General features: G+C 39.8%; 1 protein-coding gene across 1 annotated transcript; it reads right to left on the bottom strand.

The window, feature by feature from the left end:
- Positions 1–1,072: 1,072 nt before the first annotated feature.
- Positions 1,073–30,795, bottom strand: LOC118801005 (NLR family CARD domain-containing protein 3-like). The gene is made up of 7 exons (XM_036561178.1): positions 29,336–30,795; positions 28,671–29,146; positions 25,908–26,081; positions 7,736–7,909; positions 2,218–2,639; positions 1,387–1,657; positions 1,073–1,298 (listed from the first exon to the last, which is right to left on the bottom strand). The coding sequence occupies exons 1-7, from the start codon at positions 30,704–30,706 to the stop codon at positions 1,073–1,075; spliced, it is 3,114 nt and encodes a 1,037-aa protein (XP_036417071.1). The 5' UTR covers positions 30,707–30,795.
- Positions 30,796–59,056: the final 28,261 nt, after the last annotated feature.

Consider the following 59,056-nt stretch of genomic DNA (forward strand, 5'->3'; position numbering starts at 1 on the left):
TTAGCTCAAACTCACAATGCTAGGTTAGTTAGCTATAAATCAAACTGCTGTGGTGATTAGCTTTAAATCACACTCTTAGGCTAATGAATTCTAAATCACATTCCTAGGCTAATTAGCTCTAAATAGTACTGATAGGCTTGTTAGCTCTAAATCAAGCTGTTAGATTGCTGGCCAAATTAGCTCTAAATTAACATGCTAGGCTACATGCCTCTAAATCACACTACTACACTAGTTAGCTTTAAATCATGCTGCTAGATTGCTAGGCACGTTGGCTCTAAATCAAGTCAAGTCAAGTCAGCTTTTAATGTCAGTACTACAATATGTACAGGACATACAGAGTATTGAAATTGTGTTACTCTCAAACTCCATGGTGTAGCGATCACATTAAATAGATGGTAAACAGTGTGAATTTAAACAGACACTAAGTAAACACTAAAACACTAATCGTAAAAATAAACACTAATTGTAGGAAAATAGAATAATTAAAAAAAAAAAAATTATATAAATATAAGAAGGTTTTGAAATTAACATTAAAGTGACATAGGCACATACAGATTGAGATCTGTGGGTATAATAGTGCAAACAGTAGTGCAATAGGATGAGCTTATGGAGCAGTTAAAGTGATGAGTGCGTAACATTCCCTGAGAATGTGTTCAGTATTGGGGAGTGGGGGTCAGGAACCTGTGCTTTGGTTCAAACTTTGTGTGTGTGGGGGGCAGAAGTGAGGGGAGGGGGGGCAAAGTAGGAAGAGAGTTGAGCATCCTGACAGCCTGGTGGATGAAGCTGTCCCCCAGTCTGCTGGTCCTGGCCCGGAGACTCCGCAGTCTCCTCCCTGATGGCAGCAGGCTGAAGAAGCTGTGCAGTGGGTGAGTGGGATGACCTGCCATGCAGAGGGCTTTTCGGGTTAGACGGGAGCTGTATATCTCTTGGAGGGAGGAGAGGGAGGTGCCAGTGATCTTCGCAGCTGCTCTCACGCAGGTGCCATACCACACAGTGATGCAGCTGGTCAGGATGCTCTCGATGGTACCTCTGTAGGAAGTGCACATGATGGGTGCTGGGGCTCTGGCTTTCCTCAGTTGCGAAGGAAGTAGAGGTGCTGGTGAGCCCTTCTGGCCAGTGATGCTGTGTTGTTGGTCCAGGAGAGGTCCTCTGTGACGTGCACGCCCAGGAACTTGATGCTGTTCACCCTCTCCACAGCAGCACCGTTGATGGTCAGAGAAGCATGCTGGGTACACATTCTCCAGAAGTCCACAACAATCTCCTTCGTCTTCTCAATGTTCAGATAGAGATTGTTGTGTCTACACCACAAGGCCAGGCTGTATTCCCCGCCACAGGCTCTGTGTATCTCTGCTGTCGCTGAAGCAATGGGCTATCCTCCTGGAGTACTGCCTCTTTGCCTTTCTGATGCCACGGAACAGGTTGTTCCTAGCTGCCTTCAGGCCCACCTTGTCTCCTGCTGAGAAGGCAGCATTTCTAGCCTTCAGTGGTCTGTATACCTCCCCTGTCAGCCATGGCTTCTGATTGGCCTGGACTGTGATGGGCTTGAGAACAGTCACATCCTCAATGCACTTGGAGATGTAGCCAGTGATTGAGTCGGCATACTCCTGGAGATATGTGGTGTTGTTGTAGGTCGCCACTTGTTTAAACACATTCCAGTCTGTGGTGTTAAAACAGTCTTGAAGTGTCTCTGAAGACCTTTCTGGCCACACGTGTACCTGCTTCCAAACTGGTTTGGTGACTTTAACCAGTGGTCTGTATGCTGGCATTAGCATAACAGTGGCGTGGTCAGAGGCACCAAGGTGGGGGAGGGGAATGGCCTTGTAAGCTTCTTTCTGGGTGGTGTAAACATGGTCCTGTGTGTTTTTTTCCCCATGTTGGAAAGTTTATGTGTTGATATATTTTTGGAAACACACTCTTTGGGTCTGCATGATTGAAATCTCCAGCCAAGATGAGAAAAGCATGAGGGTGGGCTGTCTGCTGCTCACTGATGTGTTGATACAGCTCATTCAGTGCCTCACTCATATTGTTGTTATTGGAGCTCGGAGGGATGTAAACAGCAACAATTATAACGGCCGTATATTCCCTCGGGATGTAGAATGGCCTGCACTTAATAGCCATAAGCTCCCCTAACGGTGAGCAGTGTTTGCAGACCACAGCAGCGTCTCGACACCAGGCGTCATTGATGTAAACACAAAGCCCACCTACCGCGGGTCTTACCTCCTTCAACGAGGGCTCTGTCCACTCGATAGCATGTTAGCCGCTCGAGCTGAATGGCGTGGTCCAGGATGTTGTTACTGAGCCATGTTTCCGTAAACACAAACACACAACAGTCTCTCACAGACTTCTGAGTTGTGCGTAGCAGGCGTATGTAGTCCAGTTTGTTGTCCAGTGAGCGTACGTTGGCCAGTACTATGGTGGGGATGGCCGGCTTGTGTGGGCTAGCCGCTAGCCTAGCTCGGATACCTCCACGCTTACCCCTCTTCTGCTTCCGTTCATACCGCTTGTGGCGCCTCCACTCTGGGCGAGATGCAGGAGTGGGGGGCGGTGTTGGTGCTGGACTCCTAAGCAAACTGCAGGCTCGTAGCTCTTCAAAATGAGGTTCTGCCAATGTCGAGCAGGAACTCACGGCTGTATGTGTGCTTCAGGACAGGTAAACGCGATGAAGACGTACAAAAACCCTACCACTCGCAGGACAAAAAACATGAAAACACCATTTCGTCTGGAGTGAGAGAAGCCGCAGCGTGTGCACACACTGCCATCTTGGATAAACATGCTAGTCACACCTAGGCTCTAACTCACACTGCTAGGATAATTAGCTCTAATTCACAGAGCTAGGCTCTGTGCTCTAAATCAAAGTGATAAACTAGTGAACTCTAACTCACACTGCTAGGACAGGTAGCTAATAATCAAACTCAATAGAGCAAAGCTAAAGGTGAAGTGTCTGTTTTATTCCTCTCTTTTATCACAAGATCGAGAGAGCAAAGGTTTAAAAGACCATTTTACAGCACTTTTGCATAGCATACAGGAACAACCAATAGCCAGAGCTGTAGTTTCTGGCCTTCTGCCAATGTATAGAAGATGAAAAGAGATTTTTAGCACACTCTACGTGCTAAACGAATGGTTGAAAAGGTGGACTGAGGACAATAACTTGGGTTTTACTGACAGTTGGAACACTTTTTGTGTCGGCCAAAAATTCTCCACCTAAGTCTCAACTGATCTACATTTTTATCTCCGCACTACGAGAAAGGAATCAGTAAAATGTGATGTAAAAATGGAGAAATAAATAAAACAAACAGCAGCTCATCTGGTACTAATGGTTACTTCTCTATTCAAACTGTAGTAAGCAGTCGAAATGCAGTACGAACTTCAGAAACTAAGGGAATAAATAATTAAAGTTAGTTGAAGTTTGTAAGTTTGTTGCACCGTAACAGAGTCAGATAGAGATTTTAGAACAGCACTGCTGAATGTAAGAGCTCTAACTAACAAAACCAGCACTGTCAATCATCTTATTTCTGAACACAAACTGGACTTTACGATACTGAAACCTGGCTTAGTTCAGACGGGGCAGTTTCCCTGATTGAAACTGCTGAACAGAATTATGATTTTATCTGTTCTGTATTGAAGGTAAGAAGGGAGGTGGTCTAGCTGTGTTTTCTCCAGTATTTTTAATTGTAAAAACATTTCATTTGGAACAGTTTCTTCTTTTGAATATCTTGTGGTTCTACTTAAAGGTCAGGAACCAGTGTTGCTGTTGGTTGTTTATCATCTATCCAAATACGCACCTCCTTCTTACCAGAACTGTCTGAACTACTGTCTGTGTAACTAATCATGATCGGATTCTTCTCACAGTGATTTTAATGTTCATGTTGATGAAGCTTCAGACAAAAAAGCTTCTGAATTTATTAAACACATTTGATTTTGAGCACAGAACTAGTCCAACACACACTCATGGCCACACTTTAGATTTAGTCAGTCTTGAGGTTTATTTATTAATATAAATTGATATTAATATAAACGAAATTGATATTAATATAAATGAAGTCCTTGATATCACAATTTCTGATCTCTACTGTGGGTTTTTAGTACGTCTGCTTCTGAAAAACAAAAATGAAGAAAAGCGGTATTTTAACATTAACAGCAGCTACTTTAAGTAACTCTCTACATAACAAACCTCCTCTACTTGTTAACTCAACAGGGCACGACATTGTCAAAAATTTTAACTGTAAACTAAGATTTGTTCTAGACTTGTAGTCTTTGACCACAAAAATGCCATAGAAAAATGAACAGATAAACCAATTTAAAAGGGATGCAGAGCACAATGGAAATGGAGGAAAAACTAAACAAAATATTCCTTATGAAATTCTTAAAAACTGTATTAATATTTATAACAATTAAGTATGAACAAAAAGACAGAAATATTACTCAAAACTTAGTCAACTGAAACAAATTTTATTTTTATTTTAATAATTTAGTTCTATTTTTAATAATTCATCACCTGTTAAATTCTAAATTAACCAATGATTATCTCACTGAGGCTTCAACATCAAAATGTAATGTTTTTTTTAATACAAAAATCACTAACATTTGGTCACATTTTATTACTCCAAACTACCATTTTATCACACCAAAACTACCAATTCAACAACAAAACACTATGAATAGTTTTAAAAAGATCACTGAGGCAGAACTTCAGAAAGTTGTCATGCAGTTAAATTCTTCTACCTGTATTTTAGATCCTGTTACAACAGCATTTTTAAAGAAGTATTTGACACCCTTTGTCCAGGTGTGCTGGATATAGTAAACTGTTGTTTGGAAACCAGCACTTTTCCAGACACATTCAAAGCAGCACTTGTAAGACGACTACTGAAGAAACAGAACCTTGATCCCTCAATTCCTGGCAAGTACAGACCAGTGTTCCAGTAAAATAATTGAAAAATAGTCTTTCACAGCTTAATGAATTTCTAAATTAATGTAATATTAATTAAAAATTCCAGTCTGGCTTCAGAGCAAATCACAGCACTGAAACTGCTTTAGTGAAGGTTGTGAATGATCTGACAATAAATGCTGATGCTAATGATGTTTCTGTACTTATGCTTCTGGATTTAACTGCTGCATTTGATACTATAGACCACAGAATACTTGTCCTGCAAGTACAACCAACAAAGTACAACTTTTGCAAAATGCAGTAGTGCGAATTTTAACACAGACTAGAAAACAGGATCATATTAGACCAGTTTTAGCATCACTGCACTGGCTGTCTGTTTCTTTTAGAATCCACTATAAAACTTTATTACAAGTTTTTAAATCTCTAATGGTTTAGCAGCTTCATACATCTCTGAGTACTGATAAATGATTTTCCTAATCCAGCTTTAAGATCCTCCAGTGCTGCTTCTCCATGTTCCACGTATGAAACTTAAACAGAGCGGAGAGGCAGTGTTTTATTTTTAATTCACCAAAGGTCTGAAACATGTTACCAATAAACATCCATCAGGCTCCTCCAGTGTCAGTGTTTTAAAAACAGATAAAAACATATTACTTTACTTTAGCGTTTAACTAGTTTCCTTTGTTTTTACTGGAATATTACTATTACTATATGCTCTTGTTCTGCTATTTATTATCTGTTTATTATATTTTGTTTTAATTTTTGATGTTTTTGTCTACTTCTTCTGTTTTTATTTTGTATTGTAAAACACTTTGAGCTGTATTTTAGATGTATGAAAGGTCCTATATAAATAAACATTCTTCTTCTTCTTATTATTATTATTTGTTCGGTTCTTTCTGTGTGTAAATAACGTTTAATCCACACTTTTCTTTTACAACAAACAGCACAACAGGATCTAAAGCCGAACACAGAGTCTGGCAGTGAGAGTTTAGTTTAATGTACCGAAGGTGCTGGTTGTTGGTGCCTCACTGTGAGATGAGTGATGAGTGTGTTGGTGAAGAAGACACAGGACAGGCTACAGAATAACACAAATAACACACACATACATTTTAGACTAACAGAACAACAACAACACTAACAACATTATACCACAACACAGTCCCTTTTTTTTATGGGGGCGGAGCCACAGCTCAGCTCTGCATACCGCGCCTCTGAAACTCTTCCCAAATCCGGAGCCCCCACAGTATCATATGAACAAAATGAACACAGGACAGCGGAGCTCAGAGCTTTAATTCTTAAGTCTGGAGCTGTAACACAGTCACTATAATGAAGTTTATGATTAGTTTGTGAAACTGGGAAACAAATCTATTTCCTGATTTTTCCACTGATAATAACAGAATAAAAAACCATAACTGACCCACTTTCCTGTTTCTCAGTACTGTTTTTGAAATGAAAATGGAACAACCCAAAGATACACGGATCTCTATAGCATTAAAAAGACTTCAGTCATATGTAGAACCGTATACAGCACATTGTCTATCAATCTGAAGAACCATTTCACCATGAAAAGAGCTCTTTAATCATGCAAATAGTTCTTTTTGTGTTTCCAGTTCTATATAGAACCACTGTCTTTACTAAAGGACACTTGAGGAAACATCTTTTTTTAAGAGTGGACTACCAAATGTGGGGGACAGGCGTATTTGACTATAAGCAAATCAGAAACTGATAATTTAAATGAGAACTCTCTGGACCAATCAGAAAATGTGAATCAAGTTCTCTCATACACTCTTTCAAGCTCTCCCTCACTCTCTGTCAAAGTCTCACATTCTCTATCAACAACGCCTTAGAGTTTGATACTGAGTGTGAGAGTTTGATAGTGAGTGTGAGAGAGTTTGATAGTGAGTGTGAGAGGTTTGCTAGTGAGTGTGAGAGGGTTTCATAGTGAGTGTGAGAGTTTGATAGTGAGTGTAAGAGGTTTGATAGTGTGAGAGAGTTTGATAGAGAGTGTAAGAAGTTTGATAGTGAGTGTGTGAGAGAGTTTGATAGTGTGTGTGAGAGAGTTTGATAGTGAGTGTGAGAGGGTTTCATAGTGAGTGTGAGAGTTTGATAGTGAGTGTAAGAGGTTTGATAGTGAGTGTGAGACAGTTTGATAGTGTGTGTGAGAGAGTTTGATAGTGAGTGTGAGAGAGTTTGATAGTGAGTGTGAGAGGGTTTCATAGTGAGTGTGAGAGTTTGATAGTGAGTGTAAGAGGTTTGATAGTGAGTGTGAGAGAGTTTGATAGTGTGTGTGAGAGAGTTTGATAGTGAGTGTGAGAGAGTTTGATAGTGTGTGTGAGAGAGTTTGATAGTGAGTGTGAGAGTTTGATAGTGAGTGTGAGAGTTTGATAGCAAGTGTGAGAGAGTTTGATAGTGAGCGTGAGAGGTTTGATAGTGAGTGTGAGAGAAGTTAGAATTATGGCCTAAATATGCTCTTCATAAATCTGTAAGAAGTTAAACTCAGTACATAAGATGTGTTCAGTCAGTAAAAAGTTAAACTCAATGTGTAAGATATGTTCAGTCAGTCTGTAAGATGTTAACCTCAGTGTGTAAGACGTGTTCAGTGTTTAAAAAATTAATCTCAGTGTGTAAAACATGTTCAGTGTGTAAGAAGTTAATCTCAGTGTGTAAGATGTGTTCAGTCTGTAAGAAGTTAAACTCAGTGTGTAAGATGTGTTCAGTCTGTAAGAAGTTAAACTCAGCGTGTAAAATGTGTTCAGTCGCAATTCAAAAACAAACACATATGCTGTAAAACATTACAGTCAGTAATGTGGATAATTACAGTCTGTGTACAGAGACAGTAAGTCAGTAACTCACTGTAGTTTCTCCAGTTTACATTGTGGATCCTCCAGTAGATCAGACAGCAGCTTCACTCCAGACTCCCCTGGGTGATTATAAGTCAGATCCAGTTCTCTCAGGTGTGAGGGGTTTGATTTCAGAGCTGAAGCCAGAGAAGAACAGCCTTCATCTGTAACCATACAGCCAGACAATCTGCAGAAAGGAAAGAAAAAGAGGGACAGATGGCATTTACATACAGTAAAACCCAGCTACAGTACAGAATTGGCCTCGAGCCAGTTCATAACAAATAATTAATAGAGACAATCAGTGAAAGTTGTAGCAAAACCTTATTTTCAGTTGTAAAAAGCGCTATACAAATAAATTTGATTTGATTTGATTTGTATTTTCCAATCTATTTAAAAATGGGTTGCAAAACACAAAGAAAGCCCTACTGAAGCCCACCTGCTGGATTGCTGACAGCATTAGCCCCAAGATGGCTAGAAAATAAACCTGCAGTAAAGAGAAACAGAGAAAACAGGCCCCAGCTCTCCACATTGTAAAGCCTTTAAAAGAAAAACACATGCTTGATGTTCGATCATCATTCGAAAATAACAAACTAAAACAAAAAAGGGCTAACATGACCAAATGTACGTACCTACCAAGGGAGACAGCTTCCAACACACAAAATATGAATCAAACTGGCACCAAAACAAAACCAAACTAATCATATGAGCCCAGTGCTAACAGGAAATATTTTTAATTCAACCATACCGCACCTGCCTCCCCCTCTTCAAAAAATGCCAACCCCAGCAAATATTCTAGCCATGAAAAAGCTCAGCCAAAAAAAAAAGTCCCCACATTGTTACAGACCAGACTCCAGCCAGTCCATAACAAACAGTTGAGGTAGATGATGAGGCTCCTGCTCTCCACATTGGAAAGCCTTTTAAACAGACTCAAACACCTGCACACCAGTGTGTCTCAGTAGCCAATTAGATCCAAGGTCCACCTCCCAATTTCACCTGCAACACATTCAGGGCAAAACAAACCAAACAGCCTGGAGGATGGTCACAATATACATCAACACACTGACACAGAACAGGATGGAACAAAAACACAAACTGACTTAACATCTTCACATCTTCACACACATGTTGACAATTACAACATGATAAAAATCTCATTATGATTCAGAGCTTCAGATTTGATTAGCAAAAGATTTTGTGAAGAACCCAGACTCCAAAGCAAAACTATTTTCCTCCTGGAAACATCACAGAGTTATTATATAGATGAACAGGCATCCAGGAAATTACATAATCACTATTAAAGTAAACCAAATTTTAATTGGAAGGAAACATGACCTGTGGCCTCATCACAAAAATCAATGTCTGAGACATTTAAAACAACATCTAGATGAACTAGAGACATTTTGCAAGAGCTGTTTGCTGATCAATGATGAAAAATGGAACTCTTTGGCCACCAATGTTGGGGTAGTAACTAAAAAAAAAAAGAATAAGTCCCTAATTACTCCTTAATTACTAAATGTGATTACGTTACTTATTACTGCCTGAAAAAGTGATCTCAATACACTTTGCTTGTATGCTACTCTGTAACCTATTTCTGCTCCTCCCTCTAGTTCACCCTGGTTGTGATAGCTTTCAAACCCATAGTTCCACAGGTCACATCCACCTCAGAGTGACTGAGTTTCTGTTTTTTGCAGAGTGTTTTAAGTTTATTCCTTTCACTGCTCTAATTTTCTCTGCTAGTTTGATCATTTTTTGAGTTCAGCTCTGCACTTGAGTTTGTGTTTGTCTACAGTAGGTGACATGCCTTGTTGTGCATTGGTCTCTAGTATCAGAGGCGTAAGTTTGATTCTTGCACAGGGCCGGTCAGCCCCACTACAGGAGCTCACTCTGCTGGCCTGAGACATTTAGCTTAAAAATAGTTCAAACACTGTTCAAATTCAAACACTGTATTTCGATTACTTTCTTTCATATGTTTCTCCTCCTTCTAATCTAATGTCCTGTAAATGTTCCATCTCTATCTTCAGCCCAGGTGACTGAGAGGAAAGAGGCCACTGTTGTTTTCTCCAATTTTGCATATTTGTCACACTACATGTGTCAGCAACTTACTGATTGGCCACCAGAGTACTCCAGAGTACTAGCCCTTATAGCAGTGACCGAGAAGCTCCAGTCAGCAAGATCAGCAAAACTGTCATCTGTCCTGATTCTTCTGACCTCTCAGCAGCTTTTGACATGGTCAAACCATACATTCCTTCTGGACATCCTCACCAACCTTGGAATCACTGGCTTTGCGTGGAAGTGGTTCAAGTCCTGTCTGGAGGATCGCTCTTATTAGGTAACATGGAGAGGGTCCACATCCTCTCCATGCAGGCTCTCCACTGGTGTCCCACAAGGCTCGGTGCTGGGTCTTCTTCTCTTTTCTCTTTACACTAGCTCTCTTGGTGATGTAATATCATCTCATGGCTTCTCTTATCATTGTTATGCTGATGACACTCAATTTATACTTTCTTTCTCACCCTCTGACACACAGGTTTCCAGTCGCATCTCGGCATGTCTGTCTGACATTTCTTCATGGATGGCAGCTCACCACCTGAAGCTCAATCCTAGCAAGACTGAGCTGCTATTCATCCCTGCAACTACAGGTCCTCATCATGATCTTGCCATCCCATTCAAGAACTCTCTGATTGTTCTGTCTGTAGAGGCAAGAAGTCTTGGCATGACATCGTGAACCTAACTCGGTCATGCAGATTTCTCCTGTACAACATCCAGAGGATCCGATCCTTTCTTACTTGAGAGGCCACCCATGTGCTAGTGCAGTCTCTTGTCATCTCAAGGCTTGACTACTGCCACTTGCTCTTGGCTGGTCTTCCAATGCAGGCCATCAAGCCTCTGCAACTCATCCAGAATGCAGCAGCACAGCTCGTCTTCAATCTCCCCAAGTTCAGCCACGTCACCCCACTGCTGCGCTCCCTTCGCTGGATGCCTGTAGCTGCATGCATCAGATTTAAAACCCTAATGCTTGCCTACAAAGCCAAAAATGGACCAGCCCCTACCTACTTGATGGCAATGGTGAAATCTCGAACTGTACCACGAGCCCTTCGGCCTTCGAGCACAGCTCGGCTTGACCCGCCATCCTTCAAGGCACGTGGAAGACAAGCATCAAGATTGTTCTCTGTACTGGCACCCAGGTGGTGGAACGAACTCCCACTGGCTGTCCGTACAGCAGAGTCTCTCGCTGTCTTCAAACACAGACTGAAGACACATCTTTTTATACAGCACTTAAATGAGCACTGAATTAAGTATTGACTGTAATGCATTGTACTGCACTTATGTAATGTATTGTATAGCACGGTTCTGTGTTTAACGCTGTTCCTTTTTCTCTGGGTATCAACCGTGACTTTTTGTTTCTAGCAGTTTCTGAGCTCAGGTCTCTCTCTAACCTATTGGTAACTAGCAAAGATACTTTCTCTAGATAGACAAAGCACTTCTTGTAAGTCTTTCTGGATAAGAGCATCTGCTTAATGCTCTAAATGTAAATGTAGCCCTGTTCCCAAATCAAACCACCTGTACCTCATCTGTTAATTAGTCACACCTTAAATACTCCTCCCATTCAGCCAGTCAGTGCCAAGTATTGCCAGTTCTCTTGTGTCTGACTACTGAGCGTTTGTTTTGTCTGTCTTGCTGGTATTTTGAACTTCTGCTTGATCTATTGGGTTCTGCTTTTGCCTTTTACCCCTTTTGCTCTGCCTGCCTGGCTTTTTGGACTGATTTCCCTGTTATGACCCTTTTTTCCTTAGCCTTTTGACATCGAGTTTTGGACTGCCCTTTTTGTCATTAAATGTGCATATTGATCCTTCTCAAGTTTCTGAGTCTGATTCGTCACAACATGGTTTGGGATACTCATATAAAATGTAATATAAGGCAAGGAGAACTTGAAGAAAAACAAAAAAGTAACTGCCCCTAAACTTAAATAACTGGTTGAGCCATCTTTTGCCTGAATAACTGTAACCAAACACTCAAAGTCATTTGGTCCACTCTTTTCTCGCTTTGATTCAGCCAAGGCCTTTGAGCATGAGGTGTCACAGCATCTCAATGGGTTTAAGTCAGGACTTTGACAAGGCCACTCAATAACCTTAATCTTGTTTGAGCCATCCAAAGGTGGATGTACTCTTATGCTTGGGATTGTTGTCTAGTTGTGGTATAACTCAATTATGCTTGAACTTTAGATCATCGTTGATGACTAAATATTCTCCTGTAGGAACCTGTTGTAAAGAGCAGAATTCATGGTTCCGTTAATTATGACAAGTCACTGAGGCCCTAAAGTAGCAAAGCACCCTCACACCATCACACTACCACCTCCATGTTTCACAATTGGTATGGTTTTCTTATTATGGAATGCTGACTTAGCTTTACACCAGATGTAATGGCACCCCTGTTTTCCAAAATATTTCACTTTTGACTCATTATTCCACAGAACACTATTTCAAAAAGCTTGGGGGTCATCAAGATGTTTTTTTGGAGAATGTGAGACAAGCCTGTATGTTCTTCTTGGTTAGCCATGGTTTTGCCTTGCAGCTCTCCCACTGATATCATTTTTCTCCAGTCTCTTTCTAAATGTGGAGTCATGTATGGGTGTGTCTATTTTACTTCATCCCAAATATCAAGTTAATATCATTAATTGATGAGTAACTCAGTGGGCAAGTACTTTTTCACATAGAGCCAGTTGGTGTTGGATAACTGTTTTCCCTCAGTAAATGAAATCACTTAAAATCAAAATACATATAATCATGTTCCGCTTGTTTTATGTTACTGTCCAGTATCAAACTGTAAAAATGGAATTTCCCATAATGTTGAAAAAAAAAGTAGCATTCCTGCCTTTTTGAGTGTGCTGAATCTCAAACTGTGAGTTATCAGATCAGTTCTTTATGTCTTAGATCCTGTTAGCTTTTTATAGAAATGTAACAAACCTGTTTTAGGGCAGCCACGTTAATGTAAGTTAAAACAAATCATTTTACAGTGAATTGGGGAGCGTATCACCCATGAGGTTTCTAATAATTTCCTTTTTTGAGTTTATTTTGCACAAATATGTTAAAGATTTACTACATAGCTTTATCAAAGAGTTTAATGGATTCTTTATTTGGTGGTCATTTGTAATTTGTAAATGATTGAGGATTATATTCAATTTCTGGTCTTATTAGGGGTCACACATCCATCTGGCTCTGAAACACTTGGACTCCATCTCACAGAATCCTCTGGGAGATCACCTGACTCCTGACCTTCTCTCATGCTCCAATCAGCGCTCTCAATCTCTGGAATACTGATTCTTTTCACCTGTTTTTGTGTCATATGATCCTTTTAGTTTAGTTTATAAGTTTGGGCTTTAGCAGAGACATTTTGCAAGGTATTGTATCACTTTTGATCTAATGAGTGTTCTATAGTTGTTTGACTCCTGTTTTTGATCATTGTTGCCTGTATTCTCGACTCTTCTAATTGTGCTCCTTTTACTCTTTGTGAAGCTGTGAGCATTTTAAATGTGAGCATAAAAATGAGTTCGGCCTTAAGAGGAGTCACAGAGTGAGAAATGGGAAAAGAAGTCGAAGCTTTCACAGGAGAAACTCTATCAGGGGAAAATGGCGACACTGGCGATGAAGGGAGCGTGGTGGTAACGCTAGACTCCATTCGCAAAGTTATATTTGAAGCTGTGTCTGACCTAAAATCAGACAAGAGAAAAGAGCTGTCTGAATTTTGAGTAAGTTTTAGACATGATATGAATGTGCAGCTGGACGAACTGTCTACCAAATTTAACCCGAAAATAACAGATGCTATGGGCCAGATTGGGGAGACTACACAGTGACTTGGAGAGAAGTATGGCGGGGGCAGAGAGGTGGGATATTAGAGTTAAAGAATCCTTAATCCAGCTCATCAAAAACATACGAACATTGCAGGCTAAACTGTTGGACCTGGACATTTGAATATACTGAGTACCAGAAAATGTCGAGGGCACCTCCATGCACCGTTTTGTGGATGATTTAATCAAAACAGAATTGGGTGACCTTTCAGACTTGGAGCTCAGCACTGAAAGAGCTCACCGCACACTGGCCCCTAAGCCTCCAGCTGGCATACCACCACGCTCGATTGTGGTTCGGTTCTTGCATTTCACTATCAAGGAAAAAGTCCTACAAGCTGCTTGGAAGAGGAAAACTTTTGTGCAAGACAAAAGTGTGTTCTTTGATTATGACTACGTGGAGGTGCAGCGGAGAAGAAAAGAAACTACTCAAGGAAAACAAAATCCACTACCAAACTCCAAAGACCAAGCTGCAGGTGCACCCCGACTCGGGCATGGTCACCTATAACAGTGCTTTGGAAGCGGCTGAGGATTTGGCGAGGAGAGGAGTTCCAGTGGGATCTATTCGGGTGAAAAAAGCAGATGACATCACAAAGGAGTCCCTGGCTAGGCTTCTCTCTTGGAGCACAGTAGGAGCGAGTCAAGTGGGGAACAAAGCCAAGTTCCAGGAAGGTACAAGGAAGAAACTTTGCAGTTTTGAAAGGATAAGTTCAGAGGAAGAGACCGAGTAGGACTAATCCCCCCCCGACAGCTGACAGGATCTAACTGTAAGTGACGCTAGGGAAAGGTTAGTGAAAAAGAAGGGGAAAAAAAGACCTCAGTAAGCAAGGAAAGAAAAATTGTCTTGTGCTTACTAATGACACATACCAATAATGTGACTTCCACCACAACACTATAGCAGGGTTGGTTAGCACCATTTCATTTTGGTTTGTTTGTTTGGTTTACTTTTTGAGTCTGCTAACGAGGGGCCCCATTATGTAGCTAATTCCCCTCAGATCTGGAGGACACAGTGAATCCTCCTGATTGGAAGCCCAGTTTACATTCTTTTTGGAATTGTATAATAGTTGTAGAGGCGCAATTGTTCTTGTCTGTCAGTGTTGTATGAGGTCTGTAGGTCGATTGAGGCAGGTACATGAAAGTTGTTTGGAGAAACAAAAATGTCTTTGAACGTGTCTTTGAACGTGAACGGGTTAAACAATCCCATTAAACGGAGCAAAATGATTACTAAGCTGAAAAGGGAGAAAATCAACATAGCCTTTTGGCAAGAAATGCATTTATCATCCATTGAACATGAGAAATAAAAAAATGGGCTTTTGCAATACTTTTTTCCCTCATTTAAATCAGAGAAAAAGAGGGGAGTTGCAATATTAATACCAAATTCAATTAGTTTTGAGTTCATTTCTGAAATAAAAGACAAAAAAGGTAGATATGTTTTAATCATGGGTAAACTTGAACATAAGTTACTTACACTTTTAAATATTTATGCCCCCTCAAGATGCAATAGAGCCTTCTTTAAGAAAATATTTGACTTACTAGCATCTAAAACTCAAGGTACCCTTATTTGTGGTGGAGACTGGAATATGTTATTGAATCCTAGTGTAGATACTACCAATAAAATGAGGAAGAAGAATTCTGTAGAAATCTCGATGAATATGCTCCAAGATCTGGGCCTAATGGACGTATGGTGAGATATGAATGGATAAACATTAGATTTTACTTTCTATTCTGCATGTAACAACATACACTGGAGAATCGATTATTTCTTAATGTTTTCAAAGGACCGTCTTAGAATTAATAGCTGCAGTATAGGTCCTAATAATCAATCAGATCAACCTAGTTCATATTTAAAATTACATCTTGATAGTACCCCTGAAAAAAAACCTATGGAGGTTAAACACAGGAATGTTAAATGATGCAACATTCAAGGCCACAACAGCAGATGAATTGAAGTCCTTTTTAATTCATAATAATAATGGAAAGGTCAGTCCAGCTATACTGTGGGATGCAGCTAAAGCCTTTCTCAGAGGGAAAATTATTGCTCAAACGGCTTTTATTAAAAAACTTAAGAACTCAAAAACTGCAGAATTTGGAAGATAAACTTAGAGACCTGGAATGGCTTCACAGTTTAACTCTAGACCCATCTGTCCTCCAACAAATGAGACCAATTAAACAAGAAATATCTAAAATCATAGCGAAGAGATTGAAAAGTAAATAAGATATATGAAACAAAGATTTTATGAGGCGGGCAGCAAAATTATTAGCTTGGAGGATTCGTAAGCAACAAGCAGGTAGCTTAAATTATAAAGTTAGAGACCCTGAACCAAATAAACGAACGAAATTAGAAGGTATCCAGAAATCTTTCGAGACATATTATAAATTATTGTATACTCAACCAGAGAAAGCCAGCAAACAGAATATAGAACATTTTTTAAAATCATTAGACCTCCCTTCTTTGGGTAAACAGCATAATGATGAATTAATCTCTGAAATTTCAAGAGAAGAAAGTGATGCAGCAATATCGGCCCTCAGTGTAGGAAAATCACCAGGCACGGATGAATATCCACCAAAGTTGATTACCTCCATAATACCAAAGGACGATAAGGACAGGATGGACTGTAGGTCTTATAGACCAATAAGTGTTCTCAATGTTGATTATAAACTGTACGCATCAATTCTGGCCAAAAGGATGGAGAAGTTGATGCCTTTTTTGATAGATGAGGTTCAAACCGTGTTTATAAAACACAGACAAACCCATGATAATACAAGGAGAGCCCTTCATGTTATTGATGTTATTAATAGGAGGGAGTATAATGCAATTATCCTTAGTTTGGATGCAGAAAAGGCCTTTGACTTGGGTGGCTGGGAATTCTTATACCAGGGGATGGATAGATATCATCACCGTCTGCTAGGATTTAAATTAATGGGTCTCTCTCTGACTCTATAGCTCTGCAGACAGGCTGCAGACAAGGATGTCCGATTAGCCCGACTCTCTTCAACTTGTACACTGAGCCCTTGGCCCAAATCATTAGGCAGCACAGAGGTTTAGAAGATATAAACATTGGGGGAGCAGAATATAAAATTGCTTTGTATGCTGACAATGTGCAGGTGACATTACTAAACCCAGGATCAGGTGTACTGTCATTGATGAATATTTTGAAAATATAGGGTAATTACTCTATATTCAAAAAAGCTTTTACATTTAATTTTGTCCTTCTAAAGAATTGGATAAATAGGTATAACTTTAATTAGCTTAATCAAGCTTTAACTTTATTTATAATTAACTTTAATTCAATATCTTGGGGTCGCTTATCAAAAGATGTGTCACTTTTAATGGAAATAAACTTTAATCAGCTTAATAAAAAAATATATAAGGGAATGGACAGATGGGCCTTGGTTCCCCTTGATACAGGCAGCAGAATAAGGTCTGTTAAGATGAATATCCTCCCCAAATTATTATATTTATTTATAGCTTTGCCTATAGCAATTCCTCCTCAACAGTTCAGAGAATGGGGCACACAAATTTCTAGGTTTATTTGGAATGAAAAGAGGCCTCGAGTAAATTATCCCACCGTGATGCTGCTGCGGGAGAAGGGAGGCATGGCGCTACCATGTTTAAAAGATTATTACGTTGCTGCTCAGCTAAGACCACTTGTACTTTGCTGCAATCCAACCTATAAAGCGAAATGGAAGGATATAGAATTTTCACTGATGAATATTCCATTACAGTCAGTTTTAGGTTGTCTTGACAGGACTAAAGAATTATTGCAAATACAGAATCAATGGAAATAAAGGGGTTATAACCCACATTTTATTCCAGCATTGCATGATTACAGATAGAGACAGTGGTCTATAGGTGGTATTAATGCCCTCTGTAAAATGGTGTCAAATAGGAAATTTGACAGTTTTCAGAAATTACACAACCCATTTGACCTTGGTAAGCAGGATTTTTTTTTTTAGATATTTACAGATTTGCCACTTCTATATGAAAGAGGTCAAAGGCCCATTCCTTTCTCAGGACTGACTCAGTTTTTATGGATGCATATGGGGGTGGAGGAAATACAGGGGTTATTGGCAAATTGTACCAAGCCATCTGTTTAATGAATAAAAATTCTACTAATTACCTGAGACTTCGCTGGGAACAAGATACACAGGAAAAGATCCCAGAGGAACTATGGTCACAAGTAGGATTTTTGCTGGAAGAGTCTGTTCAGATTTTTTATAATGCCCAAACTCAAATTAAGGTTAACTGGGGCCCACTTCCCCTGCCGGAGGAAGTGTGGGGTAATGGACGTAGACCATGTGCATGTAGTACGGTGTTGCCCAAAAATTCAATCCTTTTGGATTAGTATGGGGAAATTTATTTCTGAGATCTTGGGTTTTAATGTGGAGGTGTCATTTAATTCTATGTATTTTGGTGTAACCAAAATACATAGTTGAAATTGTTACTTATATTCGCTCGATGGAAATGTTGACTTACTTTGTACATCTTTAAAAGGAGAGAGGGGGAAAAATGGATGAAATGGGATTGCTATACCCGAGTAAGCGGGGTGAACTGAGAACTTCGATCATTCTGGCTTTGTATGTAAACAGAGATTGCTGTTGAAATGCTGAACCTGCAAACCGCTGATTTTAAATAAAAAGTCATGTACTTTTAATTTTTTTTAATTAATTAGTTATTTTTTATTTTTTTTTATTTATTTTATTGTATTGTTATTTTTTGTTGCCTCCTTTGTATTTTATTAATATGAACGTGAATCAATAGAAAATAAAATAAAAAATTAAGTTTAAAAAAAAAAAAGTGGGCCAATGACATGGAGAACACATCACTGAAACTCTAAGAGCAATTCAATTGATTCTCAACAGTATTAGGATTTGGGTGAGGATTAGTATCATGGTTAAGTTCATCACCAGGGTGAGAGTTAGTTTTACGCTTTGGAATGATATTAGGATTAGGGTTAGGGTCAGGGTCAGTTTTACGTAGTGTAACGCTCGGACAGAAAACCAGACGTGTGCGGATGGTGAGTGCAGATGGTTTAATAAAAACCAAGCGGCCGTAGTCAAAAGGGGAAAAACAGAGATCAAAGTCAAAAAACAGTCCGAAAGTCAGAACACAGATCATACACACAAGCGAAAGTACCAAAGGAATAGGCAATAGTCAAAAACGGAGTCAAACGAAGCAAAAAGGTCAAACACGGTAAACAATCAGAACAGGAAGAAAAAACGCTCAGTAGTCTCAGAGAAACAATACCTCGCAGTGATTCTATCTAAAGCCCGGGCTTATCTACTCTAAACTACCTGTCATATGATCATCAACACAGGTGCAAGCAGTCAAAACTCAGGGGATTGTGAGCGCTGATAGGAGCGCCTGTGAGAGTCTGAAGTCACATGAGACTCCATAGTATCCTGGGAAATGGAGTTCACATCCGAGTCGGATTCCGAGTGCGGCTTCTCAGTCACATGATCTCCCAGAGAATTCTGGGAGATGATGTCCGTTTCCTCCATAGAGGGAGCTGAATGCATGACAGTACCCCCCCCCAAAGAGTCCGGGTGGGCCACGGAATGAGGGTCACCAGGACGACCACTCCTCCCACCACCGGGTCGATGAACAGGGGCCGAAACTGAGCTGTTGAGACGCTGGACCGTATCCTCACGGTTGTTCCTCCGACGGGTGGGCAAAGGACCGGTGAGCCTTTTGCGTGGACGTCCTCTGGGACGAGGAGCAGGTCTGCCAGGGTGCCGTTTGTGAAAGTCTCGGATGAGACCGGGGTCTAACACATCTTTGGCCGGCACCCAACATTGTTCCTCGGGACCATACCCCTCCCAGTCCACTAGGTATTGCAGGAGCCCGCCCCGTCTCCGGGAGTCCAGCAGTCTGCGAACAGCGTATACTGGAGCCCCGTCTATCACCTCCGGTGGCAGGGGCGTCACGTCTGGTGTCGCCTCATCCATGGGCCCTGCAACCACAGGTTTAAGTAGAGAAACATGGAATGAACGAGAGACTCTGAACCTCGGGGGTAAATCTAAACGGTAAGTCACCTCATTGATACGTTTGATTATCTTGAAAGGCCCTATATATTTAGGCAAAAGCTTACGGCAACTCCCCTCTGGACGTCGAAAGTCCCTTGTAGACAGCCACACTCGGTCTCCGGGATTGAACGTTGGAGTCGGACCCCGGTGTCTGTCTGCCTGTTCTTTCTGACGTTGCAGTACCTCTTCAATGTGTTGATGTGTCTGCTCCCACACCTGTTCACTGCGTTTCATCCAATCATCCACTGCAGGAACATCTGTTTGGACCCCAGTCCAAGGTGCAAGAGGGGGCTGGTACCCTAGAATACACTGAAAAGGAGTCAGTCCCGTAGAAGAGCAAGTCAATGAATTCTGTGCGATTTCTGCCCAACTCAGATAAACGGACCAATCAGCAGGATTGTCATGGCAAAATAATCTCAAGAATTTTCCAAGTTCCTGATTAGCCCTCTCGCATTGTCCATTGGACTGTGGGTGATACCCCGATGACAAGCTCAGTGACACTCCCAGATGCTCGAAAAAGGCTGCCCATACCTGTGAGGTGAACTGAGGTCCCCTATCAGAAACAATGTCCTCTGGAATTCCGTAGATCCTGAATACAAACTGGAACAGGGCCTCTGCAGTCTGAAAAGCACTGGGCAGATTAGAAAAAGGTACAAAACGAACCCCTCTGGAAAATCTATCAATGACCGTCATAACTGTCGTGAAACCTTGCGATTCTGGTAGGTCGGTGACGAAATCAACTGCAATGTGGGACCATGGTCGACTGGGTATGGGTAATGGCAGCAATTTCCCAGCTGGTAACAGTTTAGGTGTTTTGCACTGAGCACAGGTTGAACAGGAAGAGATGAATGAATGGATGTCTTGATTCATGGATTCCCACCAGTATCTATTAGCTAACAGTTTGTGGGTACGGGTTTCTCCTGGATGGCCTGAAGTTAATGATGAATGAGCCCAAGTTATCAGAGAAGTTCTGAGTGGCTGAGGAACATACAGTTTCTCTGGGGGACAATGCTCGGGTACTTGCGTGTGGGACAAAGCCTTCTCTATTTCCTCATCTATTTGCCACCTAATAGACGAAATGTTCACCTCAGGAGGAAGGATCCTTTCTGGGGTCTCGTTCTGCAAATGGTTCGTCTCGTGTTGATATTTCCTGGATAGGGCGTCAGCTTTGGTGTTACGAGACCCTGGTCGATAAGTAATACTGAACTTAAAACGTGAGAAAAAAAGCGACCATCTAGCCTGTCGTGCATTAAGCCTGTTCGCCGTGCGAAGATATTCTAAATTTTTGTGATCCGTCAAAACAGTGAAAGGATGGTTGGCGCCTTCCAACCAATGGCGCCACTCCTCTAGCGCTAGCTTGACAGCCAATAATTCCCTATCCCCTATACCATAGTTTCTCTCCGTGGGTGACAATTTATGGGAGAAAAATGCTACGGGGTGTAGCTTGGCCGGAGATCCCGTCCTCTGGGATAAAACTGCGCCTACCCCTGTCTCTGATGCGTCCACCTCCACCACAAAAGGTTGTGTGGGATCAGGGTGATTAAGAATGGGTGCGGTGGTGAACGCCTCCTTGAGAGATTGAAAGCCCTTCTCTGCTTGTCCATTCCATGTGATCTTCTTTGGATTTCCTTTTAAAAGTGAAGTCAGCGGGGATGCAATGGAGCTAAAGTTTCTGATGAATCTACGATAAAAATTAGCAAATCCTAAAAATCTCTGCAGCTCCTTTACTGAAGTGGGTTGTGACCATTCGACCACTGCTTCCACCTTGTGGTCATCCATGACAATTCCTTGTTGACTGATGATGTACCCTAAAAATGAGACAGACTGGAGGTGGAATTCGCACTTCTCCCCTTTTAGGAACAAATTATTCTCTAATAGTCTTTCTAACACAACTCGAACATGCTGTACATGGGTATCAAAGGAAGGTGAGTAGACTAGAATGTCGTCCAAGTAGGCGATTACAAAGTGTCCCAGCATGTCTCTGAGGATGTCGTTTATGAAGGCTTGGAACACCGAGGGGGCGATAGAGAGCCCGAATGGCATCACCAGATACTCATAGTGCCCCCTTGTGGTCAAAAACGCTGTCTTCCATTCATCACCTTCCTTAATTCTAATTAAATTGTAGGCACTACGGAGATCTAATTTGGTGAAAAACTTAGCACCCTGGAGCTGCTCCAGTGCTACTGGTACTAGAGGTAGGGGGTATGGATAAGCCTTGGAAATCTGGTTAAGGGCTCTGTAATCTATGCATGGACGTAACCCACCGTCCTTCTTCTTAATGAAGAAAAAGCTAGAGGCGATAGGAGAGGTGGAGGGCCGGATAAACCCTTGTTCTAAGGCTTCTTCAATATACACATCAAGTGCTTTTTGTTCTTCTTGTGTCAAGGGATATACTCTTGCTTTAGGTAGTACTGGGTCCTCTATGAGTTCTATGGCACAATCATAGGGCCTATGAGGAGGCAATTTTGTCGCGTTTTGTTTGTTAAAGACCTCCTTTAAGTCTATGTATTCATGGGGTATTTCAAAAGGGGAATCAGAGTTGGGGCTCTCTATGGTGGTAGACCTAAGGCAAATGGCAGGGGTGTGAATGCAGTTCTGAAGACAATATTCAGACCAGTGAGTAACAGTATGTTCAGTCCAAGAAATCGTAGGATCGTGTTTCTCCAACCATGGGAGCCCTAATATCATTTCAAAGTCTGATTGTTCCAGAACAAGAAATGAAAGTTTCTCAGAGTGTAGGGCACTGGCCTTGGTCTCCAAAGGCACCGTTACTTGGGTAATGGGTCTCAGTCCCACTGGGTCTCCATCTAAAGCGGTGACTTTGAGAGCTGTTTGAAGATTCTTGACAGGAATCTGCAGCTGTTCCACGATCCTAGCGTGGAGGAAGTTCCCTTCAGCCCCCGAGTCGATCAACGCTGAAACAACAAGAGAGTTTGGATGAAAGCATATCTGAACTGGTAAAATCACTGATTTAGAAACCAACCCCTTTGTGGGAACACTCACCACATTAGCACGTGGAGTGAACTCCACGTGCTGTCCAGGGGTTGGTGCCTTGCTTTGCTGTGGTCTGGAGCGGCAGTCTCGAACTTGATGTCCTGCTTGACCACAATAGAGACAAAGATGATTGGTGATCCGGCGCCGTCTCTCCTCTTGTGATATGCGCGAGGAATCACACTGCATGGGTTCTGGGAGGTCAGGATTTTCTCTTGTGATCCTTACATGGGGCTGTGTGTTTTGTGAGGGTCTTAAGCTCTTATTTCTCTTTCTGGAGTTCAAGAGGTGGTCGAGCTTAATAGCCAGAGTGATAAGTTGGTCTAACGTAAGATCATCGTCTTTACTGGCTAGTTCATTCAAAACGTCCGTGTTGAGCCCCTGACGAAACATGACAAGAAGAGCTGCCTCGTTCCAGCCACTGCTAGCCGCAAGAGTTCTAAATTCCAGTGAATAATCCACTACCGATCGATTCCCTTGGCGTAAATGACACAAAAGTTCTCCACTAACCTTACCCTCATAAGGGTGGTCAAATACAGTCTTAAACTCTTTCACAAACTGAAGATACGATAAACGATGCAGACTAGACCAACTGGCTGTTGCCCATTCCAGTGCCTTATCTGTTAATCTGGATATCACAAACGAAATCTTAGCTTGGTCAGAGCTAGCAGGAGAATTATCAAAAAATACCGCACACTGCAGTAGGAAGCCCCGACATTTATCAGGATCTCCTCCAAACTTGTCGGGTTTACTAACCGGAAAGACGGCCGATCCGGCTTCTGCTGCGCTGGTAGACAATGCGGCGGTATCAGTTTGATCAGTGAGGCTCATATTATGGAGCTGACTGGTCAGTTCCTTCACGCTATTGACGAGCTGAGCCAACTGCGCCTGCTGCTCCGCTTGTTGATGAGCCAGCGATTCCAGAGAGTGAGTTACTCCGGAGAGCACATGCTGATGTCGTCCCAGAAGCTGTCCTTGTTCAGCGAGAGCTTTTTGCAAAGCTTCCTGGTCCGCCGTCTGCATAGTGGCGAGGTATTCTGTAACGCTCGGACAGAAAACCAGACGTGTGCGGATGGTGAGTGCAGATGGTTTAATAAAAACCAAGCGGCCGTAGTCAAAAGGGGAAAAACAGAGATCGTAGTCAAAAAACAGTCCGAAAGTCAGAACACAGATCATACACACAAGCGAAAGTACCAAAGGAATAGGCAATAGTCAAAAACGGAGTCAAACGAAGCAAAAAGGTCAAACACGGTAAATAATCAGAACAGGAAGAAAAAACGCTCAGTAGTCTCAGAGAAACAATACCTCGCAGTGATTCTATCTAAAGCCCGGGCTTATCTACTCTAAACTACCTGTCATATGATCATCAACACAGGTGCAAGCAGTCAAAACTCAGGGGATTGTGAGCGCTGATAGGAGCGCCTGTGAGAGTCTGAAGTCACATGAGACTCCATAGTATCCTGGGAAATGGAGTTCACATCCGAGTCGGATTCCGAGTGCGGCTTCTCAGTCACATGATCTCCCAGAGAATTCTGGGAGATGATGTCCGTTTCCTCCATAGAGGGAGCTGAATGCATGACACGTAGATTAAGGTGAATTTAATAGATATTTAATTGAAAGTAAACGAAAGATAAGCATCTACAAGACATCTACAGAGGAATCTCCAAATAAAGTGTCAACTAATAATAAAATTAAATTGATAAGTACAAGAACCAAGATCATATCAACAGTTGCAGGCTGAGTGAAGATGGTTAGAGTTTAAAAGTTTAAAATGGTGGAGTGACACCAGCAAGTGTAATGTATTCCAGTTCACTGGTGCACTGAAACTAAAAGCAGATTTTCTCAGCTCAGTAAAAACTGTAAGAACATGACAGGTGATCCATACATGCCTATCATAGCTGACAGCCTGCAGACATTGGAGCACAATGTATCTCCACACCCACAAGCCTCCAAACATATGCCACACCCTATACTTTATAACTTTTATCCAGAGTTTAAAGCTGAGGCCTGATCATATTTTATATTACATATATGCAATGAGGCTATGAATTTGCGAGAGTGACACAGTGGATTATCTTTGGTTCACTGTTCCAACATAAACTCATTTCTTATTCCTTCCACAACTCAAAACTAAACAGTGAAGATAAGCAGTGATGCCACCTGCTGTCCCTTTGATTCAGTGGGTTTCGTCCATCAGTTACAGCACTGTTTCACTGTACATGTGTGTTTATATGTTTTTATGTATAGCCGTAGTCTGTGTTTGTTATGGGGAGAAAGTTTATGTCCTTCCATGTGTTTTCTTTTGTGCTTCAACATGTTCTTCTTTCTTGCTGTATTTACTTACAGTTGTATGTCCTTTTGTTTTTGTCCCTCCTGAGATGAGAACATTAACACTTTTAACCTTGACCTCTTCACCTTTCCTCCTTCTACTTATCCCATAACTTTTGATCCTGCCTCACTTCACCTTCTTCCCCTCCCTATTTGCTCCCTCTTCTGACCCTTAGTATCTCTACTTAAACCATGTCAGACTGTGTGTTCATTGGACTAGTGACAGACTGATGATCAAGCTGTGTCTTTGCATGATTCGCTGCAAATATGTGAACAAAACTTGAGATCTGAAGATCCAGTCTCCTGACTCCTCCTGCTGAATTTCTAACACTATGAGCTAAGGCTGCTAGGCTTGCCACAACACTGAAATAGCAACACACTGACCAAGAGATTTCTGAGGAAAGTCTTTTACCTTGTAAAAAAGAAATGAAATTTCACATAAATTACAATTAAAATATTGTAAAACTATTTAAACAATGTTGGTTTAAATATTGTTTGAATAATTTTCTTAGAAAATGTACTTCTTTGACTGTTTTAAAAGCAGAGCTATCAACAGTGTCTTCAAATCTTTTTCCTCCAATTTCAAGACTGACACTATTGCCAATCCGTGGAGAAATTCCTGCTCTGCTTTTAAACTAAAATAGGTTTAAGTTTCAGTGTGAAAACATTTCACTATACAACTAAATGCTGAGGGAGGAGTTTGGTGATTGTAGAGCTGATCCCCGATTCTCATAAGCTTTTTCACAAAGACTATAGATGTGTAGTTTGCAAACAGGCATTACAGTGCAGTCAAAGAAGGATTTATGAATATAGTAACAAAATAGGTTTATCATATTATTTAGATAACATACTACATTTTTTGTGGATTTTTATATTATGGTTAGTGAGAGAAAAAACAGAATTCTAAAGTACTAAATAATTGTGTTAGTATTTGAGGTTAACATTTTATTCTGCCTCATTAGCTTATTTCCATTCAAGAATTAATTCACAGAAAGTTTACCTGAGTATCTCCAGTTTACAGTGTGAGCTCTTCAGTCCAGCAGAGAGCAGCTCCACGCCTGAATCCTGAAGGTCATTGTTACTCAGGTCAAGCTCTTTCAGAGATGAATTTACAGATTGTAGAGCTGATGATAGATTCTCACAGGAATTTGTGGTGAGACCACACCAAGCTAGTCTGTAAAAATCAGAACAAATATAGTACATGGTGTAATCAGGAGAATGGCAATAGAATTACTTTACTCTCCGTTTACTACTTTGGCCTTATTTTCAGGAATAAGTGCAAAAGATAGTCGTAGCTTGATTATTTATCCAAGTGATCCAATTTAAAAAAAGAAAACACAGCAATTGCTTTTCCTCTATAAGTAAAAGCTTGCTGTTTAGGACAATAAAAAGGCAATATATGATACAGCAAATTATACTTTTAGAGTGTTTTTGTAGTTCAAGGATGGCTCTAGAAACAGATTCAGTAGAAGTTTAGAGCCAAGTGAAATGTATATTACTAGCTCAGCTCCGCAACTCTTCTACTGGCTGCTAAACAACCACAAAGCATAAAACAGTGAACCCCATGCCTAACAGATGGCAAAAAAGTATTTTTATTTATTTTTATTTATTTACTTATTTATTTATTTCGAAATATGACGATGAGTGTAGCAAGTTTAATTACATTTCACATTAACAAGTGTGTCTTTTACCTTCCTGATGACCATAGTTAGCATGACCACTCCCCTAACACTATAATGTTATATGAACTAGAGCTGCACTTAGCGTGACCACTCCCCTAACACTATAACGCTATAAAAACTGGAGTCATACGTAACGTAACCCCTCCCCTAACACTAAAACACTATAAAAACAAGAGCCATACTCAACGTGACCCCTCCTCTAACACTTTAATGCTATAAAAACTAGAGCCATACTTAGCGTGATCCCTCCCCAACACTATAACGCTATAAAACTAGAGCCATACTTATTGTTACCACTGCCTAACACTATAATGCTATTAATACTAGAGCCACACTTAGCATGACCCCTCCACTAACACTATAATGCTGCAAAAACTAGACGCATACTTATAGTCGCCCCTCCCCTAACACTAAAACAATATTAAAACTAGAGCCATACTTAGCCTGACCCCTCACCTAACACAATAACGCTATAAAAACGAGTCATACTTAGAGTGACCCCTCCCCTAACACTATAACGCTATAAAAATGAGAGTCATACTTAGTGTGACCCGTCCCTAACACTATAACGCTATAAAAATGAGAGTCATACTTAGCCTGACCCCTCCCCTAACACTATAACGCTATAAAAATGAGAGTCATACTTAGTGTGACCCGTCCCTAACACTATAACGCTATAAAAATGAGAGTCATACTTAGCGTGACCCCTCCCCTAACACTATAACGCTATAAAAATGAGAGTCATACTTAGCGTGACCCCTCCCCTAACACTATAACGCTATAAAAATGAGAGTCATACTTAGCGTGACCCCTCCCCTAACACTATAACGGTATAAAACTAGAGCCATACTTAGCATGACCCCTCTCCTAACACAATAATGCTATAAAAACAACAGTCATACTTAGCCTGACCCCTCCCCTAACACTATAATGCTATAAAACTAGAGCCATACTTAGCATGACCCCTCCCTTAATAATATAACAGTAGAAATCCTGAGTAATACTTAGCGTGACTGTATCAGACTGAGATGAACGAGTCTGATTGTCAGGTAGGTCATTGTCCTCTGACTCCTAATTAGATTCTGGCTCTGGTAGCTCAAACATTGAAGCTTGTATTCAGAGCTTCCATTTTTCAGGTCTTACTGATATTTGACACTTGGGAGAAGCTGCACTGAAATAAGAGTGAATTGTGTGCGTTTGTGTCAGATGACGCTAAATGCTAACCAGCTTCATTTCATTCCAAGAGAGACTTTGCAGTTTTAGTAATTTTTACTGCCTACTGCCCAGTTTTACTGCTCTGACTTTATTAACTAATTATTCACTGAAAGTGTTAGAAATTTCAAATGCATTCTTTGTATGTCAACATTGACAAAGTGTTTAACATGTGAAATGTCACTGAACGAGATTAATCAATATTTTTTGGATTGTAATCTTTTATTAGGAAAAGTGGAGAATGTAAACCCAGACTGAACAGTTAAGTAATCAGCTTGAGCTCATTCTAATATCATATAAAACTAATCTCCTCCTGTGTAATTCTCCACAGACAGAATTAAATTGTAAATTTCAAGTAAAAAAATCACTTTAACTTTATTTAAAAATTCTCTTCACTATTAATATGCAAAATTGAAGGACATGTAAATGAGTCTTTGTTTATAATATATAATTGTTGATTGTAGATCAAGCCATCTAAATAAGCTATTGTTTAACATTGTAAATGAACATTTACTCACTTATATGTTTTTTATAAAAATGTTAAAACATTTACAATGTAAATTTAAGAAGTTATAATTAATAAACTGAATAAGCCCATAATTATTGTTCCTAAAACTGAACAGCTAAATCACAAAATCAATATCACAGTGTACCGCTGACAAATACTGACACTATAACAATCAGTTATAAAATAGGGATTTCTATTAAAGTGGCCAAGCAGTGAACCTGCAGCTCTTCATAATAACTAAAACTATAATAAATAAAATTATTTTTTAATTATCTGAACTGAAGATCAAATTTGATCAGCTCTGATCAATCATCAATAATCAGATAATAATCTGCTGTATTAATGTAGATGTAACACTCACAGAGCTTTTCTGCAGAAAGTCAGAGCTGGGATCAGTCTCCTATAACCCTCCTCTGATGTGTTGTATTTCTTCAGGTCCAGCTCATCCAGAACCTTCTCTGAGGTCAGAAGCATGCAGGCTAGTGCTGAACACTGTCCAGGAGAGAGTTTCTCCCCTGAGTGTCTCTCTGAGTTTAGATACTCCTGAATCTCTCTGGAGAGAGACTGGTCATTCATTTCAGACAGACAGAGGAACAGATTGATGGATCTCTCAGTGGAGATGGGGTATCGTTTATCTTCTCCTTTGATTAATTTCTTCATGTGCTGTCTGGTTCTCTCTGAGCTGCTCTGTGTTGGGGTCAGTAGACCCTGTAGGTGTCTCTGATTGGACTTCAGTGAGATGCCCAGCAGGAAACGGAGGAAAAGATCCAGGTGTCCATTCTGACTCTTTACTGCTTTATTCACTGCTCCCTTCAGCAGCTCATCCAGTAGATCTTTCTTAGACCACTCACTGTGCTGTGGGTGAGAAAGCCCCAGTGGAACACTCTTAGACCACTCACTGTGCTGTGGATGTGAAAGCCCCAGCGGAACACTCTTAGACCACTCTCTGTGCTGTGGGTGAGAAAACCCCAGCGGAGCACTCTTAGACCACTCACTGTGCTGTGGGTGAGAAAACCCCACCGGAACGCTCTTAGACCTCTCTCTGTTTCGTGGGTTAAATATCTGCAGTTCCTCCATGTTTTTGCTCTCATAGCAGTGAAACACATAAACAGCAGCCAGGAACTCCTGAAAGCTCAGATGAACAAAGCAGTAGACCTTCCTCTGGTAAAGCACACATTCCTCCCTAAAGATCTCAGTGAAAATCCCAGAATACACTGAGGCCTCAGTGACATCAATGCTGCTCTCTCTCAGGTCCTCTTCATAGAACATCACATTGCCCTTCATCAGCTGTTTGAAAGCCAGTTCAGCCAGTTTCAGTATAATGGTTCTATTGGACTCCAGCAGGTTCTTTGGGTTTCTCCTCTTTTTCTCCTCATACTTCTCATTCTTCATGTTTGTCTGAGTGAGCAGGAAGTGTGAGTACATTTCAGTCAGAGTTTTAGGGATTTCTGTATGACTCTGTTTGATAATTTGCTGAAAAACAGTGGCTGAGATCCAGCAGAAGACTGGAATGTGGCACATGATGTGGAGGCTCCTCACTGTCTTAATGTGGGAGATGATTCTCTTGGCTTGGTCTTCATCACTGATCCTCTTCCTGAAGTACTCCTCCTTCTGTGGGTCATTGAATCCCTGAACTTCTGTCACACGGCTGATGTATTTAGGAGGGATCAGATTGGCTGCTGCTGGTCGGGAGGTCATCCAGATCAGAGCAGAGGGAAGCAGCTCTCCTTTGATGAGGTTTGTCATCAACACACCCACTGATGATGCCATGGTGATGTCAGATACTTTCTTACACTGTTTAAAGTTCAGTGGAATTCTACTTTCATCCAGACCATCAAATACAAACACAGCTTTGAGCTGATCATAAATCTCTGGGTCCAGATCTTTGAGCTCAGGATGGAAGTCACACAGAAGTCCATGAAGACTGTATTGATCATCTTTAATCAGGTTCAGCTCCCGGAACGGAAGCACAAACATGAGCTCTACATCCTGATTGGCTTTTCCTTCAGCCCAGTCCAGAATGAACTTCTGCACAGAGACAGTTTTTCCAATTCCAGCGATGCCTTTAGTCAGAACACTTCTGAGCTCTGGCTCTTTTGGTCTGTTATCTTCTTCTCTTTCTTTGTGTCTGAGACTGTCAGCCTTCACAGCTCTAATGTTCCCTTCTAGCGTTTCTCCTTCAGGACCTTGTAGAGGTTTAAAGATGTCTGAGCAGTTGATTGGAGAGTCTTGTAAGTGTCTCCTGGATGTTTTCTCCATCTGTAGAACCTCATGTTCTTCATTCACTCCTTCACTCTCTCCCTCTATGATGTAGAGCTGTGTGTAAATCCTGTTCAGGAGGGTTTTATTCTCTTCTGTTCTGATTCCCTCAAATAAGCTCTCGTACTTGTTCTTCATGCTGGTTTTGTGTCTCTCTAAGACTCTGTGAAGGACGTCATCCACTGGTTGGTGAATATCTGCCAGAGTGTTTATCTGCAGTGCTGTTTGTGTGGAATGCTGCCTAATCAGGACCAAACACAGTAACATAATCATCATTAATACAAATACCCAGAATAATCAACTTACTGTATATTTCATTAGATTTGAGCGGTTTAGTTAAAAAAATATTTTTAGTTTACCTCAAATTCCCAAGATAACTTAGCATTATCTTTTTGCTTTTGATTTCTCCAAAACCAACAATTATAAATATTCCCAGGCAATAATGTAATATAATTACATAATATAATAATTTCTATAACATTAATTGAGGTTAAATTTTGTTTTAAATATTATAGAACTGGTTATTTATGGTTAAACGTTCACTAACACATTGTGATCTGAGCAGCAGTCTGTCAGAATGAAACCTGTACTGAGGTGTGTGGCTCTGTTTGGGTCTCTATCTCACTAAGCTAATATTAAGTTAGCCAATGAGACTCTGCAGATGCCTTAATGACACAAATCTCACTGTACTGTGAAAATAACCTGTTTGTAGAAGCTGCTCAGCAAATTGTGAGCATGTTGAAAGTGATACTATTATTAATCTTATTACTAGTATCATTATTATTAGTGGTATTATTTAACAATACATTCAAAATAAAGCATTTATCAAATTATGTGAATGCATTAATAAATAGTAAAATTCATACAAATTAAGAGTGAGTAACAGTACATAAAAACTTTATAAAAGTTTATAAAAATGTTATTATTCACTTTAAATCTTGCACTGTGATTTCCTGTCTCTACTGGTAAATAATATTTGTTGTAATAAACATCATCAAACATAAAATTTGGATTAAATTAACATTGTTATGAATTACTGGTTAACATATGTTCACCACAGTCTGGAAATGAATAGAAGTGAATGTGGAGCTTCTCTGAAATGGCTCTCTGAAACGCTTGAGGCACTCACATCTATGAACTGGAAGTGCAAATGCTGAGGGCTTGAAGTAAAACAGCTCCCCCTTCTAGATGTTTACAGACATAATCTAACAACTTCCTTTCACTTTCTTTAAACTTAATAATCAAAGCAGATCTGTTTGTTTTCTTATAGACCTTTAAAGATTAAAACAGCATTTAGAGCCATTAGTCACAAAAATTCTTCTGGTTATAAAACTCACATATGTATCTATACTTAATTTCTTACTTGGTTTGTTTGTATTTGTACTGAGGTGTATTTAGAAGAATAGTTTTATAAAAGAAGGTAAAAACACTCTTAACTTCTATAAGTATAAGGTGAGGTCTGAAGTCCTCTGTGTTATCTGTTTTTGCAAGATTTGGAATGTTCCAAAGGTCTCTCTCTTAGTTCCACATAGATGAGATCAATTTAAAAAGGGCCATATGTTCAGTTTGCTTTTTCAACAACAAGCACCCTATATAAACAGTTGGATATTCTGTTCTGGAGGGGACACTTCAGAATTGGCACGGATCCTCTCTCAGGCACTTTATAGTGCTTGATGTGATACTGTTTTACTTTGTAATAAACATCTTATGCAAGGAATACAGTGTCAGCAAAGACTTCTTCAGCATTTTCACATCATCACTACTTAAGAAACAACAAGAATTTGGCGTCACGAACTTCGGACATGTTGTGACTTGCTGCATCACCGACAGCTTTAGCACACTTACTCCCGCACCTAGCTGGCAATTCAGGTGAGTGCTGTTTTTTTTGTTGAGGCTGTTGGGTGTTTGCTGTCTAGTCACACCGTAAAGAATTATGTGTGGGCCATGTTGTGTTGATGTTTGGAGTATTTCTCCATTCTAAATTGGGGTTTATTGCGTTGTAAACACAGCAATAAAAAGGGGGAGTATAATAGAGAAAAGGAAAGCTGATGTAAAAGTGTAAAATAGCCTAATTAGTAACGATACGGTGAGCTAAATAACACCATGTGAGATTAATGAAGGTTGGGCCCTTATCTTCTTAACGGTAAGACATGTGTATATTAGTCACTGCGTGAAAGTTGGCTTAGAGAAATAGTCAGATTAGGTTAAAAAAGGAAAAAAGTGAAAAGTAACAGCCCAGGGCACTGGGGGAAATTAGATTAATGGGGAAAAAGAGAAGTTAAAGAAAATAGTGAAGAGAAGAGTTAAAGAGAAATAAGAGAAGGTAAAGAAAATAGAGACGATATGAGTTAAAAGAGAAAAGGAGCTGCAGATTTGGACCAAAGCCCTCTGGGAGGCGGTTTTAGACGGGCCTAAAATCCTGGAAAATCACTAGGTGAATTTCGGGTCAGTTCAAAGGAACTGGAGGTGTGGAATGGAAAATTCAATTGTAAAGTTCCCACTCGAACACTAGTTGACGAACAGTGTCTGAAGCAGCTTTTTATTGAATATTCACACCTCATGAAGGGAGCATAAATTTAGAAGGAAAAGAGAAAAAGGAGTGGCAGGAAAAAGCATGCTATAGGATTAAATGTTGTTCTTTGTCTTCTGTGTTTTCTGAGCTCGTTGTGTGTTTCTGTGTGAGGGGGATTGGCCCCCCTTTCTCTGTGTGTGCGGAGCTGGTTTCTCCGTGTGTGTGTGTGTGTGTGTGTGTATTGTTTGTTTTGGCGGTGTTCCAGCTGTGTGACTGGCTCTAGGAATGTATAGATGATAATGTGTAAAAGCATATGAACTCTTTTGGTCTGTTAATATTCATGAGCTTTCTTGAGGGACATTTTTGCATTTGTTAAGATTTATAAGCCTCAGAAAAAGAGGACTTTTATAAATGTATAATATTCATGAGCCTCATTCAGGGGAATCTTTATGAGCCCTGAAGAAGGTCGTTTATGATTTTGGAAAGGAGTGGAGAGACCAGTGAGGATGTTTGTGTTTTTAAGGTGTTATTAGAGTGAAATAAACTGAAATTTCTTTATTAATGATAACTTAGTGTTTAAAGGAGGAAGTGTTGGCAGATAATGTGCGTAAATCATATTGGATTGCTTAATGTGTTGTTAAAAAAAACTTAGTGCGTTTATTTGATACTTAATTCTGGTCTGTTTCTTCCTTTATCCACCTCTGGTGTGTGAGAATTGGAGAGAGAGAGAGGGAGAGAAAAGGGGGGAGGCCAGCTCCAGTGCTGACACGGATTGAGGTCTGCTGACGGCCGCATGCCCATCTGACTCCAATCTGATTAAGGCCAGTGTGTTTTATCCACAAAACACTACAAATACCTGCATTTAAATATATGTATGCATGTATTTACATATGTATATGTATATATATATATGTATGTATGTATATATAAATATAACTATTTGGGGTTAAAGAGTATAACTATTTGTTTATGTGATACTATATGTTGTAGTTTTTTTTTTTTTTAAAGAGAGGTTTGGCAACAGACTGACTGATCAATGCATTTAATTAATTAATGGAATGTGCTTATTTGGTCTAAACTCTGTTAAGAATTGCAAATGTGAGTTTTATTATTTGTGCATGGTTTATTCTGATTTGAGCTACACTGGGGATTCAATATTGAGACTATTTGATGATTTGAGGTGCATGGGTGTGAACACTGGGTGATAAATAGTTGAGTGTTTTGCTGCGAATAGGAACACATTTGGTGATAGTTGGTCCCTTGTGGGTGTGTGATTACTTTGAGCTTTATGTAGGATTATATTTTCTTTTATTTGCAGGATATTTGAGAAAATTTTACTTACGATGAGGCAGATTATTTGTGTGTTTAGTTCATATTGTAGGTGGATTTACTTTTGTGAATTGCTATTACATTAATATGTTTCCGATTTCTTTGAAGTTGGCAAATTTCAGTTGTTTGAAAATGAGGGACAGAAACGGATAAACGCAGCGAAAGATAAGAGAGATAGAGGTGCAGAAGAAATAGGAGAAAATGCAAAGGTAATAGAAAAATGTTTTCTGCAAATAAAGGTCGAGTGTGGAGAGCGCTAAGAGACACATTTCCGACAAATGTACATCCTAATAATATTATTCAATAATATTCTTATTGAGCCACTGGGACAGGGAGAAAACCCGAGGGCCTATGTGTCAAGAGCCCATCAAGTGTGGAGAAATGTTACAGGAAGTGACCCGGATTTGAATCAAATGGAGTTCCCTAACTTTCAACCACCTCCAATCATTAAACAAAAGATACTTCCTCTGATCACGAGGCACAGACTGTTTTTGTTCAGATGATACTCATAACGGCCTGGAAAGTTTATGGGAATATCAGACTGTAATAATTATATTATGGACTTGGGTGAGCATAAATATGAGGCTATAGATGACCTGTATAAAGTAACTTTTCAGGTACCACATCACAAACTGAATAGAATTTTGATGGTGCGCAACCAAAAGTTGCCTGGAAATGTGACTATAGGGAATTTTAAGGATATTTGGTGGATTTGTGGTGATAAGGCATATATATTTCTACCATATGGGTGGATAGGATGTTGTTACATGGCAATGCTGAAGCTTCCATATGAGGTTTTTACTGTCCAAAAGTTTCTGATGAGGATTCAATCTGATTCTATTTCTGGAAGTAGGAAGAAAAGGGAACTGGCACAATTTCATAATCTGGAGTCCTATCATTGGAGGATAAGTCTAGGAGACAAGTGGGGTATAGGATTATTTCCATGGTATGGGGTGACATTTTTGGCAGATCACATTGATAACCTGCACCCTACAGGGTTTTGCAAATGAGACTATAAGAGGTTTTGAGTACTTGTCAAATACTCAAAAGAGTCATAGACTGTGCCTCGTGATCAGAGGAAGTATCTTTTGTTTAATGATTGGAGGTGGTTGAAAGTTAGGGATGATTGTTCACCTTTTGTGCGTAAGGTTACATGGGAAGACCAAGGGGAATACACATGTACTTATTTTGAGCCAGAGTTTAAATTTGTTCCATTTCAAAATGTGTGGAGAGAAGGTTATATAACTCATAAGGTAGTAGTTGTGATAGAAGATTTGAGTTCTTCTGGAGTTTTCATGGTTGGTACAAGAGTTCAGGAACGAGTTACCACAGCAACCACTCCAAGGGTGAATATTACATCAATGAAGCTTACTACTTTAGCTCCGGAAACAACTAAGAATGTTAATACATCAATTCAGGTTATTACTGTAGCTACGACTTTGAAGGGGATGAATGTTACTACAGGGAAGGCGCCAATTTCTACTTTTGTTACTTCTGGAAATATTACAAGTGAGGTTGGGCCAAGGGCAACCTTTGCTAATAAAACAGTGATGACATCTCTATCACGTACGAAATTTGTAAATGTAACACAGACACCTGGCATGACATTTTTGAACTTTAAAAAAGTAGTAAATATGACCCAGAAACCTATGTTAAAGATAGAGCTTAGTGTGAATAGTAGTAATGAGGTTTTTGAACCTAGAGAACAGAAGGTGGAAGAGCATGATGTAGATTCATCTGTGACAGCTCAGAAGATTATTTTAGATGTGGAAGATTAGTTTTTTGACTTTGACTGGACACCAGAGGACATGACTAACCATTATTGTGTATTACAGAAGAGAGAAATTAAGTGGAAGGCATATGGATTTGATTCTTCGGTGTTAAAAATCGCAGACCCATGGGCAGGTAGGAAATTATGGTTCCAGCAGCTAACTCATTCTGTAAGATCGGTTAGGAAGCTGAATTGTCCATGTGTAGTGAAAGTTCCAACACCAGGCACATGGCCTTCAATTTTAGAGACGGTACCAGAACCATTAAGTGCTAAATGTCAGTCTTATGCATTATTGTGGCTGTTATATCAGCAGCAATCAGCAGAAGATAAGGTGATGGCTTTGTCAGTGCATTTGTTTAGACCTAAACATAATTGTTCTTGGTTGGGAGAGTTACCATATGTGAATTTACTTGATCAGCATGAAAATATGATAACAGCGATCCCTGATCCGTTGGAAGTGAAATTTGTGGGGGCTAAAGACTGTTTTTGTTCAGATGATACTCATAATGGGCCTGGAAAGTTTATGGGGATATCAGACTGTAATGATTATATTATGGACTTGGGTGAGCATAAATATGAGGCTATAGATGACCTGTATAAAATAACTTTTCAGGTACCACATCACAAACTGAATAGAATTTTGATGGTGCGCAACCAAAAGTTGCCTGGAAATGTGACTATAGGGAATTTTAAGGATATTTGGTGGATTGTGGTGATAAGGCATATATATTTCTACCATATGGGTGGATAGGATGTTGTTACATGGCAATGTTGAAGCTTCCATATGAGGTTTTTACTGTCCAAAAGTTTCTGATGAGGATTCAATCTGATTCTATTTCTGGAAGTAGGAAGAAAAGGGAACTAGCACAATTTCATAATCTGGAGTCCTATCATTGGAGGATAAGTCTAGGAGACAAGTGGGGTATAGGATTATTTCCATGGTATGGGGTGACATTTTTGGCAGATCACATTGATAACCTGCACCCTACAGGGTTTTGCAAATGAGACTATAAGAGGTTTTGAGTACTTGTCAAATACTCAAAAGAGTCACAGACTGACGATGCTGAAACATGACATGGCTCTTGATTATCTTTTGGCCAAACAAGGTGGCCTATGTGTGGCTCTGAAGTTAACTGGTGATGCCTGTTATACTTTGATTCCTGATAGTTCTGACAGTATGACTAGTGTCATAGATGCATTGAAGCATATGAGGTATGCGTTTGGTCCATCGGAAGGACCTGGATGGTCTTTGAATGCTTGGTTACAGGAGAAATTAGGACCATTGGGAGCAGTGTTGGTTCAGATTATGATAGCAGTTCTTATATCATTGAGTGTGATGTTCTGTTTCTGTACATTGTTGTTAACTTTTGCGAAGGCTATGCTATTAAGATGTTTGGCTTTGCAACTAAATCTGAATCCATGTTTAAAGCTGCTCATGACAATTCATTAGCAAATTACATATAAAATAGTTTGCTTGCGCATTTCTTGCTGTTTGCGCGTCAAAGTGAGTATGATTTACGAATGCAGCTTGCACGATGCTAAGCCACATAAGCCGTGTAAGCTTCCACTTGTTAGCTAGCAACATTAGCCTTGTAGCTCCAGTGCTAAAACTAAATAAGCAAACTTCACACACCAAACGTGTCTTGGCCCTTCAGCTTCAAACTGTAATTAAGATTAACTTGTGCTCATTCAGTTATTTGTCTCACCTTATTTGTTGTGATGAAAATGCACATAATTCAAAATCTGTTTGTTGGGCTTGAAATGAAATAACTAGAAAATGATCGCAGTCAGCTCAAATAATCGCAATCAGGCAGCTATGTAATAATCAATAAACTGGTAGTGGATATTTACCCTGAGTCAGAGGATCCTCTCTCTCTACTGGACTGTGCTGGTAACATAGACACACAGCTAGGTTCTTCTCCCCCTCTGCTGAATACAGGACGGTTCTTCATGGACTGGTCACTCTTCATAGACACACAGCTGGGTTCTCCTCCTCCTCTGCTAAATAAAGGAGGGTTCTTCATGGACCGGTCACTCTTCTTAGACACACGGGGTTCTCGAGATCCTGCACGCTTCACTCTGAGAAAAGTTCATCCACAGTGAGATTAAAGTGCTGAGTAATTATGTTCTTCACTAAGACTCATTTATTCTGATCATAAGTCACGATTTCCTCTTTCTGTTTAATCAGATTAAGAGCTGATATAAAGTTACTCACTTTGAATCAGAGGTTCTTCCTCTCCTGCTGGAGTGATGAAGCCCCATCACTGTGGTTTTACTCTCCGCACACAGCTGGACACTGGAGATGCTGCTCTCTGTGAACAGATCATTAATGTAGCATAAAATAATATCTGGATAATAAATATAACTATGACATATGAAACTAGCATGTTATATCATACTAGATAACATTTTTGTTGTTCAATGGATGTTTTTTTTATCTTTAAAAATAATCCAGCACTATTTACTACTAGAGAGGTGGTTGGTTCAAGCAGACAAAAATCTACTGGCACCATCACATCTCATGCTACTCCACTCTTTATTAATCATAATCAGTCATTATATGATCCTAGTCTGCCGTGTAGAGCTCAGACTGTCCATCACACAGAACTGCACACTAGAGTGTTTATCACTTTGTACAGGAATTCTAAGATAGAACATAAGAAAACTTCAGTAGAAAAGCCAAATAAAACACCTAAATGCAATAACATATGATTTTACATTAAACTGAGGTGAACAAACTCTATTGGTGTGTTCCAGTTGGGAGGCAGCTGTCTAAGTAGGCAGCATTCTAAGGCAGCATTTGCGCTCCCGAGACGAATAATGTCCCTTTCGGAAGGCATAAGGCAGCTGTGTTCTAAGATGCCTTATTTTGACCAAATCTGAAGGCAGCATTGCGTGAAGGTATCCTCAGTCGTGGCAATCCCACAATACCATTCACCAGCTCACCGGCCGAGATTTCATCACTTCAGTTTGATCAACATGGCGGACTAAGCGCCGTTTCTCCTGACCGAGGAGTTTACAAATGTAAGTTATTTCTTCACTTCTGTCTTTACTGCTTTGATTTATTGTTGTATTTTGTGTAAAATATTAACTTATTTCTTCTTTTAAATCTCTACAAATTGTTCCTGTGGTATAGTTTGACAGTTCACTTGTCTAACGCGACCTGACAGGCAGCGTCTGTAACTCATTGGGTGAGGCGAACGTTAGTTAGCTTAGCTAGCGGGCTAGCTGTGTAAACGTGCCGGCTCTTTAAAACGAGAGAGAGTTCAGTTTAAAATATTAGCTCTTCACTATTCAAGAGTGTTTTTATATGTAAATGATTTATTGGTTTGATTCTATACTCTAATGTTACAGCAGCGGAGAGGTGCAATCTGAGGGGCTGAGAAAGAGAGATTGTTATGGAGAGAAAACTGTGCTGAACGACTGAAAGCAGCTGACTTGTCAAACGTAAATGTGGCAAACACAGCAGAACCAGCGTTTTAGACTGACGTTCTCACTGAACTTTAACTTGCTGGACGATGTGGAAGTTCAGAAATAAAATGTTTTTAAAATAAATACCACAAACGCTTATTTTTGCTGCTCCGCTTGTCTATCACTGTGCTTACCACAGTCACAAAATTGTGAGGTGAATGTTGACGGCTAAATTATTGACTAGGAGTTCATAAATCTGATGAGAATGCATAAAATAAAATGCATATTAGCAGCTTAACAGACTGTGTGTTCCTTTTTTTCTACAAAATTATATGTAGTTTTTGTCCTTTGTGTGTTAGAAATAAAGCAGGTTCAGTAGGGTGGATGAGGACAGTGAATGAGTTAAAATGATTCACAAAATAGTATGATTATCTGTATTTATCTGGACTGCCGAGTCAAGAATATAGCAAAAAAGCGGCCAGTTGATCATACACAATGAATTCACACAACAGAGTCAATGCAGGAAAGCAGCTGCTGCAGGTTCAGGAACTTATTCCTTATTCACTGAGGTGAGTGTAAGCTAACGAGCGACTGTGAGAAAGCTGATAAAACATGTACAGTGCAGTGTAGGTTATGACATATGATGGTTCTGTAGCACTGTCCCGAATGTGATGCCTACTAAGGTTCCTTTTTGGTTAAAATGCTGCCCAACAAGAGAGGAACCTTTGAAGGCAGTGAAGGCAGCTGCCTTCAGAATGGAACACACTAAGTTAACACAGATGAAGTGAGTTACATGATGATGGAAACAGTGAGTTGAATAAACAATGACGTTGTGGAGACGTAAATCTCATATTTCAGCTTCATCTGATCTCAATAATAATAAAATGTCTGTGTAATATTGATTCAGAACTCTGTGGTCATTCTCAGGTGGACAGTGTTGGAGTGGAACAGTAATCTGATCTCTCAGTAAATGGTCCATCACTCTGAGCTGCTGTAGTTCAGCCGTGTACAGATGACCACTCTACTCAGAGATAATACAGACTCAGACTCTCCATTAGGCTACAGTTAAGTTCTCTTTAGTTCCACAGGACTAATCCTGTTATGGCATCTTCAGGATCTTCATATAAGAGTAGCTGATAGAAACACTCAGAGACTGATGAACTGAGCTTTTAATAAACTGTATTTACTGATAGAATCTCAGTATAAACAGACAGTAGAACTGATCACCTCTATAATCCTGATAATCATGATCAATAATGTTACTGTCTCTCTCTGATCTCTCAGTTCATTATTAATAAACTGTATTTACTGATAGAATCTCAGTATGAACAGACAGTAGAACTGTATTTACTGATAGAATATATACTGTATTTATGATGATCTGTGTTTATTCTAACACAAAGTATAGTGAATCTCATCTGTGATGAGAAGTAATGGCAACAATGCTGTTGTTACTGCACTTCTAATCAGATTCATTGATCTATAAAAGCTTCCTGGAGGTGTTTTATTACAAACTGTAGAAAACCAGTGGAGCTGCTTTAGTTTCTACACACCCATCATCTGGAATTCACTTGCTCCTAAAGTTAATCACCCTCAACACTCACACTTAACAAGGACATTAACACCTTATTTACTCCTATTTAGATTTTAATAAACTGCCTTATTAAAATTATATTTATTTACTCTTGATTTTAATAGATTGTCTTATTAACATCATATTTATCTACTTTAGATTTTAATCAGTGTCCTATTGTTTTATGAATGTTGTTGTGTATAATTTCTCTGAGAGCTGCTAAGTTTAAAGCTGTTATTATAATAAAGATTGTTATTAATGCAGATCAGAGGACTCCTCAGTGATATCTGTGAGGAACTGAAAGCACTTACCTTTTCTGAGGTTTGTCTAGACGTCTTCAGTGAGAAAGTCCACCTTCATCTGTGTTCATTTACAGCAGATCTACAAGAGAAACATCACTGACCACCAAAACAGACACTTCATGTCCATTTCAGTGGAGTATCTTCTCCCACTGGAGCCTTTAGAACATTACAGAACTGAACTCTCTCTGTCTCAGTCCAGACTGAACCAGAACACGGCTGAACTTTGTTTTCTTTAGAACCAGAGAAACTGGTTGGAGCTCATTTCAGTTTCATTACGTCACCAGAGAATGTGACACTACACTCTGCTGCAGATCTCACTGATTGTCCATCACCAGAAATGCTCTGAATATTACATTATTATTATTCATTAAATGGGAGCGGTAGTGAGGGGTCCACATTTTTGGTCTCCAGTTAAAGTTCAGACTAAAAGTTTCAGTTACTCTGACCTTTCACCCATAAACTGGTTTAACTGGTCTGACTTCTGAGAAGAACACGTTCCAGCAAAGAACCAAACATATTTTAAAAGAGTCCCATGGAAGTTCCAGTATTGATGAAGTCCAGTCCATGTTTCAGCCAAACACTCATGAAAGAAGGCAAAAATAATAATAATAAATAAAAAGCAAAAAATTAATAAAAAAAAAGGTTTACTGAACTTGATTTACTGTCACACAGCCCAAAAAGAACTGTGTTGCTCTAGTGTTTGTTGCAGCTCTGCAACTGAGCAGACTAATACATTACTGCCCCCTAGTGGAGCACAATATTAACTAGAACCACCAGTACTTTCTTATTCATTCCAAAACATGCACTACAACTTATGCTGAATGTTTATGTTTGCTCAGTATCAGTATTTCCCTTATTGTGGCTCTTGTATCATCAACCTCTGTCTGGTCAGGCAGGAACATTAAGCAATTATCAACTTTACTACTGAGAACCACAAACCAATAAACTGAGAATAACTATTTAACTCTCAGCTGTCAGTCCTCGTCTGTTTGATGTCCTGTTGTAACAAACACAGCTTATTCACAGGCCTCTCCAGCATGTCTGTCTTGGTTTGTAGCTGGACACAGTGCACTGGTCCACTGAAGTCAGGTAAGGCTTGGTTTGTCTATTATCTAGGAGTTTTGTGGGGATGAACTACATACAACTATTACAGTATCTCTATGCTTGAAGTTTCTTCTCGGTCTGGATAATTTCTGGTGCTCTTGTAAAAGTGGCAGGTGGTCCCAAGTTCATCTGGTCCATGTAAGAAGCACTTTAGTCAGAGGATCATGTTTATAGTCTACACCAAACTTCCTTCCAGCCTCTATACACACACCGCTCATCTCAAAAGCAGCCGGTTCTCCTCAGTGTTATACATTTTAATGTCTTTGGGCTTCACTGAAAAGGCTGGAGCAGCTTTCTAGCGCATACTAATGTAGAGGCCCACCAATGCATGTGCACCAGCTGGAGGACCACCATATGTCCTGGGGTGGTTGATGTCAAGGTGATGGACGTTTTGCCCTGCCACTCTTCCAGGGTTTTCTCCCTACGCCTGATGTCTACCTGAACCTGGAGGAGTGATAAAACAATAAAAGAGAACAGATTCAGAGTGATGATGTCATCCACATCAGCTCCTGAAGGAATGACTCATAGCCCACTTCCCCAACGTTGCCTGACAGGGGTGTCCAAAGGCCTTCTCAGTTACCTGGCAGGTCAGACTTCAGTCTTGTGTATACGAGACGCTCCATTTGTGTCTTCTTCATATTTAAAGTGATGTGTATAAAGTTTTAAAACACTCTGAGGTGTTAAAACTTTTCATGCTCACACAAAACTGCACACTTTTTGGATCAGCATCAGCTGAATAAAGACCATTAGAACCATTAGAGTCCTTTACACTGTGATATCAGCCCATTAGGAGAACATTAAACACCATTAGTACCTACTGGACACCACCAGGAACCAGCAGGCCCTCTTCATGGTTTGTGTGGCTGTTTTCAGCGGGGGCTGCTTTACTGTGAGTCTCAGCGAGACCCCTGCAGTGAGAAGGTAAAGAAGCGGCGCTCCAGCTCGCTGTTTATTCACACGCACTGCCTCCGCGCGGATAGTCTTGCTTTTCATTTCGGCGACCAGGTTAACAGGTCAGCGCGCTCACACAGGCTGCGCGAGACCCAGACACGCAGCTAAATACACTGAAATAAGCCAAGAACATCAGTGAAGATCAAACAGAGAACCGTGTACAAACTTTACAACGCTGCTTTTATTTAGTTCATGACGAAATGAACTTGGGTCACTCAGTCATTCTGAGCTGCAGACAGATTTCATGACGAAATGAACTTGGGTCAGTCAGTCATTCTGAGCTGCAGACAGATTTCCTGACCGGTCCACCAGGCCTGAAACTCTCTCCTAATCACAGGTGGGGGATGGGGGGGCCTATAAGAACTTCGTCCTGCGTGTGTTTGTCCAGGTACAGGTGCTGTACGACCACCCCTGCCAAGCCTTGAACTTGGAGCTTTCACAGGGGTTGGTCTTTGGTTTGCCCTGGGAGCAGGTGCTCCATTTTGGAGAAGCTTAAGGAGAATAAATTTAAAAGGGGTACAAATGCACCTATTAATTGAAGTTACAGTTACCTAAAATAATAATGTTAAAAATTTGTATAACATAATACAAATAAATATATAATAAAATATGACTATATATAACTTTTACATATATAAAACAATATATGGCAATATAAAATAAATATAAAATAAATATATAATATAATAACTATGCATAAAATATAAATATTTAAATTGCATACATAATATATATTAATAATACATATAAAATTACCAAGAAGAATATATATGAATATGAGTTTGTATAATATTTAAGGAATGTTTAGATTATAGTTGTATAGTAAAAAGTAAACAAATTAATTAATACATAAACATACAACTAAATAATAAAAAAGAGGTGTAGATGTGTTTGGGGCGAGTTTCATTTAGGGGCTTTCTTTTTTCCATAGCCTCGTGCAGAAAGTGTGGCCATCCAGTCAGCAAGTGACACCACGACTGTTTCTTCACAGTACCAGTTGCCAAAGCACTGGTGATGTGTAGGGGGTTTCCTCTCTTTTAGGCATTTTTCCAAGTGATGATGTCAGTGCAGTGAACACACTTCCGGGTGTGTATGCCAGCCTTCTCCCTCTGCATCTTCCTCTTTTGGTACTGCTGTGTTGTGTATGGCACATCTGGCTGAAAATGTGACCTGAGAGGGACCAGCTGTAACCTGGTTGACAGCGGCAGGCAGAATATGTGGCCGTCCGGGTGGAAGGACTTGCCCATGGCTGTCTGGGTGAGGTCCAGTTAAAAGATAAACTTGGCCTTGAGGTAGAGACAATGGGTTAGCAGAGAGGCTGGCAGACGCTGGAGTTTCTGAGGAGGGGCAGACGAGGACGGACTGGAGCCAAAGATTAGACGTCTTTTGATATTTGCTGTCCCAGCAGCGTTTGAGGCAGCAGTGAGGCTGTCCTTCTGGAGCCACAGGACCAGACACTGGTGCCTCTGGAGGCCTTATGCCCTGACAAAGAACACCAGCCTCCTGTGAGCGAGTGCGCCTAGAGTACCTACAATAACACACACAAACAAACACACTGATTAGAAACAGGACAGATGTGCGGCCTGCTGAATTTTAATGAAAACTAGTCCCAGTAACTCTGATTGACAGTGTGGCTGCATTAACAGCAACAACATTATTGTACTTCAGTGAATATTAATTTACAGATTTAAAGCATGAACAAGCACAGTTACGCATATAAACTTACCGTCTTGTTTACCCCCTGGAGCTACAATTTTCTTTGTCGTCCTGAAACGACCCTTGTTCAGAGTCACCTGATGACGTGGAGAGTACACTGTGCGCTCCTTGTCATAGTCACCCAAAGCCTGCCAAAGGTAATAAGACGACTTGACTCTTCCCGTGTCAGTGCAAGGCTGTGGTCTTTCAAGCTGAAGAGAGTCTGCCTGCTCTTGAACTGCTGCATACCCTGCAATGTTATCAGCCCCAACAGAGTCCTAAATAAGTACACATAATTAGTTATGCATTGCAACAAAGGCTACAGTCACACTGCAGTTAAAAGTTATCCAAATCCATTTTAGCATGTCCATTTGCAATATAGGTGCCCTTTGTAATTCCACAATTACAGACCATGGTCAGTCTGTTTTTATGCATAATTTGTTAGCCTTGTTCTTTACTGGTCAGGATCACCACAGAGCACATATTATTTGGGTGGTGGAGCATTATAAGCACTGCAGTGACACTGATGTGGTGGTGATGTGTTAAACACTGTGTCCACTTACTGTCCATTCTCTTATCCTACCTAGTTGGTCCACCTTGTAGATGTAAAGTCAGAGACGATAGCTCATCCGCTGCTGCACAGTTTGTGTTGGTCATCCTTTAGTCCTTCGTGAGTGGTCACAGGATGCTGTTGGCTGGATATTTTTGGTTGGTGGACTATTCTCAGTCTACTGCATGATGCTTTATTGCAGCTTCTGTAACTTATTTATCTCACTTTATGACTGCCACTGCAAGAGTTGAACAAAAACAAAAATTAAAAGACAAGCAGGGTAGTCACATCATAGTATTCATGTTCATTTCTATATGTGAAAACATCCAGATTTGCCCTGTCAAATATCAAGTGCTAATACTGCACAGACCCATGTCGATTATGTGATAGATGGAGTTCCCTTAAATCAATAAAGTGAAGTGAAGAGATACCAGTCACAAATTGAAAGAACCCACATAGATACATCTGCCACTACAAAATAAAATGACTTATCAGACACAAACCTAAGATGTTCGAATAAAGGTATTCTTTCCAAACATTTAATTAGTCATAAACATCCTATGAGTTTAAATGAAAGTAATATACATGCTGCTCCAGTCCATATTAATGTCATAATATCAAGTGGTCAAGCCTGATTAACATTAGTATAATATAGTTTGCTGCTTGACCCACGGATTCCAATATTCTCATTCAACAAAACTTAAACTTTCATTAAATAAAATTCCTTTAATTGAGCAAACCTTTTTTTTCAGCAAGATCTTTGCTATACCACTGACTTTATGTTTAGAAAATGTACTTTATAATTAAGAAGATGTTGAGGTATTAAATATGAATAGAAACTGATGGTATTAAATTAAAAAAAAAAAAACATGAAAATGCTGAATACCTCTTATTGCTTCATAAATTTTAGTTGTCTCCAGAGACAGTTTCTGCTTCTTCCCTTTCCCCTTCATATTGAATTTTGCCATCAACTGGTTGGTGAAGAGCCTAGAGAAACAGGTATTACACCATTTAGAAATTACATGTGTGTATGTAACCTACAGCAGCTGTAGCATTGGTGAGAGTGCCTTGAGTGGACTCAAGAGTTGTGTTTCTGGGACACCTTAGTTTTCTGGAATAGATAAAAAAAAAAATCTCTGATCGGAGGTGACCATTAGATAGCTTAAATGGCATCCTGTCCCTAAAAGGTGTGGAAATTTCTGGATTGTAAGATTCTGCACTGACATTTCGACAAAGCACAGCCACACAAAATGAACACCTGCCAAGCATCAAATGCAGGTAGATTTTCCGCTTGTCAATTAAATCTCAGAGGACTATCCGCCACATTTGCTGGCAAATTTATGTGCCAGCCAAAAACTATGCTAAAACAAGTCTCTACTCCATTTTGTTGTCATTTACAGGAGCACAGTTTATCTCTGGTCTGCGACATCTGTGACACAGAAACAGACACAACAGGATTCAGCTGCTGCACACACACCCTTGTCTTTCTATCTGTGCCAGGGCACTCACTGACAGAAAGATCACAGGCACATACTGAGCTCTCCTTTCTGTAATATTGTATACCATACAGAACACACACACACATTCACACACACACACACACACACACACATATATATATATATATATATATATATATACACAGTACGTCACAGAAGTGAGTACACCCCTAAAAAGTGAGTAGCCAGTGTACAGCTTGTATAGCAGTATAGAATTACTGTCCTCTGAAAATAACCCAACACACAGCCATTAATGTCTAAATAGCTGGCAACACAAGTGAGGACACCTCACAGTGAACATGTCCAAATTGTGCTTGAAGTGTCAATATTTTGTGTGACCACTATTATCTGGAATCCTCTTCCACTCCTCCATGATGACATCACGGGGCTGGTGGATGTTAGACACCTTGCACTCCTCCTCCTTCCACTTGAGGATGCCCCACAGGTGCTCAACTGGGCTTAGGTCTGGAGACATACTTGGCCAGTCCATCACCTTTACCTTCAGCAAGGCAGTTGTCATCTTGGAGGTGTGTTTGGGGTCGTTATTGTGTCGGAACACTGCCATGCGGCACAGTTTCCGAAGGGAGGGGATCATGCTCTGCCTCAGAATGTCACAGTACATGTTGGAATTCATGTTTCCCCCAATGAACCACAGCTCCCCAGTGCCGGCAGCACTCATGCAGCTCCAGACCATGATGCTATCACCACCATGCTTGACTGTAGGTAAGAGACAGTTGTCTTGGTACTCCTCACCAGGGCGCCACCACACATGCTGGACACCATCTGAGCCAAACAAGTTTATCTTGGTCTCATCAGACCACAGGACATGGTTCCAGTAATCCATGTTCTTGGACTTCTTGTCTTCAGCAAACTGTTCGCGGGCTTTCTTGTGCGTCAGCTTCAGAAAAGGCTTCCTTCTGGGACGACAGCCATGTTGAATATCCAGTGGCCAGTAGGAGAGAATTGTGCCCAAAACACCAAATTTAACAGCCCTGCTCCCCATTCACACCTGGAACCTTGTAACTCTAACAAGTCACATGATACCAGGGAGGGACAACAACATGATTGGGCACAATTTGGACATGTTCACTGTGAGGTGTCCTCACTTGTGTTGCCAGCTATTCAGGCATTAATGGCTGTGTGTTGAGTTATTACAGTAATTCTATACTGCTATACAAGCTGTACACTTTAAGTTATCCAAGTTTCATTTCTATAGTGTTGTCCCTTGAAAAGATATAATAAAATGTTTGCAGAAATGTGAGGGGTGTACTCACATTTGTGAGATACTGTATATTAGTTTTTTTGTACATTATAAGAAAATTTTACATATTATGTCCGCAACACTTTATTTTGATGGTCCCCCTGTACATGTTCAACACACTATCAGAAAGCTGTTAACGATGTATCTGCTGGTTCCATTATGCAAACACGCTCTTTGACTCTTGAATATGGTCTGCAGATGAACATTTATAGACATTCAACAGACCCTCAGTAAACTATTATCACATCATATTGTAGGTGGTCTATTTATCATTCCCAGAATATCATCAAGTAATCAGTATTATTTCTATAGATGTGCTACTGACCATCAACAGATTATCAGTAGACTGTATGTAGAAACTCTATTTGTCAGTATTATTTCTATAGATGTGATATTAACCATCAGCAGATTATCAGTAGACTGTATGTAGAAATTCAAACTGTCTTTTAAGCCATTAGCCAGACTCCAGGTGCTTATTAGAAGAAAGTCAGTAGAAGTATATCATTCCTCTCAAGTAAGCATTTGCAGATGTGAATTTGGACCATCCAAATAAAGTGAAACACTAGTTAATTAAACAGATAATCTACAGCATTTCTATTTCATTAGTAAAGTTCTAAAGACAATCCAAAACACTGTTGACTGCATGCATGTTTTAAATAGCTAGACATTCAGTAGGGTTGCACCAGCTGCTCTGTGGACTGATAGCAACAACACAATTTAAGACACAAAATCAAGAAGAGTTTTAACTCAAACATTTAATGCACATTAAACAAACCACTTCAGGGAAGTCAGTGTTTAATGCAACGTCAGGGGGACAGTCTTCTTTATGCAGTTTGCTCATTGTAGGTCAACGTAATAATTTTCACTGAACTCACATAAATTCAGCCGTCTTCTACCTAAATCAACATGTTCTACAACTTACAACAAGCTATTTGCTGATCAGCAGGTAAGAAAAGTAACATTTTAAACACTGAAACTGCAACACAGCATTGAAACAAGTCAGTGCCTTTTACTTTTTTCACTGGAAAACGCAAGAGTAAGCTTTTCTTTTTCATTTCAGTCACTTTTGTTTGAATGTCCCCTGTTATCCTCTCTTTACACATTTAGGCAAAGGTGAGGGTGTCAAATTGGGCCCTGTCTGCAAAATATAATTCTGCAACTGGGGCAATTTGAGCCACAGCATTCCTAGAAACTCCTTCTTTCTGAAAAGCTCTGGTCATTGTTGCTCTCTTTTTGTCATGATTAACTGCCATGTAAATAATTGTGATTGACAATTTTATTCACTATGTGTTTTTATTGTATGTAACTACTAAAGCAAGGGTGAAGTAGCCAAACTATCCGCCTTGCTTCCAAGCTGTTCTTAGTAGTCCCAAGTGACAACAGACACAGCTCAAGTTCAAATAAACAGTCACCGCCGCCCTCTGAAGGCGTTATTCGTAAACATAAAATACACAAGTGTCTCTCTCTGCCGTCCTCTAAAGATGTTATTAACAAACATAAAATAAACAAACATCACTCACCACTGCCCTCTAAAGGTGTTATAGACTGAATTTCTTATTTACAAATATTACTGAGTGGGCACACAGCCAGGGGGCAAAGCTGCTTTGGTAACTTAACTGTAACTTGGTAACTTAGTCAACGTTTGTTTGGTACAGTAACTACATGTATTTAGCTATCACTGATATGAATCACACACAGTGCTAACTGTTCTGATTAACTGTGCTACATCACTTCTGATGATCTGTGCTTGTTGAAATGTCCTACCGTAGCACAAATTTACAGGTACAGCTCTACATCTGTAGGTAGGATATTTTGATAGCCTAAATCACATTAAGCTGAAGCCAGCTTCATGTTCAAATTTTCCCCTTTCACCTTAACTGGTGCAGCAGTTATGTTCTGGCACCTCAGGCCACTGCAGGCACAATTTAAGGTGTAACAGGAAAATGTGTTATTTTTAACACTTAAATTAAAATTTTGTTTTTTTGTATGACCAACAAATCTGTTTTCTGGTTTTTCTTTTATCTGCCTCAAACAAACTGATAGAAATGCCCAATAAAATTATTTTTATTCTTGTTTAAAAATCAATTTCAGTGCTTTTTTAATACCCTTTTTAACCACAGGATGGAAAAAGAATATTAAATATCAATTTTATTTGAACAATTGCTTGATACACACCTTTGTTTCATAGATAATATCGCTGCCCAATTTAATTAAGACTAAGCTACTCTGCCAGTACTAAAGTAAAATCACTTCATTTTACTGTGTGTATTATGTCTCTTTCTGGACTGATATGTTTTGCCTTTTTGCCTTTTGCCTACTTTTTCAAAACAAAACAAAATAAAACCCTTTTAGTGTGTTTAATATTGACTTAAGATCAAATTTGACTTGAACTGATGATTTGGCCAACAGTTACTTAATAGTAAATTAAAACAGTAAATCACAATATATTATTACATGCATCGTATTATATACTCAGAACTGATTTAATATTATTGGACCCATCTGAAATAACCATCCTATTGGATGGTGAATATTAGGGATCGATCGGATTATTGGGCCGACCGATGATTGGATCTGATATTCAGCATTTTTCCAATAATCTGAATCAGCATTTGAGCTCGCTTTCTAGCTGAAAAAGCGTTTTTTGTTATGAATGTGCATATCATACACAAACATTGCACTAGTTTGATGAGCTTTCTCATACACACCCGTTCACTGAAAAGCGAATGTGTGCCTTTTCAACACTGTGAGTGACTCATACTATGTAAATGTTTTATATAAAAATTGTGCTCCATTTTCTTACGAACATCACTGCCTATTACACACCACTGGGTGCTGTTTAAGTTATTTATTTCTATCTGTTTAAGGATAACTTCAAAATGCTAAAGTTGCTATTTTTGCAACGTATACTGCCTAAATGTGAAAGCCCTTTTTTATATTGTTCTAATATTAATATGATCTAAGTTGTGAGTAAGAAATTTAACTCTTGTAATTTTTTACATGCTGTTACTACAAGACAAACAAGTTTTTTTTAATGTATTTTATATATTTGTTTTTTCACTTGACCTAGCAGATGAAGACAATTTTCTGAGTCTGACAAATGATCCTATCTAAAAAGAGGGGTTCCCAAACTCCCATAAATGGATTTTATTTATTTATTAGCCATGTACATGCAGTTCACCACCGCAGAATAAGGTCATGATTAATACTCTACATTTTTGATACCCAAATGTGTAGCAGTGTAATTAGAACAGAAAGCATGCAAATGAAAGGAAACTAGTCCTGCCTCTGACAGGCTGAGAAAGGCATTCATACCTCACTTTATTCTCCCATCTTCCTTTCTTCTCTTGTTCTTCTTTTCCATTTTATCCTTCTTGTTCTTCTCTTTCTTGGTTTTGTGATGAAAATCTTCCTCAATGGATGAGGAAAAGGATTCTTCAGTGTTACGTCCTTAGGACGCAAGTTTTGTTTTGCTTGCTTCTCTTTCGTTCTCTCTCTCTCTCTCACACACTCTCGCTTATTAAGAACCCACCCCCTCATGTGTGTGATTGGCTGGAGTCCCGTAATGATGCTTGCATCTGATTGGCTGGCTGTGACTGCATGGAGTATTTCTTCGAAGGCCAAGCCGGATGTCATCGAGGTTTTCCTCCTTGGGTGTTTTTAGATCTGAACTGCAGCTCAGCTTGTTTGTTTTATGGCTAGTGTACTATTTCTGTCCTCGTCTCAAATTAAATAGCTTAGCTTTACCTTTTGTTCTCTACTCAGTTATTTCTACTGTTTAGCAGTAAGCTCATGATCTTTCTCTGTAAATTTCACTCTTATGATGACCAGGCTGTAGGAGTGGGTGCCATTTCTTTTGACTCTTCTGTTTTTGGTATAGTCAGGGAGTTAGGGAAGACTGACTGTGTTTTTGTTTCATTATTTTCACATAGGTAAGTTAGTTCTCTAAACTCCCCAGCTAAGCTGGTCATGTTTGTTGTTTTGGCGCATGCCCACTCTGAAGCTGTCCTGTGTCGTACAATAGAGCAGCTAAACAAAAGAAAATAACATGACTTGATATGTTTAAATGTCATCTGGCTCTCTTTCATCTTTTTTTTTAATGTTATGACCATCGCAAACCCCTAGACAGGTCATAACATTCATCACTTGATGAATCTTTATCTCAATTCATCTAGTAGTATTTATCTAGTAGAAAAGCTGGAGTCAGTAGAAGAACATAAATCATTTTGTGAGTCCTTCTGTATCTCAGAGTGACTTGGACCTGGATTAGAGGAAACAAATGCAAAAATTAGCACAAATACAATTTTAAAACACAATCACTTAAACACAACAGTAATGTTCATTTTACGCAACTTAGGACAGCAAAACTTGTTGTATCGTATCCTGAGCCAAACTGCTAGCGTTTCAGTCAAAGGTCACCAAACAAGCATCTTAGCATAACAAACATAATAAATACAAAAGAAAAAGAAAGTTCATGAATGAACTTGAATGGCTTGACAAAAATAGCTAATAGCTCGCTTCAAATATTAAAGCAGTTGCAGACAACTGTTGATTGCTTTTTGATAACTGAGGTAATTATGTAACTTGGATATCTGGGTAACAGGCTTAATAACTTATGGAGGCATATCAGTAGCAAAATTAAAATGAAAATGTAATATGCAAAATGGTAACTTGACTGCATTTTTATTTTCATAGACTTGCACCTGTCACTCATCCAGGCAGAGCAGGGCCAACAGCATGCTTAGTGGAAAAGGCCTTAGTTACACGTTAAGTTAGTAAGTTTCCCCACAATTAACCTTTTCACTGAATGGCTTATCAATGTCTGACTTACCTTGAATTTCTGAAAAAAACTTGCTCAAATTTTTAGTGTCAGCAGGTGGTGAGGCAAGTGTTCTGGTTGGCGGTAATGTAAAAGTAGTTCGAGTTCAATGAAAGTGAAGAAAAATTCAACAACTCCTACCTCAGATTTCAGATTCACCTCTTTGAGGTGTCATCCATAAAAATGTTCATGGGTGCTGTTGTAGATGTTAGAATATCCCACTGGAGACCTTCTGTGTAATATTCAAAAATGTTCACCACATGCACTGAGATTTTGCATGAATTTTGCTGAACGTCTCTCTGGCTGGTTTATGTTTCGTTGCCAAAAGCCACAGTTTGCATTTGTCTGCATCAGTAAGAAACTGGCGGTAATGTACCAGACTACCTACAGATTTTTTGCTTTTTTTTTGCAAAATGGAATGAACACCTCATTTTCGTGGGTGTACTGTTATTCACATATAACTTCTAACTCTCTTAGCAAGTCTTAGGTAAGACATGAACACTAAGTACCTGCATGGTGAGGTTTTACATCACTGATAGGTCAATGACGGCACATCATTGATGCTGGGTCTTCTGGAGTCGACTCTGACTCTTGACTCCTACCGATGGAGTCAACTCCTGGACTCAATTTGAACCAAAACAGCACCAGAGCCATGGATACATGGATGTAGCAAAAATTAAAGATCATAGTGAAATGAAACTTCGACTGGGTGACACTAACTTTACTGTGTATTAGTACAACTCTATTCCCCTGTTACTAGTTTTGCCTTGGATGGAGGCTGGCCTAAATCAGTAAACACATGCTTATAATAGATGACCATTTATTAAAAGGAAACAAATAGAGCCAACATAATGAAGAAGCTCATACAGCCACACAGGAGGAAGTAGTGGAGAGTGACTGGGGCAGCTAACCAGCCAAAATTCCAGAGTGTCACGCATCGGGAAGATTCAGACTTCATTTCCCAGCATGCATGTGGAGGTCACATGTCAAAACAACTTCCCTCGGACTCGGAAACCGAAACAGACTCCATTGCCCACAGTCCTTTAGGAGATCACATGACATCAGACAATCGCACACGCACCTATCAGCGCTCCCGATCGCCAGAATACTAATGCTGTGCACCTGTGTATCTTGTCATATGACCATATTAGTTCACTATATAAGCCCGGGCTTGAGACGTAGATGTTGCGAGGTATTGTTTATTTCAAGAACTTACTGAGTGGTATATTTCTGATTGTCTTTGCCTGTTATGACCTGTGCTTTGTTTTCTTGACCTTGTTTTTTGCTTCACCCCTTTGTACTGCTGCCTGTCGTTTGTGGGTCTGTGTTTTTGACCTTTTGGCTTGTTTTTTGACCACGATTTTTGCTTATTCCCTTTGTTCTCGTCTGCCTGGTATTATTATCATGATTGTGATCTGGCTGACTTTTTTGGATTTGACCCATGCCTGTTTTCTGACCACGGCTTTGCCTGATGATAATAAAACAAGTGTTGCACCTTTTATCTGCGAGCGTCTGAATTCTGTTGAAACGTCACACAGAGCAACGTACTGAGAAGATCATTCATATAGTCACAGTCAAATTAACCAGAACAAAATAATATTATTTTCTGGTTACCTGTGTTTACAATATGTCTTCACTCCTGAACAGGTGAAAGTGTTTTTATCAAGATTACTTCAATGTTTTATGACAAATATTTTTGTTCCTTTTCCATAGTGTGGTGCTTAAGGTGATTTTGACATTTTGTGGCCAGAGTTTGCATTTGCAGTGGCAAGTGAGCAGCTTTGGCATGAAATAAACAGAAGGACTGGATTAGGCTTGCAGAGTAACAGTAGTGCTCTGACACTGAAAATTAAACAAACATCAACACCAGCATTCCACATGCTGTCAAAAAGGCTTGATTGTAAATAATAACATTCGGGAAAACCATTTCATTTGAGCCAATCGTAACATGACGTTTGAAATAATGTGGAGTCAACAGAGTTCTTAGCCATGAAACGACCCCAACTATCAGGTGCGTTGAAGAACTCTTTTGCAGTTGACTCCCCATCTATGGAAGCATATCAGTAGCAAAAAAAGAAATGAAAATGCAATATGTAAAATGGCATATTGTTTCAATTTCCCACTCATATATGTAATTTTGGTCTCAAAATGAAAATTCAAATTCAGTTTATACCATTTTCATTTGCCAGTTGGTATACTAGTATTGATTTCATTTAGATTTGGACACATCATAAGCAGCTTTATTTATTACATTAAAATGCATTACAGTTATTATTACTGTTAAGCATAATCAAGGTGATTCATTCAAATAAAAAAAATTAAAAAGTTGAACAGTTAAAAATTTGGGAGGAAAAGGAAGCATCAGCATACTGGAAAGCAGCTGGACCTGATAGTGTTTCACCTGCAACACCCAGACACTGTTGTGGACAGCTTTTCCTATCCTCACTGGTCTCTTCAATTAGTTCCTGACCCAGTCTGTGGTACCTGTGTGCTTTAAGACCTCTATCATCACACCAGTTAGTAAAAAGCAGATCTCCTGCCTGAATGACTCCTAATTCCAAAACAAGGGCACATCTCACATCCTTACTTTACATGTACTTTATTACACACTTTGTAATATACATAACCTACTATAAAACCCATACCATAATTCTTCTAAGAGCCTTTTCATTTTACTCAAATTTCAATTGACAACCTGTGGTGTGTATTAGAATATCAGGGAACTGGAAATGTTCTGCATGGAGGAGTGGTCCAAGATCCCTCAACAAGTGCTCTCCAGCTTTGATAAGCATCACAGAAAGCAGCTCAGAGCTGTTATTCTCACCAGCGGAGGTGATTAATTATTTTTCAGCAAATATTAATGATGGGTGCTAATATTTTTTCTATAAATCTAAAAAAAAATTGCAAAACACAATGTATAAATAAAAATATACACTGTGCCAAATTGTTTAAAGGAGTAGTTTGCCTAAAAACTTGAATTAAAACGATTTATCATCCAGATCAGCCAAGAAATGTTTGATATCTAATGTGTGCTTCTTTAGTTTAGAATGGAAGATGCTAGGCTAATGTTGCTAACAAACACTGCACTCTCACGAAAAAAAAAAAAATGTATGAAACTGTCACAGGGCAGTGCCCCTCTTGTCACTGGGGGGGTACCCTCAAGGGTACATCTCAGTACATTTAGTCAGGGAACATAATTGTATTATAATCCACTGAAATGATATTTTCTAAGTTGTACTGAGTCCACACACCCCATCTCGTCTCTAGGCTTTTATTTTATTGTTCTGTTTAAAACATTAAGTTATGAAAAGGTACAAATACGAACTTTTCACCTGGAAAAACTTACTTAAGGTTCACAATTGGGCCTTAAAACCACTGTTGTACCTTTGAGGTACGTTTACCTTGCTTGTACCTTGTTGAATGAAAAATGTACCTGCACAGAAATGAAAGCTTTAGCGCAAGTACTGAAAAGACTCCAATGCTACATCACTCATTACTCTAACCAATCACAAGCTTCTACCTGCCTTTAAAATGACTCAACTTACACACCTGCTTTGCAGCTTTCAGATGCTGACGTTTCATCGTTCGCCTCCCTCCTCCCTGCCGCCACCAGTTGGTCCCCGTTCGGTTGCCCAGGGGGTAGGCTCCGCCCCCTGCTGTCCCTGTACAGCAGGATCTGCCAGGCTCTACACAATTGAAGACCTGGGCTGATGACGGGGCAGTGCCAAAGACTTTAACTTACAAAAATTGTTATCTGTGGAATCGTTAAATATTATTAGATTAAACTATTTTCCTTCCTTCATGTTCGTCTCTGGAGTCTTTCTGGTAGAACCTTTAATTCTAACAGTGTGGACTGTCACCAAACTCATCTCAGTGAATACATACCAAAATCATCTTCTACAAAGCCTGCTTTAAGAATCTATCAAAAAGCTTAGTAAAAAAACATCTTAGTAAAACATCATAAATGGACCGTTCTTAAACGTTTAAGCTAAAATTGGAACTACATCATCATCTGCATAACACCCCATTTTGTAGTACGACTCAAAGGGTACAGCTGTCTTTGTTTTAAGCTCATTTAGCTCCTGTCATGCTGTTGAATATTGAATTTGCTATTGAATTTTAATTTTTTGACCGTCTTTACTGCAGATGTGTTCAAGTTCTGGCATTAATTGGTTGTCAGTTGGTTGGTTTGTATGGAATGACATCACAAATTGCTCTGAGGTAAAAGGAGTTCCTCACTACATTACTTACAATTGTTGCTCCATCTTTTAACCTGTGTGGAAAACATTATTTTCCAAATAGTACTGTGTCACGGGCCAGACTTGGTCTGCGGGCCTTGTGTTTGATATGTGGTTACTGGACCTAGAGGACTAACAGTGCACAGATGCTGCCCCCTCCTGGCCTGAAATGGACATGCATGAGGCTAGAAATAAGACACACATTCTCAGACAAATTCCACTTCAAAGTAATCAATACCACAGTTTTATTTAATATTAATATTTAATTCACAATACAATAATCATTCCCTACATTCTGATTGTTTTAATGTTTAGTTGTTCATGCGTCCACATGAATGACTGGACCCAGGGTTTTTTTATAGCAGAACATTACCCAAAGCATCACACTCCCTGCATCGGCTGTCTGCGTGACATAAATGAAAACAGGACCAGGCGATCTTCTTTTAATCCTCCAAGGTCCAGTTCCATGGTGGACCAGCTTTCGGATGGAGGACAGTGCTTAGCATGGGCACTCTGCCAGCCCAGCCCAATTCTTCCCTCAACCATCATCAGACATTTCTGTGGCTTGTGCCACAGCAGCCCTTCTGTGGTGTCAGACCACACGGGATTGCCTTCACTGTCCTTGCACATCAATGAGCCGTGGGTGCCCAACACCCTGTTGCTGGTTTGTGACAGTAGATACTCACCACTGCTGACCAGGAGCACCCCACAAGCCTTGCTGTTGTCTGGCCATAACGATTAACGAGTCACTCATACTAAGTGGAGTTGCTTTTGTAACATAGTTACTTCTTCTTGCAGAAGTAGCTGCTGAAAGAGTTATGATGTGATGCTGAAACTGCCAGGTGCTGTTCCAGAGAGCATCACTCTTTCAGATATGAACGACTGGCTCATGTACAGAGGGAGATAGATCTTCACAAAGGTGTACGTTTCTGTCGGTTCAGATTCAGTATAGTTAGAACAGAAAAACTTATTTATGTGAAATTACACCAAAAGCAACTGTTTACAACTAAAATTGTTTTAAGTTTTTATGTGAAGGTAACAACATGGAACTGAATGGAATGATCTGTGTTATGCTGCAGAGTCACTCAAGTTCCTGGATCTCAGGTGGGAGAGGAACACTCCATAGTCCCCATAGTCAAGACAGCACAGCAGAGGATGTTCTTCCTGAGACAGCTGAAGAAATGAATCTGCTGCAGAGTCTGATGATCCAGCGATCATTGAGTCCATCCTCACATCATCCATAACCATCTAGTTTGGTTCCTCCACCTCACGAGAATCAGCCAAATGACAGCGCATAATCAGGGCAGCAAAGAGGATCACCCAGTGTAGTCAGTCAACGCTTCAGGACAACTACAACAGCAGAGTAATGAAGTATGTTGGCAACTGACCCCTCTCATCCTGGACATCACCTTTTCCAGCTACTTAACCACTTTTTACCCAGACCTGTAGCGCTCATTAACTCCTCTGAACATA

Source organism: Colossoma macropomum, unplaced genomic scaffold (genome assembly GCF_904425465.1).
Source record: "Colossoma macropomum unplaced genomic scaffold, Colossoma_macropomum, whole genome shotgun sequence".
NCBI classification, from domain to species: domain Eukaryota; kingdom Metazoa; phylum Chordata; class Actinopteri; order Characiformes; family Serrasalmidae; genus Colossoma; species Colossoma macropomum.

Coding starts and splice junctions, on each gene's coding strand:
- LOC118801005 (XM_036561178.1), bottom strand. CDS start 30,706: ATGAAGAACAAGTACGAGAGCTTATTTGAGGGAATCAGAACAGAAGAG. Junction 29,147..29,335: donor ACAGAGAGAGGTCTAAGAGC/GTTCCGGTGGGG, acceptor GAGTGGTCTAAG/AAAGATCTACTGGATGAGCT. Junction 7,910..25,907: donor TGTAAACTGGAGATACTCAG/GTAAACTTTCTG, acceptor TCCTTTCTGCAG/ATTGTCTGGCTGTATGGTTA.